The sequence below is a fragment of the Leguminivora glycinivorella genome, chromosome 13 (assembly GCF_023078275.1).
Source record: "Leguminivora glycinivorella isolate SPB_JAAS2020 chromosome 13, LegGlyc_1.1, whole genome shotgun sequence".
NCBI classification, from domain to species: domain Eukaryota; kingdom Metazoa; phylum Arthropoda; class Insecta; order Lepidoptera; family Tortricidae; genus Leguminivora; species Leguminivora glycinivorella.
In genome coordinates this window covers 16093218-16144278 of record NC_062983.1, presented here as the reverse complement: position 1 = coordinate 16144278, position 51061 = coordinate 16093218, and the positions used below count along the sequence as shown (strand labels likewise).

At 37.0% G+C, this 51061-nt stretch overlaps 2 protein-coding genes across 3 annotated transcripts in view; one reads left to right on the top strand and one right to left on the bottom strand.

The window, feature by feature from the left end:
• Window positions 1-10056: 10056 nt before the first annotated feature.
• Window positions 10057-37512, bottom strand: LOC125232853 (senecionine N-oxygenase-like). Of its 2 annotated transcripts, XM_048138651.1 has the most exons (8): window positions 37347-37512; window positions 22243-22430; window positions 17505-17643; window positions 14640-14811; window positions 13309-13581; window positions 12442-12602; window positions 11884-12027; window positions 10057-10598 (listed from the first exon to the last, which is right to left on the bottom strand). In XM_048138651.1, the coding sequence occupies exons 1-8, from the start codon at window positions 37422-37424 to the stop codon at window positions 10398-10400; spliced, it is 1356 nt and encodes a 451-aa protein (XP_047994608.1). In that variant the 5' UTR covers window positions 37425-37512; the 3' UTR covers window positions 10057-10397. The 2 variants fall into 2 exon arrangements, with proteins under 2 accessions (XP_047994608.1, XP_047994609.1); XM_048138652.1 differs by lacking the exons at window positions 22243-22430; window positions 37347-37512 and adding an exon at window positions 21263-21332.
• A 10935-nt stretch (window positions 37513-48447) lies between these two features.
• LOC125232308 (helicase SKI2W) overlaps window positions 48448-51061 on the top strand; it is a 44733-nt gene continuing 42119 nt past the window's right edge. The window contains 5 exon segments of the mRNA XM_048137934.1: window positions 48448-48618; window positions 48699-48872; window positions 49732-49987; window positions 50582-50761; window positions 51060-51061. The exon segment at window positions 51060-51061 is cut by the window's right edge and continues 19 nt beyond it. Coding sequence (XP_047993891.1) covers window positions 48580-48618; window positions 48699-48872; window positions 49732-49987; window positions 50582-50761; window positions 51060-51061 — 651 coding nt within the window. The 5' untranslated portion in view covers window positions 48448-48579.

The window sequence follows — 51061 nt, the reverse complement described above, 5'->3', positions numbered from 1 at the left end:
CACGTAGCCGTACGCACGTTGCCGTGATACACGGCAACGGATTTCTGGTTCGTTCGTCACGTGAAAATAAATCACGTGAAATTAGGGTACGTACGTTCGTAGATCCGTCCGTACGTACGTACGAATTCACGTGACACGCCCGTTCGGTCCGCCAGCGGCGTTTCATGAGAGAAGATAAGATCGGATGCAGTCTCTATAAGTTATGAATAAAAATGTAGGTATCGTGAGGTTATATCTTAATTACTTTTGAATTTAAATTTATATTCAATCCTGCGGTTTTTCAAATATTAATATGTAAGTAATAAATAAATATAACCAAATAAACGATCCGGGGTTTCCGATAGGCTTAATTTAGAAGTGGTTATAAAAATACCAACGATATGGGTAGGTAACCTTTTGTAAGGGTAACTGCTAGATTTGGTAACCGTTTCAGATAAAGTTTCCTTCCAGTCATTTGAGTTTTTTACTCTATCCAAAGGTTTTCAACAGTTATAATTCTAAATTCGACTTATTATTAAATAACCACTGTTAGCATTGTCTCTACGCTACAACCGACGCTTCGAGTACAAATTCAAAAAATGCTTATACTTTCACTAAAATATTACTTTTATGTTTATTAAAATGGCACTATACCATGACTATACCTTATCCTTTGTTAAGCTTATCTGTTGAGTGGTTGTGGTTGAAAAATACCATGCGTTAACGTGGTAATATGGGCTTAACCGTGCACCGTGATACCCTTGAATCTGCTTATTATGTGTCTGCAATGTTCGTTGACAAAAACTCTCTAGTTACCCTCTGATTAATAAGATTTAATAGGAAGATAAGTATTCAGGGTACCATTCAATTATTGATGCAAGGAGTAAGACATTTGTCAATTTAGTATAAAAATTAAGAATGTGACGATAGGATGACATCCACGGAAACGTAATTTTAACACATACCTAGTTAATAATTATGTTATACATTTTACGCGAACTTACTTAACTGTTATAGCCACTATTTAATTAGGTAATTAGTGTAATTACGTTATATAGTAATAAGATTGATGGTAGTAAAAAAAGTCTACTTTAAGAGGGTTCAAGGCGCAGGATTATCATTTTATTAAGATGTAAACACTGTTTTATGACTGATATATTGTTTCAAAAATAATAAATAGGCACTGCTTAATAAAGTGAGCTTCGTTATACTATTTACATGCAATAACTTTAAAATTATTTTTTCATGGTATTTAAACTTAGACCTTTGCTGCTTTCATTTACTTATTATGGATTACACCTATTTAAAAAATTGACTTACTCGTTTGATGTCGTAACAGTAACAGCAGATTTCAAATGAACTGACGTCAAATGCCTCGCGATAGATCCTGTAGTACCATGACGACACGGAAACTCATTGTTTGTCCGATCCTTGCAGAGACTACATAAAGTTGAATCTCCGACTCTGGTGGCATATCTCCACATCAAACTTTTCTTCGTTGTTAAGAGTTTCAAACATTAACAGTAACAATACAAAAAATTAACAAAACAACAAGACAATAACTTTTAAATTCACCGCTAAAGTAAAATGTCAAGGCCTTCAAGTGTTGATCAACTGGGATCTTACAAGTGACTAATTGAAATAAACTAAAATTCTAAACTGCCTCATCCAGATTAAATAAAAAATCCTAAAATGTAAAAATAACACATCGCTCACTTCACTCAGCTTCACGTACAAAAGGCTGCTCGTAAATTTTACTGTCTTTATTACCACGTGGTGGAACTGCGCTTATTATTTGCAAAATACCACCACAGTAAGATAGCTGAGCTCGTTCGTCAAACAATACAGTGCTATAAAGGAATATACTATCTAAAAGTATTATTTAATGTACCGAAACTGATAAGAACTGCAGCTGTCATTTTTTTTGTCTTAGCCGTGGCCCCGCGCACATGTGTGCATATTTTTTGCCTGGAGTATAATAGTCCTCATAAACTTGCTCTTTTGTTCACCTACACTCCTGTTTGTCTTGTTTACATTTAAGATTACGTTATATGCTTACATAAGAGCAAGCTTAAATATTAATCAATTAAAGCCACTTGGTAGGTTTTCATTTTCATACATAATAAATGAAAGAATAAATGTGAAAACCTTAAGAATAACATAATAATGCTTGACCAGAAATATATGGGGGTAATTCTCAAAATAGTGGTATCGTACCCTGCCATCACGTTTTTGAATAGAAAGTATGCGAAATATATAATTTTCACATATAATTAAAATTTTCATAAGTAGGCATTAACGTGACACATCGAGGCCAACACATATTTTTTCTATAAATATAATACTTTTGTAAAAAAAAAATAAAGAAGACCGTTTTCTACTGTACCCTGCCTTGTCACAACGCGACACTGCTCAAGTTTTCGCTCTATAGATTATTAAATTGCAGTTTTATGACAATAAAATATCGTTTTTTGTAGAGAATAGACTACTATATTCTTAAATATACGTTGCACGGGATGTTTCGATTACTTTTGAACACTAATTTTCACCTTCAAAGTTTGTCCAGCGATATTTTCTCCATATCCTGTGCGTCCGCGGTATTGCACCTCACTCACACACAGAAAGTCTTATTGAGGCCCTAATATACGTAAAACACGTAGCCAGTATGGTTCTAGCCGCCGGTGTAAAGGTTTGTGTGTGAGGTGCTGCGGTCTTGTGGTTAGAAGTTTTCAAAGTGTGACGTTCGGAGTTTGTAACAGGTATGTCCACTTTATTCTGGCATGATTATTTTAAAATATTAATACGGCAGTTTTTTTACCAATAACATTTTAATGTTGTATTGAAGTATAACTATGTATATTAAAATTATGACAGTTGTATTATCAACAGTTTCGGAGATAATATCTAGTTAATCGGATTTTCACTACACCCTGTGTAACTTTATCCTGCCATCACTCTGCAGGGTAAAGTGACTGTTGACAGGATAAAGAAATACAAGTAAAAAAAAGCTATTTTGACATGGTTTTTACTATAGTATGAATTTTTTGAAACGAACGTTTCTAAACAAAGGTATTGTTCCTTTTGTGTTGAGCGGGAGCTTCTGTATTTGCACGCGCTAAGACAACAAGAAGCGACTGTATCCTCATAATTGTAAGGTTCAAATCTGTACAGCAGCAAATTTGAGATAGATTATTTTGGAAATGTGAAGCGATAGACCACACCGCTATAGGTGCGAAAATACAGCGCTTCTAATACTTTGATACTTGGTGGTGGTGCTGTAAGTAATGAAACACGTATATTATCACTGTTATTTTTTATTAATGATTTTGTTAACAATCACCAATTGTATATAGCAATATATAAAATAATAGTAATTACATAAATATTAGGTACAAGTCTTGATATATAAAATAACATAAATAACTAAACAAACCGTAAACCGTATTTATAACAAAACATTACAATGGCGGTCAGATTGAAAAACCTTATCAGTGTTTATTGTCACTTTGCGATGACACCTTAAGGTGCCAGGTGCTTATCAACCTTTTAATCTGGCAGTTTCGCTGTTTAAACGTGTTATTTTTATCATACAGACTGACATATTACCGATGATTATTATAACTATATGTACTATACTTACACCATCAAGTATCAAAGTATTAGAAGCGCTGTATTTTCGCACCTATAGCGGTGTGGTCTATCGCTTCGCATTTCCAAAATAATCTATCTCAAATTTGCTGCTGTACAGATTTGAACCTTACAATTATCAGGATACAGTTGCTTCTTGTTGTCTTAGCGCGTGCAAATACAGAAGCTCCCGCTCAACACAAAAGGAACAATAGATAGATAGATAGATAGATAAATGATTTATTGTCACAACATGGTCGTTACAATCTGTACCTTATGAAATATCTTAAAGTTATAACCTATACAATACAAGGAAATTTTACTTACAATCTAGGTATACGTGACAAGTGGACAGTCTCAGCTATGTGCTGGAGCCTCACCTTCCGGCGTGGTTTCAGCGCTGATTTTCAGCCTGCCCGGTTTGAGGCGGTGACACAAGACGACTACGAAGTACTTACATAAAATAAAAAAAAACAAGAATGCAAAATTTAAGTTTTCAATTACATACTAATTACTTACAAATCCTTAAAAAAAGATATTTTTAACAAGAAATTAAATAAATACTTAGATACACTGAATATGGAATTATATTGGTAGGTAGTATTTTTAGTCATTTTGCCTTTTAAGCAACATGGGTTTCAGTTTGTCTTTGAACGATGTTTGGGACATGTTAAGACGAAGAGGTGGAGGTAAGTCATTCCAAATTTTAGCAGCACTGACTTTGAATCCTCCCCTACATCCTTTTGTTTTATGACTAGGGATGACTGCTTTATTTAATATTTTGCTGCGTGTATTAAAATGGTGTTGGTCTTTTGCCCATGAAATTTTTTTGTACAAATATTCTGGCCTTTTTGTGTGTACAATTTTATGCACAAACGAAGCCAGGTGTAATTCCCGTCGCAGGTTCATTTTCAATATTCCCTTCTCATTAAGGTAGGGAGTTAAGTGCGCCCTACGTGGAACATTAAAGCAAAACCTTGCGCATGCGTTTTGCACGCGCTGAATAGCTTGCGCTGTTTTACCAAAAATCCTAGGTCCGTATACTGTGTCACAATAGTTAAACTGTGAGAGAACTAAGGAATCGGCTAGCAAGACTCGAACTTCTTCAGATAAATATTCTCTGATACCGTATAAAACCTTGAGACGGTAAAAGGCGTTCCGTATCCTTCCGTTTACATGCTCTGTATAACGCAGTTCACTATCAATAATTAAGCCGAGATTTCTGGCTGAGTGTGACACTTCAAGACGCTGCGCGTTGATTTCTAGACTGGGTTGGAAGTCAATACCTTTGTTTAGAAACGTTCGTTTCAAAAAATTCATACTATAACTTGCAATGTATGTATGTATGTATGTTTGTATGTATGTTGAGGTCAAATCTTGCAACCCAATTTGAAGCAGAAATATTCAACCGACTGAGCTGAAATTTTGTATACACGCTGCGGATGACGTTCGCATATAAGCGCCGATATGGGGCATTGGGTCCTTCGATATTGGGCAATAGTCTGCTCAGCGCTGAAGCAGTCCCGACGAGGCTAGGAACCAATTTGATAAAATGTTCCTCGGAGTACCAATTTTGGTTTGAATTTAAGCCCAAGTACTTAAGTAATTTGGGGCGTAAGAGGGACCGCCTCACCACCAATAGGCAAGGCAACATCCCTATCGCTCTTGCATATAGGCATTACAGAACCAGATTGCATTTCGATCGGCGTATAGCGTCAACGATTATCATTTTGGCTAGGTCGGCAGCAATCACTTTCTTCGGGCAGAAGCCAACCTTTCCTTCGAAAACCACGTCATCGGTCGTGGCAAGTAACACCGCAAGCCCAAACAAATTAATGCGCCTAACTGTGAGCTCAGTTGCCACTGTGGCTCTCCTTATTATCCTGGTACTTTCTTCCCCTCACGGCTACTATTGTGTCATCGGTCATCGGCATAACAAATGGTGATCATGCGGAGAAGTTGGACTACTCTGATAGCCAAGTCAAAGCCAATGCTCCAGAGCAGACGCCCAGTACCGACCCCTGTGGAAAACTGTGGGTAGGTTATGATTATTATGAATATGCATGTGGGTAAGAAAAAGAATAAAGAAGTCAGTCTTGATTTGAGCACGTAGTCTCATTGACCTGTCCCTATACGTTTATATGGCGCAGCCGGTAGGAACACCACACTCCATTCGTCTTTCTAGGCATCTTCCTCCTGATTCATTGAGCAGTACTCTATCTGCAAGGTAATGCCCTATGGTGAATGATGATCTTCAAATAGAAAGGCGCATCGTGGAAGCAATGCGCCTATTTTATTACCACATAAGGAAGAAAGCCGAAGTAATTGGCAATGTCAAGAGATACTGCGATAGCTCCCTGCCTTTTCTCTGCTACCAGACCGCTGTATTTATGCAGCGCATCAATTGCGTCTATCGCTCCTCCCAGAACCCGATCTCTGATGTTTGGGCACGTGTCTTTCAAAATGCGTGCACAGCAGTAGATGAGACTTACGATGATGCGCTCAACATCGTGCCAGTTTCATCTAGGAGGGCAATGGGACGGTATCCTAAGGGACAGTCAGCTGGACTACCCTTTTTTCGAAAGGCACAGTCTGCCCACCTTCCAACGAGAATTTATACCCTCTCGGAGGCAGTCGTCAATGTGGCCACCTAATCTACTTCCAAGATGTTTAAAGAGCCAAGGCACACCGTCCGGCCCTAGAGTGGCCCTCATTTTAAATACTGACCTCATTATCTCGACATATGTTACCAAGGAGACATCAAGGAGACGAACCAACTCTTCCACTGGGGCAGCCATTGCAGGCATTACATGCACAAGTACAACTCACATTGTGAATCATGATATGTGCTTTGTTGTTTTACAAGACTGTGATTGTAGGTACTTATTTATTTATTCTTTATTGCACATAAAAAAGTACAAAATGGTGTACATAATGCCTTAAGGCATTCTCTACCAGTCAAACACTGCAGGCATCGTGACTGAAAATAATAATCAGATATCACTTACTGTTTCAACTGTTTTGAATAAAAAATAATGGATATTGTTTAAAAAAATACTTTTTTTTGCTTTTGTTTCTACTTAAAGAAAAAAAATTGAATCCTAACGAAATCATAATAGTCGATATACGTTGAATTATTAGTGGTAAACTTGTTTTTTTATTCAAACTCTCTTTATCCTGCCACGTTTTCCCTGCTACCCTGTCTATTCACTTTCTCCTGTATGTCTAAAATTTCAACTCGCTATAAGTTCTACGTTTTTACGACTATTTAGTTCCCTCCTGCAAATTCCGTATCATTGATGCACTCAAAAACATATTTAAATCCAAAAAGGTACAAAAAACCATTTTCATTTTTTTTCATTCACTTTATCCTGACGGTGCCACTTTTTTGAGAACGAACCATGGCTAAGCGTCGTGTTGCTGAATTTCATCAGAACTATTGTCCCGGATCCGTAAGTTCACATTTTTGACACATTTGTTTTGAAGTACATATGTTGCGATGTGGCTAAGGCGTATCGTTTGCCAAATCTAACGATTAATTTCGAATTGGTTGAATCGATTAGGCCCTATGGACAAGGAGGCGCTTAAACAAATATACGATTTCTATCAACTTACTGAAATGTCATTTGAATCGAAATTACACTCTGCCACAGCACTAGTTTAAAAATAAAAATTAATGATAAATGGTTTAATAAGTAAATCTTGCGTTATAAATTAATATCGTAAAATACTTACTAACGAAGATCCGCAAAAATGTAACATGTTTTAGATTATGTTTAAAGTAAGGGAAATATTATTTTTCTACTCGTCGATTGTAATCTGTCAATTAGGACACCACAGACTAAACTATAAGTGCTAACTTTTCAGTGTTGGATACTCTATGGCAGTTCCGACTCAACTATAATAATATAAATGTACTTAATCTCATTATAGTTGACTTTAAGTTAACTGTAATAATTTCAAAAATAGAACATCATACAACTTATATACTAATTTGCGATACCTGGCAAATTTTTCTGCATCTGAAATACATTTTTTTTATTTGTGGCGTTATCGGCTAATCAGAGACGGTTGTTACAAATAATTGGTTACTAGGTAATTCGATGTTGATACAACGGTGAACGACGCTATTGACATTAATTTAAACTTGCATGAATGATGATATTTCCGTCCATTGATGATGAAGATGATGACTCGTAGAAAAAGTATTGTATACAATAGTGATATAATTAAGTTTTTCACTCTCGTACCGTACTGTTAGGCCACTCAGCAAAGCTTCGTGGCCTAAACATGGTACTCGACTGAAAAGCTTTGTATTATATCGCGATTGTATAAAATACTATTTTAAGTACTTGATTTTTTTAACCATTATTACAGGATTTTACGTTTTGTGGACGCTGTCATGTGTGAAAAAGAGGTTCTTACACTTCTTACAGCTCTGGGACAATAGTTACTCCATACTATACTAAACTGTCACCACATACAGTTTTAAGTTAGTGTCAAGTATTTGAGGATTCTGACGGCACATGTCAAAAAATAAACAATATTAAGACGTAACGTAACACAGGTTGACATTTACCATACAGGTATATAGATAGTGTAAGGCATCGGACAGTTTGCTAGTTTTAATTTCAATAAAATCGGAAACAGAATAACGCCGTAAATCACTTAATCTTCTCTTATAAAATAAACTCCCGGGGAGCCGCGTCTGTCTGTGTGTTCGTGATAAACTCAAAAACTGAACGGGTTTTCATATGGTTTTCACTTATGAATAGAGTAATTCTTGAGGAAAGTTCAGGTATATAATTTGTTAAAGTTTTGTTTGAATTGGTTGAAATATGACGATATTTTCTAATCGAGTTGGACAAAATCCCGCTGGCTGAGAGCTTTAATCGAAAACGCTGCCGAAACCGTTTGAGCTATATCAAAATAATGTATTGGAAAATTGTGTCTCTCTAATAGGTCTACAAAAAAGTCCGCGATGGCATATGTCTATCTTTTACGGATAACTTATTATAACAATTTTTATCATAATCCCCGTGCGTAGCCGGGGAGGGCCGCTAGTTATATGTATTGTATAAAAATCGAAGCAAAACATAAATATAAGTTTAATTCATATGTAAAAAAAATTTCGTCCAGTATTAAGTATAGGTATTAAGTGATAATTCAATAATAGTCATGATTTGGTTTTCTCCCGGGCGAGTTAAATCTACAAAACGTACGATAAGTACTCTGCACACGAACTTAGTTCGGGCGGCGGCGTGTCACGGCCCGCGGCGTGTCACGTGAATCCGGGCGCTAAGGCAAGTACGTACGTACGTGCGTACGAGGTACGTACCTTGCCGTGTTCGTGAAATTCGTGATCTTAGTACCGCCGGTGTTAAGATCACGTAGCTACGGTTCGGCGTGAATCACGTGTATCCAGAGCCCTAGTCGAAAACGACCCTATGGGCATATATGGTTGGGAACACAATATAAACAAAAAGTCATTGTTTAATCTTAATATATATATTTGTACTTATACAAAACTATCTACAATAGGTAACTATCGATAAAACTCGAATGAAAACGTATTAGTCAAACGTGAAATTCAATATGTACAATGTAGGTACAGCCAGCTGCATAAGTGCATACCCAATATTACAATAAATACAGCTTAGTATGTACTTACCCATTCATTTTAAAATAATTCACATGTCCCGACTCCCGAAAGAGCAATTTAATGGGTCTGAACACTCAATTTGAAATACTAGGTATGTGGCGTTATCCATACTTAATATTATAAATGGGAAAGTGTGTGTGTCTGTTTGTTTGTCCGTCGTGACGTTTGACGTGATTTTTAAGTGCAGATAGTTGAAGGGATGGAGAGTGACATAGGCTACTTTTTGTCTCTTTCTAACTCGAGCGAAGCCGCGGGCAAAAATAAGTATGTACATATTTACATAGTATACCTGGAAATTCCTCATGAAGAGGGTATGCACTCTTACAGTTTCCAGTACAATAATTGTTTAGTATATCTAATTGTTCCTTTTATTTTAAGAATGAATAATTGAGGTCTTTTCAAAAGGACTTAGTCAACAAGGGTTATTTAGGAAGACAGATAAAAATAACCTTTTCTCAAACATGCAATGAAATATTGTCTTTACGTTCCTTAAAATGGGCTGGGAAGTATCGCTTTTTGGGCGCAACAACTCGAGAGGACTGTAAAGGGATTTCATATTATTTTTTAGGCCTAGGCCTGCAAAGTAACTTTTTTTTATAAAATATTGTCCTTTAGAGCATTTTTTTTTATTTCATTGTATGTTTGAGAAAAGCACTATACATGCCTCGGCGTGAAAACGGATTCCCGGCCTCGTATCCCTATCCGGCCTCGCTCGCACGCTCGCTCGGCCGTATATACCCACTTGGCCGGAAATCCTCATTTTCCCGGCCTCTGATGTAATGTACTATTGTTGACTTATAGAAACAAGTCCTTTTGAAAAGACACTCCTCACTTATTAGTTATGACACCTGCACCACAGGTGCTACTGCTAGCTACGTTTACGGCTGTAACGCCCTCTGATGGCTGGAAAATGTTGCTTTTTACGAGCACTCGTCTCACATTCAGTCATTACAAGCCGATACAGATGGACTGCAACCGAACTGAAAATGCACGCCAACTGCAGATACAAATTGAAGTCCTGTGCCGGCCCTACTTCCCATCTTCGTCCTTCTGTGTACTAGTGTAGAACTACATTGGCTTAGAGAGCTGATCTATCCTTATTCTACTTTTAACTACTATACAAAACTAATCAGGCTAAAATACTACAGGTCTCATTCCTCGGATTATAGAACCTGTCATATTTATGATCATCGATGACTTGCCAGTCGTAATCCCGGTAGTTTAATAGGTCTTCGAGACGGTTCTTGGCGTTGAAATCCCTCATCGTAGTTAATACTGGTGCCACACGGGTGATACCTGCTTCAGCTGTTAGATTGGCGAAGTATTGATCCTGGAAAAGGAAAGAATTGAGATTTAGTACAATTTGGGCATATTTTTATTTTGTTGTAGATTTCACTTTTTTTTATTTCTGGAAATTTTTGCACTTTTTCTACTCGTAATCATGAATTCTTTCGATTCTACCAGAAGGCAAAAAATGTCTCAATATTTCCGTAATTTTTTTATCTTTCTCTGAGTTACGATCAAACAAGGTTTCGCTTCAACATTTATTTTGCGAACCGCCAAGGAGTGGAATGCCCTCCCTAAGTCTGTGTTTCCGCACGAGTGCAATCCAGGTCTCTTTAAAGCAAGAGTAAATGGGTATCTCATAGGTAAGCGTGCTCCACCGTAGACCGCATCATCACTTACCATCAGGTGTGATCGTGGTCAAACGTCTACATATTCATACTAAAAATACAAAAACAAAGTATGAGAAATTGTAACTCTTTGGAAAAAAAATTGTGATACATTATATTTCTCCTGCGGAATAGAAAGAGCTCATGATTTTGAGTAGAAAAAGTACAAAAATTTCCACATTTGGAAGAAAAAATAAAACAGACAAGAACATAAAAATATGCCCATTTACAGGATTTATGTGGATTACAAATCCATAAGGATCCATGCTTCAAGTGTAACTAGTAAGAAAGGACAAATTTCTGTTTGTCAGTAAAAGTTGTGTTGTCTGCGATGGAAAGTCACAGACGTAACAACCCATTGGTGATGGAAAATCTTTTAATGACTTTTTACGTGATCAATCGGGCTAATTTATCTATAAGAGTTTGTGTGATATGAAATCAAGTTTATTACAAGTATCGCACCACTTCACTTTAAATACGTTTTCAAAGAAACACATGCCTATACACACGTCATATCTTTCAAGTAATATTGTTTTGATACTGTCAAAGACATATGTAACTCCGTATAGACAGATAAAGTCTAAGAAAAAAACGTACCTCCGAACCAAAGACAAAAAGGTACGGTGGGCTAGATGGCGATACACCTTTGGGGGACTCTCGGGCCTCTCGGATAGATGGCGCTAATAATGACATTTGACATTTTGATACATATCAAGCTAAGAATATGGGCCAAATTGTCAAAACTAAGGTTCAAAAGTTTTAAGCCTGTGTCGAGAGATGGCAGCACTGTGACTACACATTTTTCTTTGGCAGTAACTCTCTAGAAACGATCCTCTTTGGTACTGCCTGAATGAAAGTAACGAAGAACTACATATAAAAGTGGTGCAGTTGCCTTGTCCTTGCTAATTTAATATCTATCTACTTCAACCAAAAGCTGCTTACCTGCTGATCAGCCAAGAAGTTGACATCGACGATCTTCTTGCCTCTGGTCTGCAGGGAATACACATGCTGTAGCCAGGATTTCAACATCGTTTCCTGTGAGGGCAGCTCGAATTTACCCGCTGCCAACGACGCTGCATAATCAGCCTGAAATTATAAATAATTCAATGTTATCTAGATGAAATGGAAGGTTAGGGCCCATTTAGACGGTACGAGAACTCGTACGAGTTTCAATGCATTGCGTATTTGATTGGTGCGCTGAGTTTTTTGTAACCTCATCAATAAGTAATGTATCTAAAATCAGCCCTTATTCTTGACAGAGCGGAGAGATGTTTCCAATATATCACAAAAAGGAATTACAGTGTTCAGAAATTATGAGAGTATCTAGAATTATAAGTCAAGTTGGTTATCATCCTACCCAATAACACCCCCTTTCATCCTGAGTCCTAACTTATTTTATAAACCTTACAAGAATATTTCCCATGAACTATAGAAGCCCTAGCACAAACTTGTTGTTTGTCAAGGGAACTGTGATCGAAGCTATAGGTACTAAGATCTGACCTGAACATCAATAGCCCGGGTGATGATCGGCTTCGGCAGCGCCAGTATCACCATAGTGGGTCTTCGGATGTTCACCATGTGTTGGTAGACCGGCAGCACGAATTTGCTGGACACTGTGAGCCCACAGCTCTCATGTAAAATGCTGAAGTCGAACTCGTATCCTGGAATTGACGTGATTTTTTTTAACCAGAGAATACTTTTTAAGGCGGTTGATTTGCCAATTTAAGAAACATTATGTATTCTTATTTCTAGGACCACTAAATGAGGTATATGGAAAAGATCAGAAAGGAGCACGCTTGTGACAATTCTTAATTTTTCAGTATTAGATTGTTAACCATGGAAACTGTAAGGTAGTATGTGTGAATAGGAACGTTCTCTTCTACTGTGTCAGCCCTTGTATATTGTTTAGCTCCAATAAAAGAATTCTATAAAAATAACAGCTTTAATTCCCGATAGGTATAACATTGGCGACGAGGATGGGATCCGAACCCACGCGCGCAAAGCAAAATATCCATAGGCCATGAAATACGCTCACGGAAATGGCGATGTATATCTCTCAGGGTCTCTTCTGGCAATCAACTGACAGTAGACGATCGATAAGAAGGCTGGCGCAAGTGGACAAGGCTGGAAGGAGCTTGAATTACTTAGTCGCCCAGAATCGTGAAAAATGGAAGTTTTTTCTGTTAGCCCTATGTTCCTTATGATGGATCACATACTCATCATCATCATCGGGTCATCTAACCAGACATCGTCACTCGTCAGTGAAGTATCAGCTAGAATACCAGAGCAATACCTATTTTCGCAACTTTTCCGGCCTGGACGACAAATCTCAGAAAAAACATATTGGTAATGAATGAATGGATTTACCTGTGCAAAGTATCACATCGTCAATCTCTTCAAAACTGTCATCCTCAAACACCACCCCGTTACTAGTGAACATCTTCACATCAGGCTTCTTCACATAATTGGGCCCGAAATACGGCTGGTTGTACTTCAAATGGTGGCTGTGGACCAATCGCGCGCTCTGATTGGTCAGATGTGTAGCCAGATCTAAGCCTGAAGGTCCAGCGCCAATCAGGAGGATCCTGCGATTTCTGAACGGCTCGGGGTCTTTGTACTTTTGGACGTGCATTATGTTTCCTGTAAAGAAAATTGGCATAATCCGTATATTGTAAGTTTGGTATTTGAGTTATTTAATTGATAATGCCCAGATCGATGCTCCACAGATTCCTAGTAAGTATATTGCGGTAGGTATAACTATACCTATAATAACAACAGCATAGCGTTACCATATCTATACAAGATAAATAATACGATGCAAAGCGGGTATTAGTTGTTGATTATATTCCAAGCTAGCACGATTCCACAATTATGTGGCAATCTTCACCTATAAATATGAACTTATCAGATAATCACTGAGTCTGATCTATATTACGTTTACGTCTGATCTATTGAACAATATAGGTAAAAAATTACGAGTACCTATATTCATATCCGTGGTCGCGTCGGTCAAGTCCAGTATAAAGATTTCGTTAATTTGAATACTATACTACTATAGATTAAGGTCTTCACTAAAGAGTACCTTAAAATATACTTGCAGAGCAAGATCAGGGTGGCTAGCCGAATGGCACAATCGCTCACGAAACGAAGCGCTAGTAGATATCTATCTCTATCGCGCTTGCGTATTGGCGCGACAGAGCCAGCGGCGTATCGCTTTCGTTTGGCGTCGGAGAAATGCCATTCGGCTACGGGGCCAGACATTCATCGGATATTCGAACTTCGTCAAGTCAAGGAAGAATGTCTTGATCCAGCGCTACATTATGTAAAGCTTTTGTGTGGATGCTCTGTGTGCGTAGCCGAACGCACAAACGCTCACGATAATATATGTCTCTTTCGTAGTTATCTATCTCCATCGCTCTTGTGTATTGAGACGACAGAGCCAGACTAAATTTCCACGGCGTTTCGCGTCGCAGAATTGCCATTCGGCTACGGGGCCTGAACATTTGTATGAACTTTCGATATAATATATCGTTGTCTTGAGTACCCACAACATAGCCTTCTTGAGCTTACCGTGGGACTCAGTCAATCTGTGTAAGAAGTCCTATATTATATATTTATTATTATTTATAATATGAGCGTGTACTCAAGCCTTACACTTAGAGTTGGCGATGTCGTATCAAAACCCTAAATTATCTCACCTTTAAAACTATCCTGGCCCTCAAACTTGGGTATCTTCGGCTTGCCCAGATGTCCAGTAGCTAGTATCACGAAGTCGCACGCCGCAGTTGCGTTATCCTTCGTGTCGGTCTTCGTGTATGCGATCTCCCACTGGGTACCCGCCCACTTCACTGACGTCACTAGAGATCGAAACTGGAAAGAAATAATTAATGTTATTTGGGCCAAAGAGGATCAAGTATTATAGAGAGTTACTGTCAAAGTAAAACATGTAATCTCAGTGCATAGACTGCCATCTATTGACACAAGCTTAAAACTTTTAAAATTCAGTTTTGACAATTTGGCCCATATTCTTAGCTTGTTATGTGTTAAAATGACAAATATTAATATTAGCGCCATCTAGCCAAGCGTCCCCAAAGGTGTAACGCCATCTAGGCCACCGTACCTATTTCTGTATGGTACTGAGGTACGTTTTTTTCTTAGACTTTATCTGTATATACGGAGCTAATATTAATATTTGACATTTTAAAACATATCATATCAAGCTAAGAGTATGGGCCAAATATGTACATTCTCTGACAAGAGCGTTATTACAAATACATTTATTCAGGGTTAAAAAAAATACAATAAAAAAAAAGTTAAAGTCATAACCAAACCCAAAAACCATACCAACAAAAATAGTTCGTGATCAGCAGCGCAGGCCAAATTGTCAAAACTGAGGTTCAAAAGTTTTAAGCCTGTGTCAAGAGATGGCAGTCTATGCACTGTGATTACACATTTTACTTGGACTGTAACTCGCTATAATACTCGATCCTCTTTGCTGTGGTTGACTGTCTCTTATTTAGAGGTCCTGTGACTAGGTAAACAATACAGATGTTCGTTTGTTTACGACAATTTGGAATATTATTTAACTTAACTACATTAATTAAGTTACGTAAGTAGCACTTGCTTGACTGTTTATATTTTTAAATACAAAAGGAAGTGGTTTGTTTTTTGTTCGTGTCAACAAAAACGAAGCACAACTCTATAAAAACCTACCACAATATAGTACAAAAAAATCTTATTCAAAGCACCAACGTGGACTGGATAAGTATAAATGTAGTTTTTTGTACAATCATCGATAAAAATATATAGACGTTTGAAATGCCAAATATATGTATACGGGACTTAATTTCCTGTACGTTAAATCGTGTATACATATTTTTTGCACTTTGGCTGTTTATATCTTTGTTTCTGACTGTACCAGGTAAATACGTCATATCTTACCTACCTAAAGAAAACACTGCATAGCTATAAACAAGTTTCCTTTACCAACGTAATGTGATTAACTAGAATCATAGCAATTACGACTTACGAGTGTGTATCGATCATTATATCGATTTTATGGCATCAACAGGATCTATTGTGAGATGATGACAACAACATACACATTACATCTAGACTCAAGAAAACAATACATGGGATTGTATACGAACATACCTACGTATATATTGTTAGGTACGCTGAACATACCTATTTTTGAGATTTAATAAAAAACACATACATACAATTACGCCTGTATCCTATAAAGGGGTAGGCAGAGCACATGAGTCTACTCAAGTTTTAGTGCAACTCTTATTCGCAGATTTTGGAGAATATAATTTATAAAGTACATTGATGATGTTGTTGATTTTATGGCGTTGACTCACGCATAATAATCAGGACATCCTAGACGATAATGTGATTCGCAGAATCTGTCGGAAATCCCACCCAATGTCACATGATGACTAATCAGACAGAAGGACAACAACAACAACAAAACAACATACAATCACGCCTGTATCCCATATAGGGGTAGGCAGAACACATGAAACTACTAAAGTTCCAGTGCCACTCTTGGCAAATAAGGAGTTGAAAGAAAACGAAACTGTGACATTGCACACAGACACAACACAGACAGAAGGACACTTAGTTAAAATCTAAATATATAAAAGACGAAACGGACTGGCTGACATTTCAACGCACAGCCGAAACCACTGATTTTAGACATTCCAAATTTGGCACGTAGGCTTATAAAGTGTAAAGGAGCACTAAGAAATGATTTTTCAAAGGTGAAATGGGGTCAAAAGTTTAAACAATATTACTTTTAGTACCTATACGCGGGCGAAGTCGTGGGGAAAAGCTAGTATATAAAATATACATCGGTATTGCGGCTATATTTTGTTATTATCACTTTATCGGAACGATATGATAGCTACGTTTCTTGGAATCAGGAAAACGTCAAGGCTGGTTGCCGTAGCCGAATGGCATTTCTGCGACGCGAAACGGAAACAAAACGCCGCGAAAGGTAGCCTGGCTCTGTCGCGCCAATAGGCAAAAACGATAGAGATAGATATCTACGAGCGTTCTGTTTCGTGAGCGGTTGCGCCATTCGTCTACGTACACTGTACCGATATTAGAAGTAAAACATTTAAGTTTTAAAACATAGGTATGTATTTCAAGGCTTTCTTTGATAAATTCAGGTGCTGCTGAACAGAACTCAGGACTGTTGTTGGAGGTAACGTTGTTGCCGTTGTTGGTGAAGCAGGGACTGTTAGGATACATCGGAGTGGAGGAAAATCCCATTTAGCAAACTCCATGGCTTGGAAGTAGGAACCTCGTCAGATTTGGGAAACATTGGATGTTGTCTCCGTCTAACATAATTTCAGTGTTTACGTACAGAGGTAGAGACATGTTTCTCGAGGTCGAACTCTTTGGTGAAGTTCTTCAGGTATTTGTAGAAGCAAGGACCGCTAGGGTACAAGAGCGTGGAGTCAGGGAAATACCAGTTGGCGAACTACATGTTCTATCTGTATTAATAGATTGCTGGGAAACAACGTAAGTTTTGAAAATTTTAAGTGGTAACATACCTCTATATGTTTCTCGAGGTCGAACTCTTTGGTGAAATTCTTCAGGTATTTGTAGAAGCAGGGACCGCTAGGGTACGACGGAGTGGAGTCAGGAAAATACCAGTTAGCGAATTCCATCGTCTGCCGAGGTGTGTTTGTCCTGGAATATTTTCCATTAATTAGTTAATTACTCGTACCTAGCAAATTTATAAATGTGGATGTACTCTCGGTATTTGGGACTTGAACCAACATCCATAGGTACGTCAGGTCGACTACGAAATTATTTAGATTAAAAAATATGTATATGATGTCTAGCTTCAGAAGGAGATATGCATACGCATTTGTCTGAACAAGTACCAGAGTAAACATTTTGTATATTTATTTTTGCAATGATCATCGTCTGCTTGCGTTAATTCGACTCATTATGCCACAAATGTCACAACTCACGAGAGCCTACACCTATTCCTAATTTTCACATCATCCAATCCCATATCGGATGTCGGAAGGATTTCAATGGAACAAATCCAAGATGGCACCTTAATGTATGGGATACCGGTCCGACATTCGATATCGGATCGGATAATGTGAAAACGCACTTAGTATCTATGGATGTTATTACATTTTGAAGTGCAATACGATTCAAAATCAATATAACTAAGATTAGTTTGCATTTTTCTCGTTGTGTATACTTGTTATGTGCAAAAACTAATGATTTTTACTACTATTAGCTATATACCATTATAATATTATAAATGTGAAAGTAATCTTTCGCGGAGGAGGAGGAGGATGGAAGGAGGGTGACATAGGCTACTTCCCCCCCCTCCCTAAAATGTACCTATTTTCGACCAATATTATATATATTATAATATTGACCAAGCAGGTAAGATTAAACCCACTGGACTAGTCGCGTTCTGGTTCCAACCGGTCGAATTACCTAACATCCGTGGTTTCTCCGGTAATATACTTACATTTGGTATTGTTAATGCGAGTCCATTTCTTGCTCAACGGACATATACGAGGAAAACCGGCAAGAAGTTTAGTGTTAATATAGATAGATATGTTTGAATAAATCATCCAAACGTATAGGTCTTGCATAAAAAGTATCACTAAGGCCCATTTGCACCAACCACTTAACTCAAGGGGCGGGGCTGTCATCTGTCAAATTCCGTATAAAATGGTGGGTTAACCCTCCATTTTCGTTGGTGCAAGTGGCCCTAAGTATAAATTTTCCATTTTTGAATTCGAAACTTTCTTTTATTTCTATAAGAGTTCAAAACTCTAATTGAATCTGTACAGGTTCACCGGGACTTGCAAGGATAAACAATTATGTAGTCAACTGCTAAGACAGAAATTTGTGTGCAAAGGTGCCAAGCGAATGGTACTTATTGCTGACATTAAAACCAGTCACAAAGTTACATGAACAATTTAATAAGTACTATATTTAATTTTGTACTTGCTAGAAATTATCAAATATAACTTGCCTGAAACAGTGAGTTAGATTTCGTGGTATATTAGAATGCTAGGTACCCAAGTAACATTTTAGTGCTATAATTTTGGTTTTCGACGCCAAAAGCTACTATAGATGTCGTATAAAGGTTTTCGGCGTGACCGCCTGTCGTATAAAAGCCTCCAGTAACACCTTTTAGCTCTATAAGCTTATACCGCTAAAAGGTGTTATTAGGAAGTGATGTAAACGTTTATATCACCATTTTATAGAGCCGCTATAGGCCTGGTCTATAACAGGATCAAATATGACTACTATAGATCTATATTATTGTATAATAGTGTTAGGAATCACTGCTATGCAATCAATTTGCGCTATTAAGGTTCCCGACAAGCCGCTATAGTTGTTGCGTTATAGCTAAAAGGTGTTATTAGGAAGTGATGTAAACGTTTATATCACCATTTTATAGAGCCGCTATAGGCCTGGTCTATAACAGGATCAAATATGACTACTATAGAACAATATTATTATATAATGGTGTTAGAAATCACTGTTATGCAATCAATTTGCGCTATTAAGGTTCCCGACAAGCCGCTATAGTTGTTGCGTTATACAGCTAAAAGGTGTTATTAGGAAGTGATGTAAAAGTTTATATCACCATTTTATAGAGCCGCTATAGGCCTGGTGTATAACAGGATCAAATATGACTACTATAGAACAATATTATTATATAATGGTGCAAGAAATCACTGTTATGCAATCAATTTGCGCTATTAAGGTTCCCGACAAGCCGCTATAGTTGTTGTGTTATACAGCTAAAAGGTGTTATTAGGAAGTGATGTAAACGTTTATATCACCATTTCATAGAGCCGCTATAGGCCTGGTCTATAACAGGATCAAATAACCTACTAAAGAACAATATTATTGTATAATAGTGTTAGGAATCACTGTTATGCTATCAATTTGCGCTATTAAGGTTCCCAACAATCCGCTTATAGTATTTTTAGTAGTCGTATTTTAACAAAAATTAAAACCTAACAATACCACTATTTTGGGATATAGTGGCTTTGGAAAACACTGCTACAGTATTTAACACTGTAGTAGTGATATGAATACCATTATAGAGCTATTTTGCTGTATAATGAAGTTTTCAGGATACGTTTATATAGCTTAGAAAAGCGTTAATAGTCGTTTTCTAATGCCTTTTATATCTCATCGCCGTATACGTCACACTGACTCTTTTATATCACAGAACTGTGGAATAATGCTTTCGGTAGCTCTTTTAAAACACAATAGCGTTATAGCTGAGTTTACTATATGTTTTATAAAAAAAAAACTGTTTAGAAGATCTTTCTATAGTAAAACATTGAAAACAAGTATTGTTTTCTATATAAAGAACTTATAAGTTAAACTGGATATTACACACATTAAATTATTTTAGAAATTTCATTCAGTAAAAGGGACCAACTGTACAAGTAGGTAATTCTATAGAAATGTACTATAATAGCGTTAGTTCTCTATGCAACAAATTAGTAGTCATCAAATCACAAAACCTTAAACTCAATAACTGATGTATAGCAATCTGCAAAATGGGATGGACACATAAATTGTACCTAAATCATTTCATTCGTAAAATTGTAATCCAATTGTTCGCTCAGTTTTAGTAACAAACTTGGTCGACGTGCGTGGGACGTGAGTCCTCTATGTTGTATATGTCTGTTACCTTAAGTCATTGAGCAAGAAGCAGTTCGGCTCAATGACGTAATTAATTATCGCGACAAAAACAAATAGGTACATGTTACGCCGGCACTGCGCTCGACTGCATTGGCCAAATATTGGTGACGCGGCTCTTCACTTTGAAGTCCTACATGATAAGTGAATGATGGTTGAATTATGCATTCATGACATTTAGACCTTATCTGTTTGATTTGTTTTTTTTTTTTTGTGAAAGCAAAGTAAATTTCTGTATACCACTCTCCCACATTTATTTATTTATTCAATTTATTTATTCTGTATGAAAACAATGAAATAAGTTTTTAATTGAATTTAATAAAAAGTGATTCTTGGTAGGTAATGAATCTAACGACGTGACGAATATAACAAACAAAATACGGATAATATACCTATGTATTGTCATAAGTCATTGGGCAACAATCTGTGTGGATCTATGACTTAATTATCTATCGACGTCAAAACAAATTTTAAAATAAGTAAACGAAATTGAATATGTTTCTGAGTGACAACACAAGCCTTCTTGAGCTTACTGTGGGCCTCAGTCAATCTGTGTAAGAATGTCCTATAATATTTATTTATTTATTTATTATTGTCTACTTGCCTAGTTTCATTATTGTCAATTAACATTGGTTATCACATATTTACTTCAGTGCCCCACATTTTAATTCACATAAGCAGGTTGACCTACCAATGTGGTCACTGTGATGCAACTGACCCTATTTTGGAAGATTTGAGAGTTGCATCTCGTGAACAAACTGGAAATTGCAAGGTTACGACCCAAGAAGATGCACCTTGCAGATCGAAAACATACCTACTTACGTAAAGTACCTAGTACGCGCAATAAAATGAAAATTTTATATAAGTACGGTACAACAAATAAGGAAAACAAAAACTGTTGCACTTTGATGTGTTGCGAAATTTTGAGACCGGTTTTAATACTTAGCATCATTAAATTTTGTGAAAACATTGTAATATATTTTTCTGTATAGCCATTTACGTCCACGCTAAAGGCGACGCCATCGCCATATTACAACTTCAATAGCGAACTCGAGCAGATGATTTTAGAAACTCCTGTTCCCGCCAGGTGCCAAGGCAACGAACATACATTGAGATGCAACTTTGTACCTGAATCATCCTCCTTGCATTATCCCGGCATTTGCCACGGCTCATTCCAGCCTGGGGTTGCTTTGACAACTAATGACAACTAATCCAAATGGAGTAGGCACTAGTTTTTACGAAAGCGACTGCCATCTGACCTTCCGAAGGGTAACTAGGCCTCAATAACGCCACTAATTTGACACAGCTACAATACCAACCAGCAGTTGCTTGCCGGAGTTGACGGGCATCTACCCTGTAAACTCCGGCAGACCACATCCTCTTCTAAATCAGCGAGGAATCTCCAGTTTCCTCCAAGATCCCGTTGCGACTCAAACACTGTAAAGTGGACGCCATAATGCTAAAATCACCTAATCTTACTTGCTTGTCCTGACACTCCCAGATATAGGCCAGACTTTCCCGCTAAATCTATGACTACGCTATCTCAAAATACCCTGAAGTCAAGCTTTATCCTAAATATCTTACCTCAATTGCTTGTAGATCCCCGTGAACTCCGGCAGACCATCCTCTTCCAAATCAGTCTGGAACCTCCAGTTGCCTCCAAGACCCCGCTGCGCTTCAAACACAGTGAAGTCGACGCCATATTGTTTGAGGTACCGCGCAGACGCAAGCCCGCCGTAGCCTGCACCAATCACGCATGTTTTCCGGGATGGCTGAAAAATATAACGGCTCTTTTTAGACTATCTCATTGCGAACGATGGAATTTTATTAAATGACAGAACAACCGTATGTTTGACTTTAGTCGGCATAAAATAAATTCTAGTTTTTAGGATGAAACCCTATATAGGGCCCTACCTACATTAACATCCGCAGTGTGACCGGTGTGGGATCGCCTTTAAATAACATGTGTGGCCATAAATTGCATAGGCGATATCCGACTCGAGTAACTATGACCACAAACTAGAGGCCTTGTATTTAGCTTAGCAAAAACATAATAGATAATAATTATATTTTTTTGTAAATTATTAAAACCGCATCCTTCCTTTATGCTCTACAATTTGCACAAAAGATTTATAAGCAAAAAAATCATTGTTGAGCAAAATGGCCAAAAAACTGATAATGTCGTATGTAGATTCTACTCGTACATTATAAGCTGAAATAGATACCATATACTAAATAAAAAGCGATCAAGCCACTGCCACTGGTGGCGAAGCCGGGAATCGAACCCGGGTCTCCAGCTATCGCGGCCATGTTAAACCGCTACACCACCCCGACCGCCAGAAAAAAAACAAGTAAAAACATATTTAAGTAATAAAATAATTTGATTTATTCCCTACGTCGATAGATTCTACATCTTAGGAATTTAGCCTTTTCTAGTCCCTATTTGCATTAGTAATATCAAAGAGGATCGAGTATTATAGAGAGTTTTACTGTCGAAGTAAAATGTGTAATCACAGTGCATAGACTGCCATCTCTTGACACAGACACTTTTGAATCTCAGTTTTGACAATTTGGCCCATATTCTTAGCTTGATATGTTTAAAAATGTCAAATATTAATATTAGCGCCATCTAGCTGAGCGTACCCCAAAAGTGTAACGCCATCTAGGCGACAGGCGACCGTACCTTTTTCTGTATGGTACTGAGGTACGTTTTTTTCTTAGACTTTATCTGTCTATACGGAGTTATATATGTCTTTGGTAATATTAATATTTCCGGGGATTGTCAATAAGGGCCGATTTAGACGGTACGAGAACTCGCATACGAGTTTTATTACATTGCGGTATTTGATGGCTGTGCAAAATTGTATGTAACCAACAGCCCGCAATGTAACTAAAATCGCATGCGAGTTCGCACGCCGTCTAAAGCCCCATTTAGATGGTACGAGTTTCTCGCCCGTTTTGGTCGAGAAACTCGTATGACATTATCGTATGCGATAATCGCCTGGCGATTATCGTACGAAAACGTTTACACTCGTGCGAGAAATAAAAACTCGTATACGAGTATCGTATGCGATACTCGTCAGGCGATTATCGCCAGGCGAAATAGTTTAGACGGAGAGTTGAATTTTCAGGAGATATTTCCATAATATTTCTCGACTCGTCTAAACCGGTTCTCGTATGACATTTCTTCTCGAACGTGCGATTATCGCACGAATCGGAGCGAACCGATTTTCATGCGAGTTTTGCCTGTCACTTGCGTGCTTACTTGCTAATTAATTAATTATAAACACATATACTATATGCTTTTTTATAATATTGTATACAATTTACGTTGGATTTATTTGAATTTAAGTTGAATAGTACCCAATAACTTTAAAAACACTATAAATTATTTATGACGGTTTAAATAATAATTGTATAATAGGGGAAATAATGAATTCGACTGTAGCGTTACCTATCTAGTAAGATCTTGGTTGCGATACTTGCAATTAAGTTTAGGATATAATTGAACATAGAATATACCTACATAAGATTTATTTTAAATGACAGCATTAACCAAATAATGCCAGTAAACATTAACTCTAGAGGTATAATATTGATGATGATAATCCTAATTTATTTTTGGTCTTAGCAGTTAGTGAGAGTTAGCTATAAATATAAAAATACCATGATTTACATGATTCCTGTTTCTAGGTAAAGAAAATTTAATTCGACTGAGTAGCGCATAAACTCGTATACGATTCTCGCATACGTGTTTTGTTTACACGGAGACATACAAACATCTAAGGCGAGGCGATTATCGCCTCCTCCCGTGCGATATCTATCGTACGCACAGTTTACATGATACGATATTTTTTCTCGTACTTCGATAATCGCACGTTCGAGGCGAGAAACTCGTACCATCTAAATGGGGCTTAAATCAGGCCTGTCTCGTAAGTATTGTCTGTGGTCTCGTAGCAATCTCGTAAGTAATCATGGAACGCCGGTCAACACAGTCCAGTAATTTATATTCCAGTGACACGAATAGATGATAAATATTTATTAGGTAAGCTTAGCTAGCATGTGATTTGGCAACATCACACCTAGTGAGGTATGAGGTATAAATATATGAAAGTGTAAGTTTACTCCTCATTTGTTAATCAGTGAAAGGAATTCAAATAAGTTTTTTTTGCAAAAATTACATTTTTGGCACAACCTTCTAGGCGTCATCCATATATTACGTCACAGTGTAAGGGGGGGTCATAGTAAATGTGACAATCCCTGTTAAAGGGATACAAAAAAGCGTGACATAGGGGGGGGAGGGGTCCAAAAACCTGAAATTTGGTGTGACGTAATATGTGGATTAATCAAGAGTGAACAGGCATCTTCTGGGCGAGCTCACTCCATCGTAGGCCACGTCTTTGCCTTTGGCTAGTCTGTGATCAAGAGTAAGCCCATTTATAATAATAAAAAAAAACAAGCTTTTATCGCCGACTGTATCTTTCTTTCAACAGTCATCTACTGCTCTCCGAGACGTTTCTAAAAACTAGGGCTTGTGATATACGTGTTACACGCGGAACCGTAGCTACGTAGCCTTAGCACCGGCGGTGCTAAGATCCCGTACTACACGGTCACGTCAAAGATACGTATCCGTTTCTGGATTCGGCTACGTTCCCGCGAATCTCGGCTTCGGCTCCGCTCCGTTCGGTTGTTGAAAGAGAGCTTGTGTCGAACGGACCCTTCGCATTATGTGTTATACTCGTGGTCTTTGCATTGATTTGATTCCAGATGTTTTTTTAAGTAATTACATATTGGTATTATTCTGTTCTCTGATAATCAGACATTATGAGTTTGTACAAAAAAAACCAGAGGTGGGATTGGTGGGATTTTTGAATCTCACCGGTGCCTTTTGTTTGTATGCAGCCGATGACTATTTAGTACGAAATAAGCCACCCGATGAGAATCAAAAATCGCACCTCAGGTAGGTACTAGGTACCTACTTGGCGATGTCGATGAATATGAAAGTCCATCGAAATAAATATATTAATATCTCTAATTAATATTTACTCCCTAGTAAGAAATGCTACAGGTAGACCAATGCAACAATTTAAAAGTATTTTAAGTGAAATAATAATATACTTTGTCATTCATAAATATTATTACTGGCTGGACAACCGTCTTTCGTCGGTGAAAACACTAAGAAATAGTTGCACGTGCAGATAAAGATAACAAACAATAGTTTGCGGGCCATTGATAATGATTACCTTCAAGTAGCTTTGGGATTTACCTGTTACGTACCATGTGTTCCTATTGTTTGTGAAGTTAAGTGAAAGCAAAAATAACAAATTGTTTGACTACTTCGGATACTACCAACTATAAGATGCTGACTGTACATCCGATATCGGATCGGATAATGTGAAAACGGTCTAGAGCTACGCTAACAGAACGCTTTATGTGTGGCGGAGGCTTTATACTTAACTAGCTTTTTCCCGCGGCTTCGCTCGCGTTAGAAAGACACAAAAATTAGCTTTATGTCACTCTCCATCCCTTCAAGTATCTCCACTTAAAAAATCACGACTATTCGTCGCTCCGTTTTGCCGTGAAAAACGGACAAACAAACAGACACACACACTTTCCCATTTATAAGTACTTTGAAAAAGTTTTTCTTTTCTCGACTTTGAAAGTCGGTATCTGGTCGATGTCGCCCTGACACTCAGGGAATATTATAGTAATAGTAATTATAGTAATATATTTTTTTTATTTTTATATTAAAGGAAAAAATGGAAAAATTTACGCTTCCGGCGGGACTTGAACCCGCACCATTTTAAGCGGAGCGTAAATTTTTCCATTTTTTCCTTTAATATAAAAATGTTTAGAATCGTTAGCAGACGTTTCTGCTTAATAAAAATTAATTATAGTAATATAGTATGGATATGGATAATGTCCACAGATGACACATTTTACCCGTCACGTTTTACAATACATATGGACACCCTAAGGTTGTTTGGAAGAGATCGCTTACCTGTTGCTACATTTATAAGCAATAAACTGTATTACATGTTAGATTATTAAAAAAAAAATGATTAATTATAGTCTGTGTCATGTGAATAAAAATTAGAATTTTACCTATTTTTTTATATGTTGATTATACGCGAATTCTTTTAATACACATCTTTTGCAATTTGTACCTACTGGTCTGTTATTTTTGCCTCCAACATTATATTTGCATCTTATTATTTTTGATCACTCTTAAAACTTTATTTAAAATGCAAAAATATGGAAACTGAAATTAAAAACTCGCCCCCTTGCATTACATTCGGGGGTCTTAATGACACGCATAAAATCTACCTACACTAAACGTCACGGTCACGACTGGATCCGATCTACGTATAAATAAGATACGTATCTCCGTGTACACGTAGCTACGTATCTTAATTACACGTAGCCGAATCACACGGAGCAAACGGAGCGGATCTCCGTTGCCGAGTAACACGGCAACGGAGATTCGGCTACGGGTACACGAAACACGGTCACGACCAGGAGCTCTACTAAAAACTCCTACCTCGATGGGGATACGACGTTTCATAACAGAGTTCCTATGACCAATTGACCACCTTTCTGATCCATCATAAGATCAGCTCCATGATACCATAAGGTAACGGCGGCTATCAACGCGGGTATCGAAATCGACGTCCATTACCGCCGCATTTGCAAATACGCATTTTATAGGTAAACCGACCAATTTCTTAAAAAAAGTTACTCACACAAAGGAAGCCTGTTTAGTTGACTAACGCACATATAGGCGATAGAGAGTGTGAATGAAAGAAGACGCTCGCTATTTGACAGTTTTTGCCACGGGGCCGCGAGAAGAGGTTATGTCATACTGACGTGTGACGCTAAACCTAAGTGAACTCCAATCTCATTTAGTAGTTTACGTAATAATTATGGCAAACAGGTGAAAGTTATGCATTTCAAATTATTGTTTATAGTTTTCTACATGACTTCTGAGTACTTTTTACGTATTGTTTAGCCTGGAAATGTGTTTAAAGTGGAAATTAAAAGACAGCGGTGAAAGGCGCCATTTCGTGAGTAGATTCTATTACTGTGGTATACCACAGTAATAGTTAAAGTAGTGATATTAGTTCTTTTTGCTTTAGTTTAAGTATATGTGATCAGTTATATAATGTCTTACAGTTGTTTCAATCTTGATCTATTCACGCTATCAAAGAACTATTTACGCGGTATGAAAATTATTCAACAAAACCTTAATTTTTAGCAAAAACTTCATGACTGATTTCGTAGTTTCTATGAAAACCGTTAATTTGTCAATTTTTTTAAACATTGACATAAAGTCTGATGCTTACTTACCAGTTATGTAAACTTGGTTTTAATATAAGGTTGCAATATTTTATTTTGATTTGTAATGAAAATAAATCTGTATGACTTTGTTTTTATGGGTCGGAATTAGATTTTATAATACTCCAATTTATGCCTATTACCGATGGTACGATCAGATAACCCTCGGTAATAGAATATATAAGAATCTATTACCGATCCATGCAATATTTGTTTGGGTCGGTAATGGGTTCCTATAGAAGTATCTATTACCGAGCGACATATTTGTCTTGTATCAAAATATGACATTTAGTGTACCGTAAGTACAGATTTCTTATTTATATGTATTTGTCATAATTTGTATATTCAACCGTCGGTATTAAGCTCCGAATTTTGAGATGGATTTCTATTTACCGATGGCAGAAAAACACTGTCATTCATACCCTCGGTAATGAAATCTCAATTCGCGTTAATAGAACTGCAGCCTGTTCATTACCACGGTAATAGAAAATTTAGGTATGTTGGCTTCAATAATCATTTTATGACATATAATAAACTAAAATGATCCTAAAACTCTTCAAAACTAATAGTTCAATAAATACTCTTCCATAAAAAAAATATTTGTGGTCGTTAATGAGCTTTGATACCCTTAATTTTTTGGTATCTTTTGAAATCTTCCTTAAGTACCACGTTAATAGGCGCCATTACCTTAATATTACATTGTCACGTGATTTACATATATGTGTGCAAAATTTCAGCTCGATCGGAAACCGGGAAGTGGGTCAAATTTAGCTTCTACGTTTTGACCCAAACTAACATACTAACAAGGCAAGTTCAAGAAAAGCTTGTAATAATGTTCACCAATTTTCTTTAAGATAAATAAATGAAGTAGATTTTTTGTGAAAAAAGTGAAATGTATACCATGCACCAAAGAAAATGCGATCTAGGCTGATGGCGGAGCCGGGAATCGAACCCGGATCTTCGGTTTACGCGGCTAACGTGCTCACCTCTACGCCACCCCGGCCAAGGTTATTAGTGTTGTCTGAATTTTGATAAAAAAAATCCTAGCAATTTAATTAATGTTCTTATTTGAACCAATACCAAGGATCATCTTTTATATAGGATTTACAATCTTCATAGTAAGAATGGTCCTTGCCAATACATTACGAGTATGTCATATTACAGATATTATAATAATTACGAATACACACATCTTAAACAAGAATAATTGTTTTAGCAATTAATTATTATTTACAATTTATAGTCAACATTGACCGTCACAGATTAAAACTGATTCACAGAACCTATCAACATTAACGACGTATTTATTGATTGTATAGGAACCTAATAAATTACCTAAATCTGAGAAATCATACAATAAACATTTATGTCTTGTTTGTGCGCGATATAATGAGAATCTCGGTAGGAGGTAGGGCATAGCGAATGTTATTCCGCTTTGTGTGGTAGGGCACTATAAGGGCAAATAGCACTAGACCCTACTCATAGTGTTATGTTCCTGCCGGTGAGTAAGGCTGCCAGAGCTCAACGAGGGTGCGGTGTGTTGGTGACGGAAGGCCCTATGGAACTAATTTGTTCCGTCTATTGTCCTTTGAGTCGTCGGCAACCCGAACCCTCCGTAGAACTTGTACACTCCTTTTTGCTGTGTAAGTACACAGCAAAAAGGAGTGTACAAGTTTCTAATGGGTTGGCAACGCGCATGTGACACTTCTTGAGTTGCAGGCGTCCATAGGTTACGGTGACCGCTATCCATCAGGCGGACCGTGTGCTTGTTTTCCCCCGACGTAGTATAAAAAAAAATTAAAGTTTTTTAGGGTTCCGTAGTCAACTAGGAACCCTTATAGTTTCGCCATGTCTGTCTGTCCGTCCGTCCGTCCGTCCGTCCGTCCGTCCGCGGATAATCTCAGTAACCGTTAACACTAGAAAGCTAAAATTTGGTACCAATATGTATATCAGTCACGCCAACAAAGTGCAAAAATAAAAAATGGAAAAAATGTTTTATTAGGGTACCCCCCCTACATGTAAAGTGGGGGCTGATATTTTTTTTCATTCCAACCCCAACGTGTGATATATTGTTGGATAGGTATTTAAAAATGAATAAGGGTTTACTAAGATCGTTTTTGATAATATTAATATTTTCGGAAATAATCGCTCCTAAAGAAAAAGACCGGCCAAGTGCGAGTCGGGCTCGCGCACAAAGGGTTCCGTAGCTAAATCAACCTATCTCAAAAACTATAAGAGATACTTTGATCAAACCAAAAATCGTTGAAAGAGTTAATTAGCATGCATCACCTCTATTTTTTTTAGAATTTTATACCCCGTAGTTATAAAAATAGAGGGGGGGGGACATACTTTTTACGACTTTGAGAGCTGATATCTCAAAAACCGTTCACTTTAAGAAAAATGTTTTTTAGAAAACTTTATATCATTTTAAAAGACCTTTCCATTGATACCCCACACGGGTATGTACATCGAAAAAAAAATTTTCATCCCTCAGTTACATGTATGGGGGCCCCACCCCAATTCTTTTTTTACTATTTAGTGTCATAATTTTGTAGCGGTTCATACAACACATATTCCCATCAAATTTCATCACTGTAGTACTTATAGTTTCCGAGTAAATCGGCTGTGACAGACGGACAGACGGACAGACGGACAGACGGACAGACGGACATGACGAAACTATAAGGGTTCCGTTTTTGCCATTTTGGCTACGGAACCCTAAAAAGTGTGTCCCCCCCCTCTAACTTTTGAACCATATGTTTAAAAAATATGAAAAAAATCATAAAAGTAGAACTTTATAAAGACTTTCTGGGAAAATTGTTTTGAACTTGATAGGTTTAGTAGTTTTTGAGAAAAATACGGAAAACTACGGAACCCTACACTGAGCGTGGCCCGACACGCTCTTGGCCGGTTTTTTTTCTTTAGAATGGGCTTTATAAATGGGTTTTGTGAGTCGATGGATAATATGGTTATCTAGTATTTTTGTTTAATTTTTGTTTTGTTATTAAAAAAAATATTTTGTGTACAGCGATGTATAATATTCTATTTCTCGGTGTATCGGCTTGTCTGTAATGCCGTGTAAATATATTGTTATAAATAAATAAATAAATAAATCACCATACTGCCCAGAGCCCACAAATGAAAGATTAATTCGTAGTGATTTAAAAAATTGCGAGACAAAATGACATTTAATTTATAACCATCCGCCGTAAAACAACATGTTTCGTCACACTCATTAATACTCACTCAAGAGCGGATACTTTAATCGTTTAACTTTTTAACAATGCGTTGCCAATCTTTCCATTGACTGGCCGTGTCATGGACAAGAAATTATACAGTGTGGACATTTGGGATCGGCAAAGTATTTTTCCTGGATTTTTATACCACGCGGTGGTAAAAAGGCATAGTCCGCCTGGTGGTTAGTAGCCTTTTGACTGCAACTCCAAAGGTGTTATGGATGTTGCATAATACAAAACATTGAGGAGGAATGCGAGACAAAGTCAATGGCACAACGACTTGAATTAATTTACTTTAAACCGTACAGAACTACAGATACATATTAGAGAAAATTAACGACAAAAAAATTCCAATTACAGCATTAACTTCCGTCCCAAGTTGCAGCTCCCTATAATATGTCTAAATAGTCAAGCCCAAAGTACAATTAAATTGGTATGTACATAATAGGCATGCCAAATATGTAAGCGATAAAAATTAGTTCAATCACGATGCAATTAGAAATAGTTTTTAATATTTTTAGTTTACTTAGGTATTTATTTTTAGATTAAGGTTTAGTTTATTTTTTGAATTGTACTCATTAGAAATAAAAACTATATTTTATAACCTTTGCTAATTAAGTAATAATCTACATAAAATTAGATAAGGTTAAGTAACTACCTAATATAATTAATTGTAAGTACTTTCTTCTTGAAAATAAACAGTTTATTCACTTTATTATGACTTTAAAAGTATCACATCACAGGTTACACAACCTTTTAAAATATACTTGGGCATGTTGGCAACCCTAAAATCACATATTCTTCTGAACCCGTTTCGGAAATACGTTGCGGCCTCGAAAAATGGTCATTAAGGTCACATGTCGCATTAAGAAGGGTCAACAATATGGGGTCCTTCAAAAAGGTAGTGAACCTACAGGTTTTTAAAGTGTGCGGTAATAGGCGACAATGCTCATGGGGCAGTTATAAATAAAATTTACCTAGGGGTTCGTCTAATGTAGTAGGTACCTACTTAGTCTCTATGTCTCTAAACTAAATAACCGCACTAACACCGAAAAGGAAACAAATGTGAACTGTCTAGAACCAAATACAGGTTTAATCATCATCAATAAAATAGGTCCAGCTATGTCCACATTTACCTAGTTTAGACGAGAAATGCAAATATCTCGGAAACAAGAAACAAATCACTGCAGTCAGCAAGGCTAACAACTTCGCAAATGCAGGCTAAGATGAATGTAAGAATACCTAATGTAAGATGCAGTAAAATGATATTGATCATACAATATAGTCACGCCTGTATCCCAAAAAAGGTCTCGCGAGGTCATCGGGCAGTATGGAAAAAGACGTCGCGTCGACGCGACTCGACTCGAGCTTTCCCATACAGTTGGCCCGACGCGACGCTCGTGAGACGCTAGATTGGGGGGACAAATAAGGGGTTGAGAAGAAAACTACTCAAGTTTCAGTGCCACATTTGGCAAATAAGGGGTTGAAAGAAAACGAAACTATGACATTGCAGTGACATATTTGATCATTGTTCTTTAAATATAATATGATTCACATTAATACTCACTCCTGTTTCCCGTAGGAGTAGGGAGAGATCTAAAAATAAATACCACAAAAACTAAGTCTAGCATTTTGTTTTCTTTAAAATGTTTCTTATTTTAATCATGTACTTAATTGTTATTTGCAGTCTTTAAAACTCATCGTATTCAATTTTATTTCGACAATCAATACTTCAGTAGAAATAAGTTAAGTAGCTAGGTGTACTGTATAACTATAAAGCAATTTCAGAATCGAACCCGTCACCTGCTTACGCGGTTAATGCCCTTGCCACTAAACCACCCGGCCACTCAGGTAGGTGTATACAAGCCCTAAATGTAACTATGCCATATAGCAGGTAAAATCGAATCGTCCGTGACACACTGCATATGATTACTCAATGGTAGCTAGCTCCACACAAAAATTACAGCACCGATTATCTAATATTACGTGATACGGTAATCATCCGAGCGGATTTGAATTATTTATGCTGTTCTTTTGTGTATGATACAGTGCAATTTTAGATTTATACAATTAGCGGAAAGTAGTACTATGTTGGGAACTACAGCTTGGCAAAAAAGGGGTCGCCATGGTAGTGCTATCCATGAAACATCGGATTTCGTGTAAAAACTTAAGAATGCACATTTTTCCAGGTATCCATACTAATATTATAAATGGGAATGTGTGTGTGTCTGTTTGTTTGTCCGTCTTTCACGGCAAAACGAAGCGACGAATTAACGTGATTTTTTGAGTGCAGATAGTTGAAGCGAAGGAGAGTGACACAGGCGACTTTTTTTGTCTCTTTCTAACCCCCCACTTCCCTTAAATAGTTTGTGAAAGTTTGTATGGAGCATTCCGCATTTTTCGAATTTAACGCGAGCGAAGTCGCGGGCAAAAGCTAGTAAGATATAGATCGATGTTTCACACCAGACAACATCCATATAGCAAATTTCATCCAAATTGATAGAGCCGTTTCCAAGATCCCAGGAATATAGTTATAAATAAGAATAACTTTAATACATGTACGAATTGCTTGTTTAAAGGTTTTACTTGACATGGCGGTAAGGAAAGGACCAAAACTCATAACATAATGTCTGCTGAGGTCGATGACCTATTTAACATGTATATGCGTTAAAAATAACTACGTCAAGCATCAGTTAAAAACCGGATCTCGTGTATCCAAAATACTCAATATTATATTATAACAATAATCAATAGGTATTTACAGTACTTATGTTGGTAAAACAACGGTTTCATTAAAGTTAAAATGCTTTAGACATATTTGCTTTTAAAAATCAGACAAATTATAATAATTAAATAGACTACAAATCTTCCAAATACTTCATACGATTGCCCATTTAGACGGGCGGCGTACGAACTCGCACGCGTTTTTAGTTACATTGCGGGCTGTTCAGGTTACATATCTTTCACAGCCTTCAAATACCTCAATGTAATAAAACTCGTATGCGAGTTCTCGTACAGTCTAAATGGGACCTTTGTTATATGAAATATACCTGTAACAAAGGGCATCATACTTATTATCGATGACGTCTGTGGAGCCATTTTAGAGTATGAATGTAAAGGGCCGGTTGCAAAACACTTCCCGTTTTGTACATTTTCTGACTAAAGTGCGAGGAACCACAGATTTCAAAGGTAAAAAAGGATATAACAAATCGTATAATTTCGACAGAACACGCAAATAGATTAGTCGATGAGTTTGTTCACGCACGCGATTGGTCGCAAAGAAAGACTGCTCACTTGGCTAGCCTACTGGCACGCATTCACGTTGGCGTTATTGACACCGCTGTATTCACACCATTTTTGGTGCCACTATGCCATGTCCTTACGAAGTAATATATAAGTCAATGACTGTAACCTATTCAACATTCACCGTTCTCAGCCTATCAGCGGGTCCTTGGACTTATTATGAAGCTTGTTTACTAACTTAATCCTAGGTAACATGTTTAAACTGAGGTTGTACAGAATTGCAGGCTTTTAGTCAACAGACGAAACGGTGATACACTTGTTAAACAAGCTCGTGTACTTTATTTGTAGTTATAAAATGAGACTGGTCCTACTCTTATTTTATCTATTTCAATACAGTAGGTCCCTGTCTATACTGAAGGTTAACAGATTTGGTAAGAAATTTGTGATAACTAGTAAAAAGTTTGTTAGTTTAAGTTAAATATAGCTTTTCATGCTTAATCGAGAGAGATGCTACTCACCTAGATATTCGTTGCAATAAATAGCGTCTGCTCGGAAAGGGTAAAGTCATGGAAATGGAATGTATGAGAACGTTTACATTTTATGACTCTTTTCTTTCTGCACATACTCTATCATATAGGTACCTACCTATTATTATTATTTGTATGTCTTACCATATCTCGGGACCATGGGGTCCCGGACTTTTGGGAGGCATGTGTGGGGCCGAAGCCAACAGCACAGAGGCCCTTTTAGACATTTTAATCTAAAGGCAAGGGATACACGTGGCGGATACCATCCCCGAGCGCACAATATGATACAACCGGAGATGGTCCCCGCCAGGTGCAAAGACTATTGCAGTGCAGCACTTTTGTGCTGCGATGGGAGCTAAGGTCATGGGTTATTGTTTTGAAAGTTGGATGAACTGGTTAAAGGGCTATGGGAGGAGACTATCGGACACCTGCCGTGACAATTAGTCTCACAATTGTAAAAGGCAGGCGGTGACTCGCCAACTCATTGAGTGGGCCCTGCAAAACGGCCGCACGCACGGTGCGACAACAGAGCAACACTTGAGAGTGGCTAAAAGGTTGTCGAGAGGTGAGTCTGCGGTAGCTTGGTTCCTGGTGTTCCATTCAGCAGGCCGCCGGCGTTATGACATTTTACACTTCCAACCTGGAGCATAGGTCCCGCTCTTGCGAATCCACTCTGGGCGGCCGGTTAAGGCAAGCGCAGAGGCGAGGGCTAGATGGAAGTGCCCTCTGGAATAGGGGTCCGCGGTGTCGCCACTCACCGTCAGCTCGCCACAAGCTGCCCACGCGGGCTTATTATTATTATTATTATTTAATTCTTATTAATTTTATTATTTGACAAATTAAAAACTAGTCGCACCAAGCCGCCACATAAAAAGACGCGCGGTGATCAATTGATCATTAATTAGATTTGTATCCGATAAAAAATACACGACCTATAAAAGAAATTCTCTTGAATTTCTTGACGATGAATTCTTTTATGAATTTTAAATTTGTCTCTGTTTAGCCCGATGGCTGACTGGTAGAGAACGCCTTTGTGCAATAATTTTTTTTATAAACAATACCTAATTGTAGTAAACTTTATTGTTTTCCCCTCACTAGCTCGGAAACACGTGTTTTGTCCTTTAATACCAGCGGGTAAAAACACATTTTATCCACTAGAGGATAAAGTAATTTGTCTTTGAATAAAGTCAAATTAACTGCTTTAAAATTGATAAAAGTAGGTGAATCTAGTAATAAAGATGATTTACCACCTGTGGAACTACTGGAAGCAGTGATAAACGCATTTTGTGCGTTGTAGTTTCCTCGCTATAGTGAGGGGAAAAGTTTTGTGTTACACTCGGGTGCAATTGTATTTTACTTCTCGTGTGTTAAAAAACTCGCAAGTTCAGGATTCTATTTTCGAACCACTCGCTTCGCTCGTGGTTCAACTATAGAATCCTTTCACTTGCTCGTTTTTCAATTCCACACTCGGCGTTAAAATACAACTTTGCCCCCTTGTATAACAAATAACTATTTCCTTACAGCACCCAACATAGTTGCTTAACGATCTTAACTAGTTAACTACGCGGTTTCCGCACTATTGTAAACACTACCGAAATGGGGAAAGCGGACAAAAACAAAAGACAACATTAGATGCATGTCTGTCCGTATGTCACGACCAATTGCCTATTGTTTAAACGAAAGTCCATTAGGTAATTACTTATTTACTTAACTTCTTGCCCACGTGCGTGTTTGTGTTAATTAGTTACATTATAATTTAGAGAAAGAAACAGGTGGAAAATAAGTAAGGTGTCAGAGTAGTCGTTACTGATTGAGTAATCTTTAAACTAAAGTCGTTATACTCATTATCGATACTCGTAGTGAGTGAAAAAATAGGAGTAAAGGAATAGGAATTGACCTTACTGATGAAAATTCGTAATATTTTATTCCTAATCAAAATTCTTTATCAATTGTGATCATCTGCGGATCCCTAATATTTTGGTTACAATTTAGTTTTTAATCATTTTTAAAATAATTAAATGTTGTCGTAAAGTTCAGTAAGGACTCTAGAACGTAAAAAAATGTGTCCAACTCAAAATTAAATTAATTAAACAAAATATTATTTTTAAAAATTTTTTTAGATGGCAATTTTGTTTGGATTATACTTGTTTTTTTTTTCATTAATTAAAACGTCACCATTAATAAAATATCCTAGTACCTAAATTATTACAGGCCGATATTCATCATTATTATAAAAATACTTACATAAAATAAAATATAAAGGTCTCACTATCGAAGTTCTACAGTAAACTTTTTACAACCATAAATCCTGAAATCGATCGTTAAATTCAAAAATTCGAACACATACCACCGCAAGCCCATCCGTCGCTTCCAAAATCAAATTAACAAAACACAAAACAGTCACGTGTAGCATCAAACTGGCCATTTTCACTAATTATTAAAAAAATATCACTTTTTTTTTAATTTGATTAAAAGTCATTTGCGCGCATGCGTCAAGCCGGTTGCGCGCGAGACAAAAGCCTGGTGTAGGTTGACTGACTACTTGGTGGTGGGATCAGGCCTTGACCGTCAACATACATTCTATAATAATAAAATCGATTAGTGGCTTGATATAATGTTATAAAAAGCGCACAGGTTGTGGTCGCCCTTAGGTATAGTTCCATGAAGTCACAAATACTTATAGCAAAATCGTGGATCTATATCAATTTGTAATTTAACTTAAGAACTATTCCATTTTTATATTGTTTAATATTTGTATTTTATTAGTACATACTTTGAGAGGTCATTGGCCCATCTCCAAAATTATAACTCATGTCATGTACGAAAATCCAAAAATATAAAAAGTTGAAAGGATCGGCCACGCATATAACACTGTTATCTAAAGTTGCAAGTACCCATAACCTACGGCGACTGCTTACCACTAAGCAGGCGATACGCTTGTAAGCCACCGACGCGGAATTAATAAAATTACTCTCTCTTGTTGTTCATTTTTGTTCATTCATTTTTTAACAATGTTTGTAATGCAGTTGTCCTTGTAAGTAACGAAAAGGACTTATCATAGTTCCTTATGAGGATACGATACCGGTCAATTCTCCATACAAACGCTCTCGACTATTTCCTCCCTGGTTCTTGAAGATAGAGCAATGATTTTTTCCCCTCACTAGCTCGGAAACACGTGTTTTGTCCTTTAAGGTGGCTCGCTTTCCATACCGCACACTACAACTAAATAAAAATATGCGCATACATCTACTATACATTATCCATCGTCGCAGTATTGAACGAAATACATTGTTTCATACAGAAATCATGGACAAATCCATGTGAATTTTTTATTAATTTTACGTAAATGTGCGTGCCAAATTTTGTGTACAGACACAGAGCCGTCATATTTCGCGCATTTTTAGTTGACATTGTCATCAGTGACACTTGGCTCTTGACAAGTAATTATTTAAAGATATTGGTTTACTTAACTCAAGCAGACTCAGAAATAATGACGCATTTTGTCAATAAAGATACATATCGTGTATTTCGACACTGCTAGTGTAAATCGAAATGGCGTCTCGGTCATATGCATTGACTATGAAGCAGGAGATCTCGAGTTCCATTCCGGAGTCTTTTTTAATCATTTGAACTTTTTTTGGATTTATTAAGTTTTTTTTATATTTTTTAATATAATAAATATTCTATTAAAAAAGACTCTTACTATATTTCTTTCCTATTTTTTATTTTCATACAAAAATACAATACAATCTTTATTATGCCTTTGTTGATAAAATAAAATATTACACGTCAGGTCAGGTACATAGGTCATAGTGTGGGCATAGTATTAGTAATGTGCTGACTTCCTTACATTTACTGAGCTAGTTGACCTATGTTATTGTTGTGTGAATGTTTTTCTTCAACAACTAAATAGTTATATATAAGAATTTGTATGTAGGTATGTGGGTAGCTTTTGCACATTGTAATTTTTCCTCAGTCACCCGTTGAGCTCGGAGACCACGAACGCTGTAGTGTTTGAAACGTCGGGATGAATTGTAAATTCATTATACACGATTTAATCCGTATTCATAGTTTTTATTTCATGAGTAACTATCGCGGTAACTGAAGACAATATAAACTAAATGGTTACAAATTATAATTATCATCAATATAATCTGGTCCAGGCAGGCAATTATGGTCGCGCGATAAATGATAAAACATCTGGCCGTCCCTATAATCGCACTTACTAATAGTGCGACAGGGACGGCCTGATATTTTATCGTCTATCGCGCGACCATGCTACCCGCGCTGTACTAGCTTTTGCCCGCGGCTTCGCTCGCGTTAGAAAGAGACAAAAGTAGCATATGTCACTCTCCATCCCTTCAACTATCTCCACTTAAAAAACATGTCAATCCGTCGCTCCGTTTGGCCGTGATAGACGGACAAACAAACAAATACACATTATCTTTGGTGAAACAACGAATTCTTCCACTTCAGATTATAGAGTAACCAGCTTTTCCCATTTATAATAAACTAGCTTTTGACCGCGCTTCGCTCGCGTAAGAAAGAGACAAAAGGTAGCCTATGTCACTCTCCATCCCTTCAACTAAATCCCCTTAAATAACCACGTCAATTCGTCGCTCCGGTTTTGCCGTGAAAGACGGACAAACAAACAGATACACACCCTTTCTTATTTGTAATATTAGTATGGATTTGACATTATTATTTATATTTAAATAATCATATACGCATAGCCTAATTTCGTCGGTAACAGCGTGTTATGTAATGGCGTCGTTGGTGAACAGTCGCCTGTCACGCCGTGAAACTGCGTTCGAATCCCGGGATTCTATAATCTTTTTGTATTTTTTTTGGATATAAATTTCGTATTTTTTATTGACCGAGCAAGAATGGAGAGCCGAAGGTATCAATTTTATCTTAGAGAACATATTGATTTTTTTATTGTCATTTTGATTTTCTATTTATTAAGTTGAGATATAAAACACAACTTTTAATACCCTCGCTAAATATAAAATATTTTCTCGAAATTACTCCTTAGATAAAAAAGTCCACTTGAGTTTTTAAAGCATTACGTTACTCAGTTAACTATTGCATTTTCATTTACTAATTTCAGATTTCAAAAGCGATTTGAATACCCTTGCTCCATCGAAAATAAACAATTAAAAAAAAACATTCGAATCGTAGTTTAGAAACTAAAATTTATCTATACTTTTTGGAATTTTTTAAAATATCAGATTAGGATAATTATGTTAGAAATTCTGAGTTCGACGAACCCAAAAATTATTACCATGTAAGAGAATAGGTTTTTAATCTTTTTTGTGGAAAACGCTCAGTAACTACTGTACGAGTACATATACATTTATGTATAATAATAAAACAAAAAAATAGTGTCTCATAGTGTTGTGTTCCTGGCGGTGAGTAAGGCTGCCAGAGCTCAACGAGGGTGCGGGGTACTGACGACGGGAGGACTTACGGAACTAATTTGTTCCGTCTATTGTCCTTTGAGTTGTCGGCAACCCAAACCCTCCTTTGAACTTGTACACTTCTTTTTGCTGTGCACACACAGCAAAGGGGAGTGTACAAGTTTCTAATGGGGCGGCAACGCGCATGCGACACTCTTTGAGTTGCAGGCGTCCATAGCTTACGGTGACCGCTTTCCATCAGGCGGACCGTATGCTTGTTTGCCACCGACGTAGTATTAAAAAAAAAAAGAGAAAAAGTCCTGGATTCGAACCCAGTACTTCCATGCAAATCATGCGATGGCACGTATTTACCGCAAGGCTATTAAAACAAGCTGTCGCCGCGTGAAATTATCGACTAGAAGGAATACAAAAACACTGTTTGTATGTGTGAGTGGTACTTAAAAGTAGTGTAAAATAGTAAATTTATCTACATTAAGGCGAAGCATAATTGAAAGTATATAAATGCCTGTACGACTCCACAAAAAAAATAAGACCGGTAATTTGCAGATTAACGCCATCTAACGCAGCCTGAGCTTCGGGTAACCTAGGCGAGCCACCTTAATACCTGCGGGTAAAAACGCATTTTATCCACTAGTGGGTAAAGTAATTTGACCTTGAATAAAGTCAAATTAACTGCATTAAAATTGATAAAAGTAGGTGAATCTAGTAATTAAGATTATTTACCACCTGTGGAACTACTACTGGAAGCAGTGATAAACACATTTTTTTGCGTTGTAGTTTCCTCGCTATAGTGAGGGGAAAAGATTTATGTTACACTCGGGTGCAAATGTATTTTACTTCTCGTGTGTTAAAAAACTCGCAAGTTCAGGATTATATTCTCGAACCACTCGCTTCGCTCGTGGTTCAACTATAGAATCCTTTCACTTGCTCGTTTTTCAATTCCACACTCGGCGTTAAAATACAACTTTGCCCCCTTGTATAACAAATAACTATTTCAACACAGATTATTATTATTTTTATCTGTGTCGGACCGTTTTGATTTTTTTGCTATTCTTAATTTAAAAGACGCTAGAGTCAATCAAAAAATCTAAACGGTCCGACACAGATTATTTCATTGTTATTCAGATTCTCAAATTTCGTTCCGTTTAAATAAGTTTTGAAGGAGGAAACATTTGAGAGCGGAACCTCGATTTTAAAGATTTTTTCGAAATATCTTTTTACTGAGTTGTTCTTAATGCATTTTTTTTTTCGATAAATCTAGGTAATAACACTAAATATATTTAACTGAAATTCCCAAATTGAAAGGCGGACTCCTTTCCATTTAAGCATTTTCGCTTTGCCTTTGTTTCGTTTATCTTAGTATACATATCTATGTATATTGTTTTACTGTTTTTCTCGTAGGAACCCCGTTGGCTACTGACCACTTGTGTAGTTCATTATTCATTTTTTTTTTTTAAGTTACGGCGCGTGCAAGAAATATGGAATAACCAAAGCCTTGTAAGCATAATACAACTTAGCAGTTTTTGTGCACTACCTAATTGTAGCGTTTCAGACTCATTATTCAGGTTATATTTTTAGCTTCGGAACTAATTGCGTTGCACGAAAATATATTTTATTTATAAACAAAGGTCCCTGTCATGGATCTTCCACTTTTCACCGTATACTACGCGGACGTCCGTCGTAAATCGACCGCGACCGCGACCGATCAGTGTGCACGGAACAAAACATCCAGCGAGCCAGATTTCGATCGGACGTCCATGCGCTCAAGGCCACGTCCACGTCCGTCAACCGATAGTTTGCACGGTTATGTGTAATTTCAAGCTAGGAACATACTACGCGGACGTCCGTCGTAAAACGACCGCGACCGCGACCTATCTGGCAATGGAACAACACATCCGTGCAAACTATCGGTTCGACGGACGTCCGTGCCTTGAGCGCACGTCACGTCCGATCGAAATCTGCTCTCTGGTTATGTTTTGTTCCGTGCACACTGATAGGTCGCGGTCGCGGTCGTTTTACGACGGACGTCCGCGTAGTATGTTCCTAGCTTTATGTGTAATTTCATTGTCCAGATTCCCGTCCGCGGTCGATTTACGACGGACGTCCGCGTAGTATGTTCCTAGCTTGAGACGAATAGATAAATAATAAAGACTGTCAACCGTCAATCTGAATTCTGAACTCAATGTCGAAAGTCTGTTAATAAAATTGTTGTAGATACTTAGTAGAACTACGAACTATTTAAGGGTTACTAATGTATTACCGAAAGTTATTTACCAAATTTTCACATACCAAACAATGTATCCCAAAAAATTAAAAGGCAACTCATCGTTTCCCAACTTATCGTGTGACATATACATATTTGCCAAAATAATGATATCCAAATAAATATTTAGACATTTCCTTACTTTGGCAATGTTCATTTTACCAAACTTCAATTAATCAAAATGATTAATTGCCAACCAATATTACCCCAACAGAAAAAAAGCCAAATCTAACATTTGGTAAAACATTTCTTGGGCATTTTTTATTTTAACAAACCTTGTTTACTCAAACCGAGTAGTTGACAAAAATATAAATAAACCACATTTACTTTGTCATTTTTTTACATTACCAAATCTTAAGGTGGCTCGCTTAGGTTACCCGAAGCTCAGGCTGCGTTAGATGGCGTTAATCTGCAAATTACCAGTCTTATTTTTTTTGTGGAGTCGTACAGGCATTTATATACTTTCAATTATGCTTCGCGAACATTTAATATTAAAATTGACGTATTACAACAAACATTCAACTTCACATTGTAACGTTAATCCCCTTAATGTAGATAAATTTACTATTTTACACTATTTTTAAGTACCACTCACACATACAAACAGTGTTTTTGTATTCCTTCTAGTCGATAATTTCACGCGGCGACAGCTTGTTTAAATAGCCTTGCGGTAAATACGTGCCATCGCATGATCTGCATGGAAGTACTGGGTTCGAATCCAGGACTTTTCTCTTTTTTTTTTTATACTACGTCGGTGGCAAACAAGCATACGGTCCGCCTGATGGAAAGCGGTCACCGTAACCTATGGACGCTTGCAACTCAAAGAGTGTCGCATGCGCGTTGCCGCCCCATTAGAAACTTGTACACTCCCCTTTGCTGCGTGTGCACAGCAAAAAGGAGTGTACAAGTTCAAAGGAGGGTTTGGGTTGCCGACGACGGCGACGACTCAAAGGACAATAGACGGAACAAATTAGTTCCGTAAGTCCTCCCGTCGTCAGCACCCCACACCCTCGTTGAGCTCTGGCAGCCTTACTCACCGGCAGGAACGCAACACTATGAGACACTATTTTTTGTTTTATTATTATACATAAATGTATACATGTATGTACTCGTACAGTAGTTACTGAGCGTTTTCCACAAAAAAGATTAAAAACCTATTCTCTTACATGGTAATAATTTTTGGGTTCGTCGAACTCAGAATTTCTAACATAATTATCCTAATCTGATATTTAAAAAAAATCCAAAAAAGTATAGATAAATTTTAGTTTCTAAACTACGATTCGAATGTTTTTTTTTTTTCTAATTGTTTATTTTCGATGGAGCAAGGGTATTCAAATCGCTTTTGAAATCTTAAATTAGTAAATGAAAATGCAATAGTTAACTGAGTAACGTAATGCTTTAAAAACTCAAGTGGACTTTTTTTATCTAAGGAGTAATTTCGATAAAATATTATATTTAGCGAGGGTATTAAAAGTTGTGTTTTATGTCTCAACTTAATAAATAGAAAATCAAAATGACAATAAAAAAATCAACATGTTCTCTAAGATAAAATTGATACATTCGGCTCTCCATTCTTGCTCGGTCAATAAAAAATACGAAATTTATATCCAAAAAAATACAAAAAGTTTATAGAATCCTGGGAATCGAACGCACCTTCACGGCGTGACAGACGACTGTTCACCAACGACGCCATTACATAACACGCTGTTACCGACGAAATTGGGCTATACATATATAATTATTTAAATATAAATAATAATGTCAAATCCATACTAATATTACAAATGGGAAAGGGTGTGTGTCTGTTTGTTTGTCCGTCTTTCACGGCAAAACCGGAGCGACGAATTGACGTGATTATTTAAGGAGATTTAGTTGAAGGGATGGAGATTGGCATAGGCTACTTTTTGTCTCTTTCTTACGCGAGCGAAGCCGCGGTCAAAAGCTAATTTATTATAAATGGGAAAAGCTGGTTACTCTATAATCTGAAGTGGAAGAATTCGTTGTTTCATCAAAGATAATGTGAGTTTGTTTGTTTGTCCGTCTTTCACGGCCAAACGTAGCGACGGATTGACATGTTTTTTAAGTGGAGATAGTTGAAGGGATGGAGAGTGACATATGCTACTTTTGTCTCTTTCTAACGCAAGCGAAGCCGCGGGCAAAAGCTAGTACAGCACGGGTAGCATGGTCGCGCGATAGACGATAAAATATCAGGCCGTCCCTGTCGCACTATTAGTAAGTGCGATTATAGGGACGGCCCATGGACGGCCAGATGTTTTATCATTTATCGCGCGACCATAATTGCCTGCCTGGACCAGATTATATTGATGATAATTATTATTTGTAACCATTTAGTTAATATTGTCTTCAGTTACCGCGATAGTTACTCATGAAATAAAAACTATGAAAACGGATTAAATCGCGTATAATGAGTTTAAAATTCATCCCGATGTTTCAAACACTTTACAGCGTTCGTGGTCAACGGGTGACTGAGGAAAAATTACAATGTGCAAAAGCTACCCATATTCTTGTATATAACCATTTAGTTGTTGAAGAAAAACATTCACACAACAATAACATAGGTCAACCAGCTCAGTAAATGCAATACTTTACTAATACTATGCCCACACTATGACCTATGTATAATGTATTATACCAGACGTGTAATATTTTATTTTATCAAGAAAGTCATAATAAAGGATTGTATTGTAATTTTGTATGAAAATAAAAAATAGGAAAGCAATATATAGTAATAGTCAAATATTCCATTAAAAAAATAAAAAATACTTAATAAACCCATAAAAGTTCAAATGATTAAAAAAAAATTCGGACTCGAACCCACGATCTTCTGCATCATAGTCGGTCGTTTGACCGAGACGCCATTTCGATTTACATTAGCAGTGTCGAAATACACGATATGTATCTTTGTTGACAAAATGCGTCATTATTTCTGAGTCTGCTTGAGTTAACTAAACCAATATCTTTAAATAATTACTTGTCAAGAGCCAAATGTCACTGATGACAATGTCAACTAAAAATGCGCGAAATATGACGGCTCCGTGTCTGTACACAAAATTTGGCACGCACATTTACGTAAAATTAATAAAAAATTCACATGGATTTGTCCATGATTTCTGTATGAAACAATGTATTTCATTCACTACCGCGACGACGGATAATGTATAGTAGATGTATGCGCATATTTTTATTTAGTTGTAGTGTGCGGTGACTAAATAAATGGTAGATGTTTTTTGTATGGAAAGCGAGCCACCTTAATGTATTCGAAATAAACCTACTTTTTTAGTAACATTTTGTGTGGGGGTCGCAGTTCTAACTAACCTAAACCTACTTTCTTAGCAACATTTTGTGTGGGGGTCGCAGTTTTAACCTAACCTAAACCTACTTTCTTCGCTACAGTTTTGTGTGGGGGTCGCAGTTCGGACCTAACCTAAACCTACTTTTTTAGCAACATTTTGTGGGGGGTCGCAGTTCTAACCTAACCTAAACCTACTTTATTTAGCAACAGTTTTGTGTGGGGGTCGCAGTTCGAACCTAACCTAAACCTACATTCTTAGCAAAGTTTTGCGTGGGGGTCGCAGTTCTAACCTAACCTAAACCTACTTTCTTAGCAACAGTTTTGTGTGGGGGTCGCAGTTCGAACCTAACCTAAACCTACATTCTTAGCAAAGTTTTGCGTGGGGGTCGCAGTTCTAACCTAACCTAAACCTACTTTCTTAGCAACAGTTTTGTGTGGGGGTCGCAGTTCTAACCTAACCTAAACCTACTTTCTTCGCAACAGTTTTGTGTGGGGGTCGCAGTTCTAACCTAACCTAAATCTTCTTTTTTAGCAACATTTTGTGTGGGGGTCGCAGTTCCAACCTAACCTAAACCTACTTTCTTAGCAACATTTTGTGTGGGGGTCGCAGTTCTAACCTAATCTAAACCTACTTTCTTAGCAACATTTTGTGTGGGGGTCGCAGTTCCAACCTAACCTAAACCTACTTTTTTAGCAACATTTTGTGTGGGGGTCGCAGTTCCAACCTAACCTAAACCTACTTTTTTAACAACATTTTGTGTGGGGGTCGCAGTTCCAACCTAACCTAAACCTACTTTCTTAGCAACATTTTGTGTGGGGGTCGCAGTTCCAACCTAACCTAAACCTACTTTTTTAGCAACATTTTGTGTGGGGGTCGCAGTTCGAACCTAACCTGAACCTACTTTCTTAGCAACATTTTGTGTGGGGATCGCAGTTCCAACCTAACCTAAACCTACTTTTTTAGCAACATTTTGTGTGGGGGTCGCAGTTCCAACCTAACCTAAACCTACTTTTTTAGCAACATTTTGTGTGGGGGTCGCAGTTCCAACCTAACCTAAACCTACTTTCTTAGCAACATTTTGTGTGGGGGTCGCAGTTCCAACCTAACCTAAACCTACTTTTTTAGCAACATTTTGTGTGGGGGTCGCAGTTCCAACCTAACCTAAACCTACTTTTTTAGCAACATTTTGTGTGGGGGTCGCAGTTCTAACCTAACCTAAACCTACTTTTAGGTTTTTAGGCTATGTTTAGGTTTTTAAAGATTATTTGACTCGTCATAATTATGGTATTTTCGTCAAAAGTGTTTGTGGGAAGCAAACGTGTAAGTAGTTGTTAAAATCTGTTTGGGAAATGAAATTCGGTAAATGAAAACAATCATGTTAAAACACTTGTCAAAAAGTGGTTTTGCATAGTGTGTTTTTAAGGAAAAATTTTTTTACTTAACAAATTATTTGACTAAAGAATTTTGTCCAGTAATTAATTTGACGAAAGTAAAGTTGAGCAAACTTTTCTAGTCAAAGTGAAACATTTGCGAAATTAACAGTTGGGGTTATAAAAGTTGCATTACAACAGTTTGGGAAATTATCATTTGAAGGATTTTAACGTTGTCAAATGTTATTATGGGAAAGATTGAGTTGACAAACGTGTAGTTGGCAAAATTCGTTTGGGAAATGAAATTCGACAAAAAAATCTTCGGTAAATTAAAAGGATCCCACTATTTAACTGAGCATTCAACTTACGATACACAAATACCTACGTTTTATTCACGGTCTTACTTTGCTTATTTAACTGGCGAGGTCGATGGTTCCAACAGCATAGCAGTACCGTACGTAGATCTTATCAGCTGGACATTTTTTATAGGATTTATAAAATATTATATTTCCAATTTAACAAATTTTGATATTGTAAATGTAATAATGATAACGTATACGTCTATTCTCCATGATTGTTAAATTATTAATTTAATGCATTTGACGTGCATTTGACATTCCCGCCATTTTTTTTTCAGTTTCTTTCTTTTTCGTTCAGTAACGGTTGTGTTGGTATTTGCTAAATATCGAATATTTGTAGCTATTTGTAATTAAAAGAACTATTATTATAATTAAATCTGGCAATATTTATCTTCATAACTATTAAGTTATTTGATAAATAATTTCACTGTCATTATTTATTATAATTGACTTTATTGGTTTTGCGTTTAATTTGTTAAGCGTTTAGTACCGGTTATCACCGGTTATGTACAACACTAGATGTCACCTTGACGTATACTTATCAACGTTCAGATAGTAAAATATTCTGCATTAAAAATAATATTATGGAAAAATATATTACACTAGTCATAGTCACTTAAGATGTAAAAATAACAATTAACTCATTTTTTTGTAACAAAATATTTTAAGATGATGTAAAGTTGATATTATAATTATTGTTTCATACCTAAATGTCTGAAGATAAATAGTATTTAAACGTTACTCTATTCTTCTCGCCGTGTGTAGACGAAAATATTTTGCAATTTTGTTTCGCCGAAAACCTCATTTTTACACTTTGTTTGTTTATTTGTGTTATTATTTCTGCTTAATAGAAGATGCCGTCAGATACGGAAGAGGAGTTTTCAGATCTCAAGGTATAACATTTTACTGTTTTGCCTACTTAAAAAGGTCTCATAAAACTTTATCCTGACATTAAATTTTCAATATGTTTCAGCCTCCGCCGATTTTTGAGGATCTGAATGAACGTGTTAAAGAATATTTACTGAAACCGGAGAGACTGTCAATCCATCAATGGGAGAAGTCGCAGACTCACTGGCATAGAGCAACAGATTTAGATTCATTGTTTAAAATAGACGATGAAGAGATAGATCCTTACACCACGTTAGAGGTAACTTAAGCAAATATACATAAATTAACTAAGTATATAATTTCAACTTCTCATCTGACTCTGGTATGCTTGCCAGTGGCTGACATAGCCAGTCTTGTTGGTGAATGTTTGCAAACATTAAGGGTATATGAGCAGGAGCACACCATTGATAATGAAATTGTAAAATGGTTGAGTTTTTAGGGTTCCGTAGTCAACTAGGAACCCTTATAGTTTCGCCATGTCTGTCTGTCAGTCTGTCCGTCCGTCTGCGGATAATCTCAGTAACTGTTAGCACTAGAAAGCTGAAATTTGGTACCAATATGTATATCAATCACGCCAACAAAGTGCAAAAATAAAAAATGGAAAAAAATGTATTATTAGGCTACCCCCCTACATGTAAAGTGGAGGCTGATATTTTTTTTCATTCCAACCCCAACGTGTGATATATTGTTGGATAGGTATTTAAAAATGAATAAGGGTTTACTAAGATTGTTTTTTGATAATATTAATATTTTCGGAAATAATCGCTCCTAAAGGAAAAAAAAGTGCCCCCCCCCCCTCTAACTTTTGAACTATAAGTTTAAAAAATATGAAAAAAATCACGAAAGCAGAACTTTATGAAGGCTTTCTATGAAAATTGTTTTGAACTTGATAGGTTCAGTAGTTTTTGAGAAAAATACGGAAAACTACGAAACCCTATACTGAGCGTGGCCCGACACGCTCTTGGCCGGTTTTTATTTTTTTTGTGCTTGGTATCCAGCTCTAAGTGCCATGAATCCAGTATGCCAGCTGGCCCCAAGTACAAAAAAAAATGTATTTTACCTTAATTTCTTTGTTTATTATACCTTTTTTTCATCACAAGTTCCACATAATCTTTCAGGTAGTCCGAGACCCTATAACAGGTGAAATAACAGGCATTGAAGAAGTAAGCCTACCAATCGAAGATGATGAAGACCTTCAGTCCATGTCCCGGGCACCTCTGCCCCCGAGCTTGTCAACCCGCGGCGCGACCACACAAAGCCCGTTCCTGCCCGCTGGCTTTGAGGAAGAACTGGAGAAGATGTTGGAGGCGGCGCAGTGTGGGGATGTTAATATAGATATTGAGAATGAGGAAGTGGGGAAGTTTTTGGGGGAAGGTATGTTGAATTTGTATTTAGTAAGTGTGTTGCTTTTGTTCAATGGGAGATAAATACACTAACTATCAAGACTGCTAAAGCTGCCAGTTGGATTAGCTTGAGGTACCTCAGATTAAAATATAGACATATTTAAATTATAAAGATAGAAATGAGATAGAACTACAATGGCTGAATAATACACCATTTTTTCTGTTGATACTGTGTAAATTCTTACATGTAGCCATGTCCTGTAACTTGATTATATAAAATTTTGAAAAAAAAAACCCCAACTGCGACATAGTGAACCGATTTTCATGAAACATAGCTAAGAAGTAAGAACACTCCCGACTAATTCAGCTTTCAAACAAAAAAAACGAAATCTAAATCCATTCATCTGTTCGGGAGCTACGATGCCACAGACAGACAGACAGGGAGACAGACACATCAAACTTATAAAACCCCGTCTTTTTTGCTTCAGGGGTTAAGAAAATAGCTATATATTAACACTTTCGCTACCAAGAACCCGACTGTCGGGTACACCCCTCGTAGAAGCGTTTAATGGGTTTCCCCGTATGTAGAAAATAGCTATATATTAACTGTTATCCATATTTTTAGAAATCTTAACAATACCGCCTGGGTGCAAGGAAGGAGTGATATTTGCAGAGGATGGATTCACCATGCTCAATGGACCACAACATGTGAAGACAGATGGTGAAAGGGTGGATAAGGATGATATTGATATTAAGGCTAATATTGATTTGGAAGAAGTTATTGATAGCAATACACATTTAGTAGGTAAGTCGTTTAGTCTTTCCACAAGGTTGTTTTTAAGAGTATGCTAACTGATTACTCTTATTCTGAGGATTATTAGAAACATCTCTGAGGACACAGTATTAAATATTATTTATTTCAATATTGAGGCCTATTAAATTGATTGGTTATGTATTTTCTTGCTTCTGGTTGGACTTAAATCACTGTTCCCATAAGTTAATTTAATTTTTATTTCTAAGTTCAAAATTGTTCAACATTGTTCTTCAATAAATTGTTTACATACTCTTCCCATCTCATCTAATAAATATTCATATTATTTCAGGC

What these genes read in the sequence shown, in the direction of transcription:
- LOC125232853 (XM_048138651.1), bottom strand. Translation starts at nt 37,424, where the DNA reads ATGGCCAGTTTGATGCTACACGTGACTGTTTTGTGTTTTGTTAATTTG. An exon ending in CGACGGATGGGCTTGCGGTG is followed by an intron (nt 22,431 to 37,346) that starts GTATGTGTTCGA and finishes TATATTTTTCAG; the next exon opens with CCATCCCGGAAAACATGCGT. An exon ending in ACTTCTTGGCTGATCAGCAG is followed by an intron (nt 10,599 to 11,883) that starts GTAAGCAGCTTT and finishes TTCCTTTTCCAG; the next exon opens with GATCAATACTTCGCCAATCT.